Below are 68,096 nucleotides of genomic sequence, written 5' to 3'. Positions count from 1 at the left end.
GGGTTGTCTTGTTTGGGTCAAATATGTTTGGTGTTCTCTCACTTTTCTGTACCTAATACTCAGATCTTTCTCAAGTTTGGGAAATTTTTTGTTATTTCTTTGATTAAGGCTTTTTACACCTTACTTTTGCTTCACTCCTTCTTGGGCAGCAATATTTCTTAGATTTGATCTTTTGAGGTAATTTTCTCTTGTAGGCGATTTTCATTCCTTTGTATTCTGTTTTTTTTTTCTCCTCTGACTGCATAATTTCAAGTCATCTGTCTTTGAGCCCACTGATTCTTTTCTTTGCTTGATTCATTCCACTGTTGAGAGCCTGTGGTGAATTTTTCAGTTCAGCAAATGTAAATGTATTTCTATGTTTCAGGATTTCTCTTTGATTTTTTAAATCATTTCAATATCTTCATTAAAGTTATTAATAAGTTTTAAGTAGCTTTTCTGTGCTATCTTAGAGATTACCGAGTTTGCTTAAAATTGCTATTTTGCATTTTTGATCATAAAGCTCACATATCACCATCTCATTAGGGTCAGTCACTGGTTTCTTGCTTTGTTCATTTGGAGAGGTCATGATTCCCTGTTTGCTGCTGTTTCTTGTGGATGTATATCTGTGCCTTTGCATTGATGGATTGGTTGTGTATTCTAATCTCCTCTGTCTTGCTTGTTTTGGCTTATATTCAGTATGCTTGCCTAGAGAGTCTTTGTAATTTGACTGTTAAATTTCTCACTTTTTCCCCACAAGATTGTTGCCTTCTTTTTGGCACTAGATGGCACCTTAAGCCCAGGTTTGTCTTGGCTCTAGCACGCAATCAGCACTGCCTATCCTGAACATGGAAAGTCCTAAAGGGAATATTAAGGCGGCATGGAAAAACTGGCTAAGTGTTCGTATCCAGGGCCCCTGTGCAACATACATCCTACAATGTGGTGCTGCTGAACCACGACTCTGATTTAACATCTGCTTTGGTGAAGTCACAGAGCCGAGTTTCTAGGGCTGGGGATAGTAGTCCCACTTCCTCCCTTTGTCTGCAACTGTCCTCAGGGATATTTCTTTCCTCAGGCACCCTAATGCTTCCTGTGGGATGAGGCAGAGACTGGCCTCCTGCCAGGGAACCCAAGATGGTGAGGAAGCTGGTGTCCACCTCAATCTCATGTTTTTCCGTGTAGAAACCATGATTCAGGGGAAATTTTCTGTATTTTGATGCCAGGTAGATTAGGGGTTGCGGAGGGACATCACAAACATGAAAATCCAATATTCTTACCATTTGCTCAGATGTTTTTCACTTCTTCGTGGCTCTGAGAACTGATGCATTCTCATATTTGGTTTCTGAGAGTGAAGCCAGCTTGAATCTATCATGGCATTTTTAAATCAGGAGTCTATTGTACTACATTTTGTTGTATTGTATTGTGTATATATTTACTGATGCAATATAAATTACTCTGCAACTCGATATCCTAGGCAACCATTTTATTTGTTCATAACTTACATTAGAGTTTTGGTGGAGGCTCAGCTGTGCAGTTCTTCTTCTGGTCTTACCTGTGTCCTCATGCATCTTCAGTCAGCTCACAGCTCCACTGAGGCTAACTTATGTGTCTATTGGTCAGTGTTTGCTCTCATTTGGTCCTCATGTCTTTAATAAGCCATCTCAGCCTTATTTGCTTAGAAGAAGTGTATACAGCAACAAGAAAGGGTAAATGCTGTTCAAGCCTCTGTTTGCCTCACATTTGCTAATATCACGTTGATCAATGTCCAGAGTCACATGGTCAAGCTTAGAGTCGATGCAGGAGATGGCACAAGGGATGTAAAGACAAAATACAAAGCTATAAAACAAAGTGTCATTCATTGCTATTGAGAGCTATTAGTGTAATCTGCCACATATAATAATCACAATTCAAGGCAGCATCACTACTACACACATCCTTTTACTGATCAGTTTGTAACCCTCCATTCTTTAGCATTTCCTAAAGAGTATTCCCTGAGTGGAAGAAAATATCTTTAAAATAATAACAAACTTTTTTCTCAGGTATTTCTTGCCCCCATCCATCTTCCTTTATGGTAATTGGGCCCTTAGCTCAGAGAAGAGAAGTTATAGCAGAAATATGAGAAGAAAAGACCTATTGTGGCTTGTGAGTTTGAAAAATGTAGTCTCCTAAGAAAATAAAATCTATTTGTGGCATAAAGATTTAGGTAAAAGCCTCATAGGAAAAGCTGAAAACCATTAGGTTTATGAGACATGTGTCCACTTCCTCAATAGACTTCTAAAGGAAGCAAGAAGCCTTCATAGAATAAATAGCTAAATGACATGTCTAAGGAAGATGGAGCTCTGCACATTCATACGGAGTTTCTCATACCTCATCATAGAACAAATCAGGACAATTATTCCATCAGATCAAGAATAGTATGGAAGTAAAGAGAGCCAGTGGATTTGAATGAGACATGTCTCAGCAACAGCTGTACAGACCAATTGTTCGGGACCAGACAGTGGTTAGACCATCTCACAGATGCCAACTTATGTAGATGACAGAGAGGACCAGATAAGTGCCACTCTACTATTCTACAACTCTCTAATTCCTTGGCACAATTAGACTCCTGAGCACACCCTCATGGGGAAAAAGAAGAAATCTTGAGGTTCTACAATCTGAGAAGGGAGGATCAAGTAGAAATTAAATGAGCTACTTAAAAAGTGGAACAGTACATTTCTTACATATCTCAGTTTATAGACTTAGATTGGTACCACTACATATGGGATCCTTGATCCATGCATGGTTTGCCTAGAAAGGGTTCCCTGGTCACATTGGCAAAATCCTGTATTTTTGTTTAGGAGAGTCAAAATGTCTATTAACATCTTAAAGTTGCAGAGAAAACTCGCAGTATTTTCTATTTTCACATGTATTTGACCTTGCAGACACTTTTGTAGTAACCCCATTGATTACTATTCCTGAGAACATACATGAATAAATATTGCTCTAAATTTATTTCTTAAATCACAGATTTTACCATTTCATTTACCAACTCAAAACCTCTAATGGATCTCTGCTTTTTTTTGCCAGTAAAATGTCCTTTTTAAGATCCTCCACAATGCAACCTGCTCTTTTAATCTAATTTTAACTTTGCTATTTCCCAGTGTAGATCTTTTGCTTTAGTAAAGGTCAGACACTTTACTCTTCCCTAAACAAGACCTACTCTATTTTCTAACTATAATCCTCCAGTCCGCTTGGTCTCTATATATCCGCACACAGGGTAAGCTATTTGGGCTCTTCTCTTCACTATGTTTTCTCTGAGCATTCTAGCTCAAATTAATTGTTCCCATAGAACACATGAGCACCCTACCCCAGTAAGCAATGGCTTACATGCTGCTTTGTACCACTAGGAATATATTAGTATGTTTATACATTGTCCAGCACAATAAAGTTGTTGTGGTAAATGACTATATCTTGTATTAGTTTTATGTTATTTTTACTTTTTGTTCTAAGATGTTACTTAAAATATATTACTTTTAAAGGCTTGCTTAATGTCTGCTAAAAATATATTAATAAATATGTGCACATTCTAAGAATGCAGAGATTTTACATGGATTAGTAATGTCTGTATACTTTAAAATGGAAGAGGTAGAAGAGCATATATAAAATTTCAGTGAGTGGTAATACATTAATTTGACTAATTTAATGTGTTTTAAAAATGTGACTTAGCCTTTATTTATTCACAGGGACATACTGGAATATAATATATGTATTCAGCCTCCAAAAAATGGAAATACTGATGTGGTATATTTGGGGATAATTGCATTTTTGTGAAAATTCTTTTAAATATCTTTGCATTTGTGTGAAAAGAATTTTAGACTATCTTATCTAAAATACAACAGGCAAAAAATATGCTTTGCATATTTTTGAGTTTTTGAGTTGGGAAGATATACAGAATTCTCTGAAATGTGAAAAGGAAATAGAAAAAAAGGAAGTAAAGAAAAGCTGAGACTCCATCGATTTGTCAGTTGCAACTCATAGAGGAGATTCTTGCCATATGGAAATACTGTACTTAGTAAATGATAGTTTTCTCCTCAGGGTATTCAAGCACAGTATTTCCTCGAGAAAGGTAATTTAGTTGTTAATTTTAAAGAAAGATCCTAGGGACTGATAAACTGTAAAAGGACCCGACAGTGTAATCTAGAGTGAGTCAAAGGCAATTAGACTGGCTGATAGTGGCCTTTACCACAGCTGGGAGTAAGATTGTGTAATCATTAATCAGTGTGTATGTACTGTTGTAATTAAGATTAAAGGTTTCCAAAAACAGGGGAACGGTACATAAAATGGATATCTTATTTTATTCCAGAGGGAAAACACTCATAGGCTACCTGTGTCAGAAAACGAATTTTCATCGATGGTGGGGATTAATTACTATGATATATTTATTGAGTGGAATATATATGCACACACACTCAGTTACATAAAAGCAGCATGTAAGACTTTGGGGTATGGAGTATGTAATAGTGCAAAAAGCCACCTTTTGTTCAGAAAGCACTGGGCACTGACTTTCGCTGAGCACTGCCTTTCCATGCTTCTTTCCACGTTGCCAAATGAGCCAGTACTCTCAAGATCTGTAGTGAATGGTGATTCCATTTTCCATTTCTGTTTCATACTTTACTTGTCCATAATATTATTGGTACTATGAAAACACTGATTTCATTTTGGCCTTGGGCCTCAATGCCAGCCTTAATTTGCTGGCTTTTAATCCTTTCAAAGAAGAAAATAGCTTCTTGGGCAAGTAAAAGAAAATGCTGGAATATAAAATTGTCAAAAGAGAGTTATAATTTCCTAAAACAGAAAAAGAGAAACTATATTGTGAGTTATTTTCACAAACATTAAGTTACAAATCCATTTGGGAGGTAATACGTGATTATCAGTATCTTAATAAACATCACCCTATTAGTTCTGCAGCAAAGAGCAGAGCTCCATGGGAGTTCTGAAATAATTTGGATTGTCCACAGTGGGATTGGGGAATCTAGGAAGGACCAAAAAATGAGAAAAAGTATAGAAAATGAAGGTATATGGTCTAAATTACAAATTTACTCTATTTACAATCTTTTTTCAGAAGACTAATGATAGCTGAGAATGTAAGGGAAGGATCTCCAAAAATTCTTGATTAAAAAGAATGAGGTTAAATCTCGGCCCTCTTGATCTTAGTGTCCAATATCACAAAACATAAAAGCACCAGCAGTGAAACATTTGATTATTGCCCAGTATTTGATTAAGTAATACCTAATACAAATGTACAATACTCCTTATTTTATATGTCATTTCTAGATACTATGGCTTCTTTGTGAATAAGACTATTTAGTACTTACTCTTTCAACTATTAGCAAGTTTTGTCCAGTTCCCCACCTTTCTCAAAAAGCTTGTATAATTGGATGCCTAAAAATAATCAGCATGCTATATTTTCTGCTTTGTGATATCAAGATTAGGCCAAGATTAAACCGTGCTTTATGGTACTCCTAATTTGAAAAATAATTGCATATTAAATAATCTAGATAATTGCCCAATTTAAACATTTTATATTATACTGTGCCCTACAAAGGATAAATTAAAAACTTTCTAAAGAAGGTAAATCTCCACTTTTCGATGCTATTACTCAGTATTTTGTTTCAGATAACATTCAAAATAAAAGATTTTGTTTCCTCAAAATAAAGAACTAGCTGGAAAAGAAAAATAAACAACAATATTGACCTCAGTATAATGGCTACTTCCGTTGGGAGGAAAAGGCAATATGACGGAAAAGAGATGGAAAAAAAAACTTCAAGCATATATGTATTATTTTCTTACTTTAAAAAATATTTTAAAATTCTAACATTATGCCATATGGTTCAATTACTAATAAAAAGTTATAGGCAATTTTATTACATGAATATCTACAGCATACATATGTATGCATGTATATGTATGTATGCACATATATATACATATAAACATATAAAACATTGTTCAGTTAGTGACTAAACAAGGAAACTACAGAAATTTTAATCACAACTTTCTTTTCTTAATACTTGTTTTTGTGATTTCTCTGTATTGCTACATATAAACATATAAAACATTGTTCAGTTAGTAACTCAACAACTACAGAAATTTTAATTGCAACTTTATTTCTTTTCTTAATACATGTTTTTGTGATTTCTCTATATTGCTACATGTAGATATGAGTCACTCAGTCTAGTTGATGCATAATAGTATTCCATTATATGAATAATGCATTAATCTTTGCATGTATATATATATATTTTTTAATAAAACTTCTTAGAGGCTTTCCTAGGTTAGTAGTGTCAGGCCTCTGAGCCCAAGCCAAGCCATCGCATCCCCTGTGACATGCACATATATGCCCAGATGGCCTGAAGTAACTGAAGAATCACAAAAGAAGTGAATATGCCCTGCCCCACCTTAACTGATGACATTCCACCACAAAAGAAGTGTAAATGGCCGGTCCTTGCCTTAACTGATGACATTACCTTGTGAAAGTCCTTCTCCTGGCTCATCCTGGCTCAAAAGCTCCCCCACTGAGCACCTTGTGACCCCCCATTCTGCCCGCCAGAGAACAACTTCCCTTTGACTGTAATTTTCCTTTACCTACCCAAATCCTATAAAACAGCCCCACCCTTATCTCCTTTCGCTGACCCTCTTTTTGGACTCAGCCCGCCTGCACCCAGGTGAAATAAACAGCCATGTTGCTCACCCAAAGCCTGTTTGGTGGTGTCTTCACAGGGACGCGCATGAAAAGTAGCTTTCAAAGGAACTGTTTTAAAAATCATTTTCATCAATGATTTTCTCGGTTATTAAGTTGTGTTTTGTTTTTATAATTATCTTCAACTTTCTTACTGTTATTTTCATTGCATCTAGCTTCTTGCATTAAATGCTTAACTACTTTATTTGTAATAAAGATATTGAAACTTTTAATAACGTCCAGATATTGTTTTAGCTGCATCTCACAATTTTTGATTTTGCTTTTTATGTTATTAGTATTTTAGTATTTTTCAGTCATTCAATCATTGTATTTTATAGTTTTCTTTGGGATTTTTTTTTAAGCCATTTATTGTTTGGGCTTTGTTTTCTTAGGTTTTCTAAACTGTTACCCTTTTATTACTATTTGTAATAGTTAATTTCTAATGTAATTGCCTAGTGATCAGATAATACATTTTAATAATTATGATTGTGACTGAGTATACAGTTAATTTTTTAGGGTATATGTGATAATTTGATACATTCATATATTTGTAAAGATCAAATCAGTGTACTTGGGATATCTATCATGTTAAATATTTTTCTTTTCTTTATGCTAGAAATATTCAAATTATTCTCTTCTACATATTTTGAAATGTACAATAATGTCAGCAATAGTCACCCTACCGGTCTATCTAACACTAGCTCTTATATCTTCTATCAAACCATATATTTGTACCCATTAATCAACTCTTCATCATCCCACCTATTACTCTGCTTTCCAGCTACTGGTAACAATCTACTGCCTATCTCCAGAAGATTCACTTTTTGGCTCCCATGTATGAGTGAGAACATGTGATTTTTGTCTTTCTGTGCTTTGCTTATTTCAGTAAACCTAATGATCTCCATTTCTATTCATGTTGCTGCAAATGACAGGATTTCATTATTTTATGGCTGAATATTTTTTCTTCTGATATCCAACATTTTCTTTATGCATTCATTCCTTCATGGACATTTAGGTTGTTTCCATATTTTGGCTATTTTGAATAGTACTGCAGTCAACATGGGAGTATAGATATCTCATTGATATATTGATTTATTTTCCTTTAGATATATATTCCATAGTGGAATCGGTGGGTCATATTGTAGCTCTATTTCCAGTTTTCTGAGGAACCTCCATACTGTTCTCCACAGTGGCTGCAATAATTCATGTTCCCACCCACAGTGGACAAGAATTCCCCTTTCTCTACATCCTTCCCAGAATCTGTTATTTTTGATCTTTTAATAAAGACCATTCTAATTAGGGTAAGAGGATATCTCATTATGGTTTTTATTTGCATTACTCTGATGATTAGTGATGTTGGGCATTATGTCATATGCCTGTTGGCCGTTGTATGTCTTTGTAAAAATGCATATTCAGATCTTTTGCCAAATTTTAAATCAGATTATTTGTTTTTGCTATGGAGTTGTTTGAACTCTGAATTTATTCTGGTTTTTAATACCCTGTCAGATGGGTAGTTTGCATATATTTTCTGTCATTCTGTAGCCCATCTTTTATTTGTTGATTCCTTTACTGTACCAAATTAGCTTGATATAATCCCATTTGTCTATTTTTACTTTGGTTTCCTGTGCTTTTGAGGTGTTAGAAAAAAAATCTTTGCACAGAGCAATGTCCTGGAGTGTTTCCCCAAAGATTCTTTCAGTAGTTTCAGAGTTTCAGGTCTTAGATTTAAGTCTGTAATCCATTTTGATTTGATTTTTGTGTATGGTGAGAGAAAAAGGTCTAGTTTCACTCTTCTACATATAGTTACCCACTTTTCCCAGCACCATTTCTTGAAGAGACAGTCCTTTCCCTATTGTATTCTTTTTGGTGCCTTTGTCAAAGATGAGTTGGCTGAAAATGTGTGGATTTTTATCTGTGTCCTCTATTCTCTGCCATTCACCTATGTGTCTGTTTTCATGCCAGTGCCATGCTAGTTTCGTTACTGCAGCTTTGTAGTAAATTTTCAAGTCAGGTAAAGTGATGCCTCCAGCTGTGTTGTTTTTACTCAGGCTGGCTTTAACTATTCAGGCTCTTTTGTGGTTCCATATAAATCTTAGGATAATTTCTTTTTCTATTTCTGTGAAAAAAGTAATTGGTATTTTGAATAGAGATTTCATTTCTGTAAATTTTGGGAGTACTACTGTCATTTTAACACTATTCATTGTTTTAATCCATGAGCATGGAATATCTTTCCACTCTTTTGTATGTATTCTTCCATTTCTTTCATGAGTGTTTTATACTTTTCATTGTATAGATTTCTTACATATCTGGTTAAATTGAATTGTAGGTATTTTGTCTTCTTTGTAGGTATTCTAAACCTGATTGCTTTCTTCATTTCCTTTTCAGATTATTCGTTATTGGTGTATATAAATGCTACCGATTTTTAGATGTTGATTTTGTAGCCTGCAACTTTATTAAATTCATTTGTCAGTTCTAATAGTTTTTTGTGTGTAGTCTTTAGGACTTTTTAAAATTTATTTTCACTTTAAGTTCTGGAATACATGTGCAGAACATGCAGGTTTGTTACATGAGTATACATGTGCATGGTGGTTTGCTGCACCTACCAACCCATCATCTAGGTTTTAAGCCCTGCTTGCATTAGGTGTTTGTCCTAATGTTCTCCATCCCCTTTCCCCGACCCCCTTTGTCCATGTGTTTATGATTTTTTAAGTATAAAATCATGTCATCTGTATACAAGGCTAATTTGATTTTTTCCTTCCCAATTTTAATGTCCCTTATTTCTTTCCCTTGTCTAATTGCTCTAGTCAGGACTTCCATTCCTGTGTCAAATGAATATGGTGAAAGTGGGCACCTGTGTCTTCTTGTGGTCTTAAAGCAAAGTATTTCCATTTTTTTTCTATTCACTATGATGTTAGCTGTGGTTTTGCCAAAATTGTCCCTATTATTTTGAGATATGTTCCTTCTATACGCAGTTTGATAAGAATTTTTTCATAAAGGGATGTTGAATTTTATCAAATGCTTTTTCAGCATCTATTGAAATAATCATATGATATTGTTCTTGATTCTATGAATGTGTTGTATTACATTTACTGATTTGGATATGTAGAGCAATCCTGACATTCCTGGGATGAATTCCACTTGATCATAGTGAATTATAATTTTTGATGTGCTGTTGAATTACATTTGCTAACATTTTTTGAGAAAATTTACATCAATATTCATCAGTGATATTTACCTATTTTTTTGTTTTATTCATGTCTGGTTTTCGTATCATGGTAATGCTTGCCTCATGGATTCAATTTGGAATCATTCCCTTTCCTTCAGTTTTTTTTTTTAAAGACTTTAAGTAGAATTGGTATTAGTTCTTCTTTAAGTATTTAGTAGAATTCAGCAGTAATGCCATCAGGTCCTGGATTTTCCTTTAATAGAAGACTTCTTATTATGGTTATTATCTCGATACTCATCATTGGTTTGTTGAAGTTTTCTATTTCTTCACATTTCAGCCTTGGCAGGTTAATGAGTTCAGGACTGTATCTATTTCCTCTAGGTTTTCCAGTTTGTTGTGATATATTGTTCATAATAGTCTCTAATTATTCTTTCTATTTTTATGGTCTCAGTTGTCTCCTTTTTTGTTTCTAATTTTATTTATTTGGACCATCCTTCTTTTATTCTTAGTTTGGCTAAAGCTTTGTTAATTTGTTTATCTTTTTAATGAACAACTTTTCATTTTGTCAGTCTTCTATATTTTTGTATCAATTTTATTTATTTCTCCTTTGGCCTTTATTATTATTATTATTGTTAATTTTGCATTAATTTGGGGTTTGGTTTGTTCTACTTCCCTGAAGTACATCATCTGACTGTTTATTTGAAGTATTTCTACTTTTTCATATCAGTGTTTATTGACATAAATTTCTTTCTTAGTACTGCTTTTACATTATCTCATAAATTTTGGTATGTCATATTCCCACTTTCATTTGTTTCACGAAATTGTTAAACTTCCTTCTCAACTTATTTATTAACCCACTGGTCATTCAGAAGCATGTTGTCTAATTGCCTTGTATTTGTAGTTTCCAAAGTTCTCCTTTTTATTGATTTATAGTTTTATCCCATTATGGTCAAGAATAAACAATATAATTTCTACTTTTAAAAATTTATTCAGATTTGTTTCGTGGCCTCCGATATGGTCTATTCTGGAGACTGTTCCACATGCTGATGAAAAGAATGTGTATTTTGCAGCAGTTGGGTAGATTAATCTGTAAATGTCAGTTAGGCCTATTTGGTCTAGTGTGTGGTTTAATTCTTATGTTGCTTTGTTGATTTTCTGTCTATCATATGTCCATTACTGAGATTGTGGTGTTAATGTCTTCAACAGTTACTACATCACAGTCTACTCTCACTTTAGGTCTATTTGTATATTTGGGAGCTCTAATGTTGGGTGTATAGATATTTAAAATTGTTATATCTTCTTGTAAAAGTAACCCCTTCATCATATAATGGATTGAATATGATGAACTATATTGAACTACAAATATAGTGACCTTTATCTCATTTTTACAACCTTAAATTGTAATCTGCTTTACTAAGTACACCTATTCCTGTTCTGTTTTTGCTTCCAATCTCACAGAATGTCTTTTCCCACTCCTTCACTTTCAGTCTATGTGTATTTTTTTTTAAGTGAAGTAGGTTTTTCTTGCAGGCACCATCTAGTTGGGCCTTCTTTTTTTTTTAACTTTTATTTTACTTTTAAGTTTTGGGATACATGTGCAGAATGTGCAGGTTTGTTACCTAGGTATACATGTGCCATGGTGGTTTTCTGCACCTATCAACCTGTCATCTAGGTTTTAAGCCCCACATGCATTAGCTCTTTGTCCTGATTTTCTCCCTCCCATCCTCCACATGACCCCTGACAGGCCCCAGTGTGTGTTGTTCCCCTCCCTCTTTCCATGTGTCCTCATTGTTCAGCTTCTGCTTATGAGTGAGAATATGCAGTGTTTGGGTTTCCGTTTCTGTGTTAGTTGGGTCTTCTTTGTTTATCCATTTAGGCACTCTATGTCTTTTTATTGACAAATCGAGTCAATTTATATTCAAGGCTATTGATAAGTAAAGACTTAATATTGCCATTTTGTTGCTTGTTTTCTGCTTGCTTTGTAACTCCTCTTTTCCTTTTTTCTTTCTTACTGCCTCTTTTGTGGTTAAGTGATTTTCCCTCTTTTTTTTTTTTTGTTTTTTTTTGAGATGGAGTCTCACTCTGTCGCTCAGGCTTGGGTGTAGTGGCATGATCTCAGCTCACTGCAACTCTGCCTCCCTGGTTCAAGCAATTCACCTGCCTCAGCCTCCCCAAGTAGCTGGGAATACAGGAGTGCACCACCACACCTGGCTTATTTTTTGTATTTTTAATAGAGACGGGGTTTCACCATGTTGGCCAGGCTGGTCTTGAACTTCTGACCTCAGGTGATCCATCTGCCTTGGCCTCCCAAAGCGCTGTGATTACAGGCATGAGCCGCTCCGCCTGGCCTCACTTTTTTACTTATTATTTTTAGTGTATCTATTATAGGTTTTTAGCATTGTGGTTACCATAAGGCTTACAGAAACATCTTATAGATAGAGCAAGTTATCTTAAAGAGATGACAACGTATCTTAGATCACAAAAAAAATAGAACCAACAAAAGAAAAACTAAAAAAAATTTAATAACTTTAATGTTATTCCCCTCACACACACATTTTGACATTTAGTTGTCTCAGTTGACATATTTTTATATTACCAATTTTCCTTTTACTTTATATTTGGTTTTTGGTTCTCTATCTAGGAGTGTGAAGCCAGTTTGCTTCTATTCCCCCATTTTGGAACCCAAAGTCCTATGGTTAATTTTATAAATATTTGAAAATGTTGCATTCATGATCTAGAATATGTATTCTTCTTAGGTTCTCTGTTGGTTGCAGGAAAATATCTATGTTACAGATAGTTGCATAGGCATGAGGAGGGCAGGAGAGGGCTCTCCCCCACCATCCCCCACCTCCCACTATGAATATCAGGTGAAGGTTCATCAATGATCACACTGCCTCTCTAATAATGATAACAGACAGGCGCCAGGGCATCAGGGAGGGATCATCTCCTGATGATCCACAGCTACTAACATTCAAGTGTTTTATTTTATTTTTTTTGAGATGGAGTCTCGCTCTCGCCCAGGCTGGAGTGCAGTGGCGAGATCTTGGCTCACTGCAAGCTCCGCCTCCCAGGTTCACGCCATTCTCCTGCCTCAGCCTCCCAAGTAGCTGGGACTACAGGCGCCCGCTACCATGCCCGGCTAATTTTTTGTATTTTTAGTAGAGACGGGGTTTCACCGTGTTAGCCAGGATGGTCTCGATCTCGTGACCTCGTGATCCGCCCGCCTCGGCCTCCCAAAGTGCTGGGATTACAGGCGTGAGCCACGGCGCCCGGCCCTTAAAGTGTTAATTGAATACTGTTACCAGGAAAAAGAAACTTCCTGGGCATGTGCACTAAGAGACAAAATGGTGAAGTATGATGTTCTGCGTGTATTCCACTGGAAAAGGGAAGAAAGCCTCACATCCCCAGACAGTGGGGGTGTGAAGCCAGTTTGCTTCTATTTCGCCATTTTGAAACCCAAAATCCTATGGTTTAATTTTATGAATATTTGAAAATGCTGCATGCATGATTTAGAATATGCATTCTTCTTAGGTTCTCTGTTTGTTGCAGGAAAATATATACATATATATGTACTATATATATAGTACATACATATACACTATATGTACTATACATATATGTAATCTATATATACAAATGTTTATATTAAATATACATATATAGTACATATAAGCATGTATATATACATATGTATATATAGGTACTATATATGATGTATTAACTATATATGTATGTACTATATAGTATATAGGTACTATATATGTGTTCATTAATACTATATCGAGTACATATATAATACTAATGCATACATACATATATAGTACCTATGTACCTATATGTACTATATATGTACATTATACTATATATATAGCCCAAGCATGTTATATGTGTTACTCAAATCTGCTACATATTCTCCGAATATATGGTTTCTGAGAGAGGTCTTAAATTCTTTCATTATAATTGTGAGTTTGTCAATTTATTTTTTAATCTGAGTTTTACAGTTTTTTGATGTTTTAAAGTTCATGTTGTTTAAAGATATAGAAATTTATAATTTTTATAGTCTTTTCAAGGATTTTGGTTTATATGCTTTATTCATATTAATGCTTTTCCTTCATTTCCTATTTTGACTGATACTGATACATCAAGTTTTTTGGTTCATATATGCCAGCATATTTCTTAGTCTTTTTGATTTTGACATTTTCTGGTGTGTGTGTGTGCGTGTACGTACAATTGTCTGTCATAAGCAGCTCATAAGTGATGTTTTTATACCTAAGCCAATGATTTCAGATTTTTAATAAGGTCATTTAATCCATTTACATTATTGTTACTATAATGTATTTGGAGTTACATGAATCATCTTGGTTCATGCTTTTGTTTCACCAAAGACTTTTCCTGGCTTCTTTTTTCCCCTCTAATTTTTGTTAGATTGGTAAACTAAGGGTTACACTTTTCCTTCCTTATCAATTTTTATTTATATATATTATAATTTCTTTGTCATTATCTTTTTGAATATGCTGTTCCAACATTCCTCTATTATCCTTTGCTGGTATCCTATTAAACTATTAAATAAGTTTCTCAAGGACTCTCCAGATCTCAGTTCTTTCTTCCAGTTTCTTAATTCTTTCCTTACTTTTGCTGATTCTATAGTTATCCTTTCAGTTTTGAGTGTTTTTAGATGCCTATATATTTTCTAGGATTAGTAACTATTTTTCTATTCATATAATTTGCTTTTTAATAGAGAACATTCCTTCCTTTGCCCCTCTGAGGACTTTAAACACTTATTTTAAACTCATTTTAGGGTTGCTCCATTTTAAAATTTTATCTGGAATTAATTCATCTCCTGAGTAGTTATTTTTTGGCCAGCTATCTTCAAATCTCTCATTTTGTTAGTTTCATTTGTTGGCTCTTCTCAAGTGGGAAATTTTTTAAAGCTCCCCCTCTCTGTGCTCTTATCCTTTCCATCTAATGTTTTTCAGCTGCTCCCATCTGCCCGGCTGAAGCTACTATTCTCAAGAAAGGTTTTTGTATGAGTAGCTTGAGTTTCATTCAGCACAGATGTTGGGATGTCATGGAGTCAGTCCCAGTGCTTCAAGGCTTAGTCTGCTTCTTGCCTCATAATTCGTTCCCTAAGTAGTATTTTGGTCTTTTTGGCCTCCTTTCACGTTTGTTGATAACATCTTAGGATATTCTGGGCTATGTTTAGTAGACCAGACCTATGTGCCACGTAGCCACAGCGTCTGAATTGAAGTTATTGCGTCTATGTGATTGAACCATGTCTTTTTATGTTCTGTATTATGACCATTTGACATGCAGGGCTTGCTGAGCTTGGAGGGACTGCTCCTTCCAGGATTAGCCAATTCCTAGAGATGATATGCAACTCTCCCTTGAGCACAACTTTCAAATGCAAACCAACCAATCCAGAGCCCATAACTCAGCCACCTCCCTTATCAGGCCCTTGTACTTCAGGTCACTCTCCCCTTGTCCTAATAACCCCAGGGCCAGATATCAGACAACTAGAGAGAGTGCCTATGCCCCAGAGTCTGCTAAAAGTATTCAAATTAGCCAATTCTAAACCATTTACACTACTTGGCCTATACTTTTCCAAGGAAACCACAGTAAAGACTTCTACCCCCATGTTCTCCCACTCCCTCTGCCTTCTGACCAATCCCCTTGCATGGTCGCCAGCCCCGTTTCTAGGGATCTATGAGTGTAACAAACTTCTTCCTTCACAACAGTCGTTTCTGAGCATGTGTGTCTTACTATACCCAATTAAGGCAAATCCCAGGTATCATTAAAACAGTGATGTACTACTTGAATGACAGCAAAATAAAGTGATTCGTGTTACTGGAAAACATGTCTCTGTGCTTGCTTAGTTCTAGTCAATGTAACATCATAATTGTTACAAAGTTTTGAGTTTTGGGGAATATGTGATTTTATAATATTGTGAACGCAATAGTTTGAATCAGTATGGGATTGTTTAAGAATGTAATTGCATAAACGGTTTAAATATGAGGCCTGTGGGAGAAAATAACACAAGTTACTTTTCAGATTTTTTTTAAAAAAGAAATTGCCCTCCCACTACCTCCTATATCTACCAAAATTTCACTTTATATTTAATTGTAAACGTCCAGTGTATCTAGGACAGTTCTAAACGCTGGATGTACAGAGATGATCAAACTCTTCAGGTGTTCTGCCCACAATAATGCTTCTCAATCAATCTAAATTTATCTCAGCTACTCACAACCCAGGCTCTTCATTCTACACTGCTCAGTACCCAGGTTCTTCATTCTACACTGGTCAATTTCCCAAAATCAATATCAGTCATTTCTGCTCCAGCACTTCTGCTCATACTGTTGCTGCTCCCAAACAATTCCCCCTCTTGTCCTCTTTTCCTGTCGCCTTCCCCTTGAAATCCATCTCGATTTGTTCAGTCACATTGTTGCTATTCTCTTTTGCATCTCTATAGTCTTATGACCTTTTACACATATTATCTATGAAATTTGGTTTTTAAAGCATGCATTTTTTAAAAATTAAAAATTTCTGAAATTCAAGTACGTCTCCCTCTTTCCATATACATGTGTTTGTATGTGTGTGTGTATACACACATATGTATTCACACACACACAGGTTTTTTAGTGGTTCTCTGTGCTCCATTTATTTTTAAATAAATAACATACCTATGATCCATGCATTCTAGGAATTGAGGAAATAGGGAATCTTGACTTTTCGATGGTTTTTGGGCGGTGTTCCTAGAGCTCCAGGAGCAGGGCTTCAGCTGTGGAAAATTGGGATAAACTAGTGGGGGCCCGCTCTGGTCATTCCTATAACCTTGAACAATCAGCTTAACTTTTTGGGTAATTTTTGTTTTATTATTTTATTTCCAGATCTAAACAAAAGGTTTGGGAACCTGAAAATATTGACATAAATGCTTAATATTTTAGCTTTGTCTCTCTCATTAGATTACAGCTTCCGCACCCAAAGGGCCTGGCACAGTTATGACTAGATAATTGAGTCAGCTTGTTCCTGATTGGTTTGTGTGCAAACATGCAGACTACATCTACAGTGATCATTTCTCTTAATTTTTCAAACAACTATTTGCTACTCTCTAAATATTAGTTCCTTTCTGTGTTCTATTTTCTTAAAAAATGATGTATTGGGCCTCCCAGAATGAATGTGAATTACAGCTCTATTATGTCTTTCTAGATAGCAAGTTTTAGGTTTCTTTCCAAAGTACACAAATGAGTTTTAATGATATTTGTAAATGGCTATAATTTAAGATCACAAGGTATTATCTTTGAGATAACATTAGAATTTGACAGGAAAGAAAACTTTTATGGCTTCTTGAACACAGAATTCTGCTGCTATAAGATTTCAAGTTAGACATTTAGTTGAAATGGAAAAAATAAATGTTGGAAAACTGGAAGTAGATGAGTTTGAAAGGACTATTCAGTGAGTGAATTTATAATTTAAACTGTTGTCCGCTTCTCCACTTCATTTTGTTGGATTATAAAAAGAAGTGAAGAAAACGTCTTTTCTTAGAACAATCACAGCAGACCTGCATTAGGGTTCTCCAGAGAAACAGAATCAATAGAACACACATGTACACACACATATATGTATACACACTATACATACATATATATGTAGTGGGAGAATGTGTGTGTGCACATGTCTGCATGTGTGTATATGTGTTTATATATGTACATACACATAGATGGAGATACATGTGTATATATCCATTATACATATATACATTATACACACCTAAAATCCATGCATTCTAGGAACTGTGTGTGTGTATATATATATATATATATATATATATATATATATGTATGGAGAGAGAGAGAAAGAGAGAAAGGTTTATTGTAAGGAATAGGCTCACTAAATTGTAGGGGCTGAAAGTATAAAATTTGTAAGGCAAGCTAGCAGGTTAGAAATTCAAGTAAGAGTTGATCATGCAGTATGGAGTCCAAATTTCATAGACAGGTAAGAAACTCAGATAAGGTTTTATGTTCCAGTCTTCCGGCCAAATTTCTTCTTCTTTGAAAAACATGTCTTTGCTCTTCAGGCCTTCACCTGATTGGATGAGGCCCATCCACATTATGGAGGTTAATATGCTTTACTTAATATCTGCTAATTTAAATGTTAATTTCACCTAAAAGTTATCTTCATGGCAACATCTAGATTAGTGTTTGCTAAAATAACTGGGCACTGTGGCCTAGCTAAGTTGACACATTAAATTTACCATCGCAGTGTTTTATTGTTTGTTAGGCTCCTTTTTCTGACATCATCTTCTCAATCAGCTCTGCTCAGTTTCAGCTTACTCCATGAAATAAAATGCAACATGATCTCAGACATTTGTTTAAGGGGTCTCCAATTTTCTGCAGAACTGAAATCTCTGATTTGTATTTTGGAGAACTCTCCAGATGAGAGCCATTTGGACCAAATCATAGAGTAAATTCTAGAGTAGCTTTGTTTGTCAAAGGTTTGGTGAATGAGGTAATGAGCGACAGAAGAGGATAATATTAACACAGATTTGTCATTAAATTGATGTTATTATGGATGGAGTATCTCTTGTGTCATTATTGCTATAAGTAAATTTTCATGAAGTTCTTGAGGAGTCCATTGGTCAGATACATACATCAAGCCTGATAGAGTATGAGTAAGGGTAGATCTGGACCTGTCCAAATTCCTACCTCTGGAATCTCAGTGGTCCTCTCCACGGGTTTGTTTAGAGCAGAACTGAGGCTTTCAGCACTAAATTCAAGCTCTCAAAATGCCAGCTGCCATACAAATGTAAGTGGCTGCACAAAGTGAGCAATAAAAAAACGAAGTTAACCATTGCAACTCTTTATGAACCCTTGCATGCTGCTTGAGTCCTTTTAAAGCCATGATAGTAAAAAGTTTTATTGTAATAAAACTTACATTGTAGAGTTTATTGCAATGTTTAAAAAGCAGCACATGTGCATTTACATTTGATTCTCCTTTCAAATAATATTATGGACAAAATATTGTTGTTTTACAGATATGAAACTGGGAGTTCAGAACTCAAATTTCACTTGCTAAAGAACAAATAGTAAATATTGGGGTCAGGACAAGAACTATATCATCTGGTCTGTTAAGCATTCATAATTGCTGTTCTGGAGAACAGAAAACACTATGTTTCTAAAGTAAATTATTGGCCTGTGGCACTGAACTACTTGTTTTAGAGGTAAAAGTTCTGACAGGAAAAAAAAAAAAAAAAACCAACATGTGAAATCACTTTGAAAGGCTTTTATTGTAAGTTGCCAGAGAAAAAGTAAAATTTACATGAAACTATTGATTTAAAATGTAACATTAAAAAAAACTGGAAGAAGAAAGAAATGTGTTTTTTAGTTATGATAATAAAGGAAGTAATTTTCTTTTGTGCCTCGTAATTATACTGAAAACATAACTGCAACTCAAATTTAACTGCATCTTTGAAGAAGATTTGGGGGGTGAAAGACATGCATTTGTGGATTCTGAGGATCAGCTTGATCTTTCCTTCTGTACAGAGATCAAAAGATTCATTGTTATCTGAGGAAAGCAGGATTCAATTATGGCTGAGATGAAAGACAGTGAGAGCTGAGTAGCTGCCTTGGCAATAGTTGTTAACTGAGTATCCAACTAGAGACTCTTCTAATTGATTCTTCAAAATCTTAATTCCAATAATTATGCCATTTAGACATCAGAAGAATGCTAACAAAGCAACAAAACTCAAAATCATTGCAAATGACTAGAGTGGCTAAGTAATGAAGAAATTAAAAGAGAATAACCATTTTCCTGGCCCTCCAAAATTAGTGTGTAATGCCCCAAATTGATTAATTTATCTTCCACAGGTCAAATCATAGGTCTTTGGCATCCCAGAACTTGTTTCTCTTTATCTAAATAAATCTATCCTTTGTCTCAGGTACAAAAGCAAATTATTCCATCTCAGTTACTCGTTCTGTCATCACCTACACCTGACCTCTGAGCCCTGACCATTAAGGGACTCTTTTTCTGATAGTTGAATTCGGCAATAAGTTCCTACTTCTATACAGCCTATAGAAGGTTCAGTTTAGTTCAGTTTAAAATGAGTGGCTTACTATTTCTTACATTGCAGGTTTTTAGAAGTTTTGTCAAAAAATATTTGTTCTGAGAAATTACCTGGTGAAATTAATCTGTGTAGAAATAAAAATATGGGTAATTTTTTAATTATCAGTTTTTTTCCAAAGAATGTTAGCGGCTCAAATTACGTGAAAAAAATTTCCCAACTCTCCTAAGTCAAACCCATCAAACATAATAAAATAGCTTCTAGAGATTAAACCCACACACACACAGCCATGACAAAAGTAGGCGATAAACCTCTAACTGTATTTAATTTGCATGACATGAACAATTAAATGTTTTCTAAGAGAAGATCAGACATTCTATAGAAAATAACTTCAGAAGGAAGATCTTAAATTTCTTAATCCAGAAGCTTAATATTAGGGCCATGTATTTATATAAGTTTTTAGCTGCCATTGTTACTCGCACTCACTGTTTGCGCCTGCCTGACATAAATAAGCAAGCATATTCTTAATTCAGTCTTCATTTTTTTCCAGTGTACTAAATACCAGTCATATAAGGGTGAGAGTCAGGATGGAAATGAGTATTTCTTGAATAGCAGTCACTTTCTTTCATATAGACTGGTTTTATTTACTTCAGAGGCGTTTATCACATCTGAAATGACTGCTTGTTTATTGAGATGTTCATAGTTGATTTTCCCTCAAAAGAAGCTAAAAGCAGAACTCTTCTCGGTCAAGTGCTCCTCTGTACCGTGAGTACCAAGGAGAGTGACTGGCATATAGTAGGTCTTCATGTTTTTTAATAAATTCCAGGCACAGGACTAGACACGGTGTGATTATTACCTCATAAATTCTCAAAGTGATCTTGAAATGTAAATATTATTATCTGTCTTTTATGAAGAATCAAGGCTTAAAGGAATTAAGTATATTGCCAAAGATCAAACAGTTAAGAAGAGGCAATATAAACTCAGGTTTGATATGTGTTCTGTTTGGGGGTCATGGGATAAGGCATGCTTCCCAAAGTGGGCCATGGCTGTAAGCAATATTATAGATAGTAAGCAAAATGATATTAAGTAGTGCACATTAGATCATTTTAAAAGTTACGCCCTTTAAAACTTTCTTTCAATTAATCTAATTATGTGAAGGATAAAGTCTCATATTAGTACCAGTGTGTATTTCATGTTTCTCTAATAATTTCTACTCTCTCTCTCTCTCCCCTCAGCTCAGTTAAGGGCGGGTAAGAATATAAAGCTAGAATTTTGTTTTCAGTGTATTAATTTTTACCAATACTTATTTAAGGCAAGATATCCACTTGCAAGTGTTCCACAGTTCCATCGTAGACAGCATTCTAGGTAAGGCCGTGAGTTTATTTGAAGAAAATATTACTCAGTTAGGTAATAGTACAAGTGACATATTTGGCAAAAATTATGGAAGAGGTGTACAATGTCTAGTTTTGAAAATCCTTCTCTGAAGCAATTTACAAGGCCCTGGAAGAAAAACAAACAATAGAAGGTATTGCTATGATAGAGAAACTCAGATATGTATCTCAAAACTATTTTAAACGTACTGTACTTCAGGTATAAAATTTAAAGACTACCAACTTCTCAGCGTAACTAGGATAAATACCACTGTGGCACAAAAACTAGGACTACAATTAGGTTACAGTCCTTACCTAATAGTTCCTATAATACAGTTGAGGAGATACATAAATAATCAGTATACAAATTAGGAAGCAAAAAATGTGTAAAAGAAAAAAACACATATGATATGGGAATTTATGGTTCTATAAAATACTAATTACTTCCTGTTATCATTAAAAGTATTAATTATAATTAATAATTAATTACATTATTTCTATAATTATGAACTACAACATACAAATTATATACCTATATAAATGTTAAAAGTTAATTATACATAATTATAATGAAAAATTTTGTCACGCATGCTCATAACAGTAGTAAATATCCTTGCTAATTCTAATATATAAACATAGAAATGAGAACACAGAGCTGCAACCCTGTTTTGGATGGGTGTACAATAGAGAAACAGTCACACTTGCAGAAGTGAGGAGTACCTTTTCTTATAGTTGCAAGAAAAGCCTTAAGGGGTTGGCAAATATGACCTGCTAAATTGCCAACCATTTAAAAATAATCAAATTCATAACCCCAGTAAAGCTAACATATCTTTAATATGGCACAAAGTTAGTGCTTTACTAAGGGATGGTGCTGCCTGAGAAACTGTCATCACTTGGTATACTTTAGGGTAAACTTTTAACAATGGAGGGACTGGTTTTCCTCTTAAATTCTTTACGCTGACATCTGTTTATTGGGAGTATTACAGTAAATTCATATGGTTCAAAGGCTTGGGTCTCATGTGGGGCCACTTGTCAGTCCCTCACTACTTTCCAGAGCCAATGTTTAAAGGCATAAATTTCCAAGGACGTCTGGTGATTTCTTAAGAAGGGGAGTATGTCTGTGTGGTCACGAGAACGTGGCTCCTAAAAGCACGAGCCCAAGGTTCAGATTCCGACTCTCTCATTTATTGGAGCAAGCTGCTTGATTTCTCTAAGCCTCAATTTTTTTCAGCTGTATACTGTAGGAAAGAATAATGCTTACCTCAGGTTATTTTGAAGATTAATTAAAATAAAGCAAGAGAATTGTCAGTGGATGTAATAAGCCCTCAGTTAGCGTGACTTGCTGTTGGCCTGTATTATGAACCGCAATGTTCTCTTTTCGGGGCTTTTCCAGAGACCTCAGGTAACATGATCCCTTTAACCTTACAGCACTCTTTAGGGTTGGGACCCACTCCAGTGCTTCAGGCCAGTTCCACATGTGTGAAATTTGGGCTCTTTCCTGAGCTTCTTCAAGCCTTTCCTTTTTTTTTTTTTTCCTTAGCCGAGGGAAGTGCAAAGCCCATGACCCGTGACTCAAATCCATCTCTTTTTCTTAGCACAACCAAAGAGAAAGTCTGCATTCAAACTTAAACAGGGACTGTTTGATTTCTGCAAACCGAATGCCTCTTCACCATATCCCTTGTAGATAAGTGTGGAACATCCATCTCATTTGCCATTCTTTAGCTGGATTTTCTTGCTAAGGGTAACATTTAATACAAGATCTGTCTTAATCTTTTTATAGCCACTGACTAGTTCCCTGGCAACTGTTACATTTTGCCGCTGACAAACATTATGTCAGGTATTTTCCCAAACAAAACATAAAGAAAATGTTTGAACTTGGCCTGTGCTATTTTTACATACCTTTTCTTTATAGCCAAGTGTTAGGATAAAGAGGATATGTAAGTTCAGTGAGATAAAAAGAATACAAGACCTTTAGACTCACTCATTCACCTGTGTATAAAACAAAATGTTTTAATTCTTTGGAACCCCTATTTAGAGGAAGAAACGTGTGAAATTCATATTTTCTCATGGATCTATTGATCCAGTGCAAAGTAGCCCCCTACTGCTCTAACTTGTTGCTCTTCTCTATGGCCCTGCCAGGCTAGCCAAGGCTGATGGATCCAACAGTGAATTAGATTCCTGAGAATGGAACTGAGAAGACAAAGGACTCCTATTTCTGAGGTCCCTGGAGCTATCGTCGCTATTATTACTCTTCCTGGGTTTTGATTGTTCAAGTAACCCTGGGAATTCCACCATACCTGAATATCCTTATTAAAAATTCCCTCTTTTGGTTTAAGGAACCCAAGTGGATATCTGTTGTATGTAACCCAAACAACCCTAATATATGATTTAAATAAAAAAATTAAAAATGCTAAGCTTATTAGCTCTATTAAATTGGGCTTTTCTATGTGTTTAAGCATATTAAACACAGGACTAAGAGGATAGTACAATTCTTTTCATTATAAAATGCACACTTGTTTCAACAGCCAGCAGGTAGTTGTGTTTAAATATGTGATAACACATATTTAAAAAAGAAAAACATACACACACATAGTATTTCAGACTTTTCCATTTTATCCTCACCAAAATTATCTTTTTAAAAATGATCTAAATCTTTTGAATTAAAATAGTAGGAATTTCTTGGGATGTTTAAGCAGTTAGTAATATATGTTACCTATAGAATTTCAAGTAGTCACATGACATTCTTTTGCAAATGAGTTATCATTTCTTTCAGCAGTGGATTTAAAACAATTTGATGTACTGGTAATTTCATAGTAGCTATTTTACTCTTTCTAATATCATACATATCATTCAATTTAGCCATGTATATATAGATATGGGACAGGGTTCTTGCTCTGTTGCCCAGGCTGGTCTCAAACTCTCAGCTCAAGTGATAAGGCTACCTCAGCCTCCACAACAGCTGAGGTTATAAACACACACCACTGTGCCTGGGTAATTTCTCAGCTTCTTCTTTCATCACTACACAAAGCCCATAAACATACCATGCACTTTCTTATCTTCGAAACTTTCTTCAAGTTGTTGATGCTATTTAAAATTCTATCTTCACCCCTCCTCAGAAGCTATTGGCAAGGAAAACTCATATTCAACCTACAAGGTCATACTTAAATATCACCACATCTGGGGAGTATTTTCTGTGCACCTTCTGTTCACACCTCTTTGAGCAGAATTAGCAGAATTAATCTTTATATCCAATTTACTTTTCATCATATTCCTTTGTAAATACCTATGGTACTTCCATATTCTTATCTATTAGTAGTTTCAGGTCTGTTCTTGAAGTTGTCCATGAATCCCCTTATGGCACGAACTCTGTCTTGTACATAATCGTGTCTTTCCAGCATGTTGGACAATTCCTCACTAATTATTGACACTCAGTAAATGTTTGTTCTTGTAAATAAAAAATTTCAGTTCAGAAAACTGAGAGGAAGAATTGAGGTGTTTGTGAATTATTAGAACATTCTTAAATGTAATACTGAGATATTCTTTCATTTGGATATATTTCCCAATTTATGAATTTATTAAAATTTGCTAAGAGATTTTCAAAGTGTTTTTTAACAATTTCTCATCCTAGCAGTGCAGCAGTGTATAAAAGTTTCAGTTGTTCCATATCCCCGCTGACACTTAGTATCTCACATTTTAAAATGTATATATTCCTTGATTTGTTTTGACATTTCATACAGCATTTTTGTTTCTAATGTTCGTAAGTAAAATTGACCTATATTAATTTTTGTTCTTAATTTGATCATTTCCTTCATTCTACTTTCCTTGTGTACACAGTTGCTTTTTTCTATTTTCTTATATTGCATACTTAGGTCACACATTTTCATTCTTTCTTTGTTTCTAATAGATGCGTACTATATGCAAACCATGTTGTAAATCTTTCTCTAGTACTACTTTAGCACCATTGCACAAGTGTTGAGATATGGAATTTTCATCATTTTTTTCTATATATATTTTGACTTTTATTATGTATTCTTTCACTTGAGACTGATTTAGAAGTGCAGTTTTCAGTTTCCCAAATATATATGCTATGGGTAGATAATTTTGTTGCATTTTGCCAATATGTCACATTTCAATTGTTGAGAACTGCTGTAAGAACTGATACAGGTATCCCGGAAATGAATGTGCTCCCTATCTGTCGGGTACTCTACATGCTTGTTAGACCAGGCTTACTGAGTTTTGACTGCTTGATCTAACCTTCCTAATTTCTTTGTCTGTTTTATCTATAAATATTCAAGAAAGGTATATTAAAATCCCTCTCTATAATTGTGGGTTTATCAGTTATTCTTATTGTATACCAGTTTTCTTATTTTATATCAGTTTTCTTTGTAAGCTTCATAGCTATGTTTTAGTTTTACACAGATTCAATACTATTTTACATATATTAAAATATTATTAGACATTAAGCTGCTTTTTTATTTTTAATTGACAAGTTAAAATGTTATGTATTTATGTTGTACAACACAATGTTCTGTTATATGTATATATTGTGAAATGGGTAAATTGAGCTATTTTACATTATACATTACCTCACACGCATTTTTGTGTTTGTGGCGAGAACACTTAAAATCTACTCTTAGCAATTTTTAAGTATAAAATTTATTGTTATTAACTATAGCCTTCATGCTGTACAATAGATCTCTTGAACTTTTTCCTCCTGTCCAGCTGAAAGTTAACACACTTTGACCAATATTTTCCCAATCCTCCCACCTGTCAGCTGCTGGTAACCACCATTTTACTCTTTGTTTAGACTTTTTTAGATTCTACATGCAAGTGAAATAATGTGGTATTTGTCTTGCTGTTCCTGGTTTATTTCACTTAACATAAAGTGTCACAGGTTCATCTATGTTATTGCAAATGGCATGGCAGAATTTCATTCTTTTTTATAGCTGAATAGTATTTCATTATGTATATATACCACATTTTCTTTATTCATTATGGACACTTGAGTTGATTCATCTCTCACCTATTGTGAATAATGCTGTAATGAACATGGGAGTACAGATCTCTTCAGCATACTGATTTCATTTCCTTTAGATATATAACCAGCAGTGACATTGTGGATCACATGGATACACTTTTAATTTTGGGGGGAACATTCATACTGTTTTCTGTACTGGCTCTACCGATTTATATTCCCATCAATAGTGTGCACAAGGGTTCCCTATTCTTCACATCCTTATCAACACTTATCTTTTGTCTCTTTGATAATAGTAATTCTGACATGTGTGAGATGATATACCATTGTGGTTTCAATTTCCATTTCTTTGATGACTAGTGATGTTGATCATTTTTTTCATATATCTGTTGCCCATTTGTATGTCTTCTTTTGGAAATTATCTATTCGTATTCTTTGCCCATTTTTTTGAGACAGAGTTATGCTCTTGTCGCTCAGTCTGGAGTGCAATGGCACGATCTCAGCTCACTGCAAACTTAGCCTCTGGGTTCAATCGATTCTCCTGCCTCAGCCTCCTGAGTAGCTGGGATTACAGGCACCCACCACCACACCCAGCTAATTTTTCTATTTTTAGCAGAGACGGGATTTCACCATGTTGGCCGGGGTGGTCAACTCCTGATCGCAAATGATCCACTGCCTCGGCCTCCCAAAATGCTAGGATTAAAGGTGTGAACCACCACACCTGGCTCTTTGCCCATTTTTAATCTGGCTATGTTTCTTACTATTGAGTTATTTGATTTATTATATGTTTTGTGTATTAACACCTTATTATATGCATAGTTTGCAAATATTTTCTCCCATTTTGTAGGTTGTCTCTTCTCTATTGATTATCTACTTTGCTATACAATTGTTTCAGCAATTGTTGATTGTTTCCTTTCCTTTCATTTCCAATACACAGGTACCTCAGGACATGAACCTCATGAATCTATAAACATTTTTAAAAATTAAAAAAATAGTATTTAACTAAATTTAAATATAATTCTGAAAAACTTTTTATTCAACAGTAATTATGTTAAGTGGTAAGGCTGCTTAATTTCCACATTTTTTAGTTAACTTTAGGAACCTAGTCTAACAGTAAATTAATGGATAATCTTTGAATGTTTGGATAATTTCTATGCAAGATAGAATACTGAAATATTAGACCATAATTTTTGCTCATTATTTGCATATGTTATAAAATTTTATTCCTTTTGATTATAATTTTGAACATGTTCATTTTTTCCACTTTAAGAAGGTGTAAAAATGGCGAATGCAGCTATAAGTAGTTGTTTTGTGTGCTCAATTACTTCCAAACTTTTTGTAAAAGAGAAATTAGATATTTTGGCTAAAGATGAACATAGAAGTTATCCTGGGAGCAATGGTTTCAGAAAAGACCAAGTATGTATGCAAAGTATTTGAACGTGTTTTTATTCATCAGTGGGAAAAGAGAGTAGTTTTATCTTAAAACAAAGAGTCTGGTTGTTGAGAAAGTTAAGGACGGTAGTGAAAGAAAAATCTTTATGGACAGAGAAAGTTTAAAAGGTTTATATAAAGCATGCTCATCCAACCCACGGCCCGCGGGCCACATGCAGCCCAGGATGGCTTTGAATGCGGCCCAACACAAATTCGTAAACTTTCTTAAAACATTACGAGATTTTGTTTGTGATTTTGTTTTTTAGTTCATCAGCTATCATTAGTGTTAGTGTATTTTATGTGTGGCCCGAGAAAATTCTTCTTCTTCCAATGTGGCCCAAGAAAGCCAAAAGATTGGACACCACTTGTATAAACTTTGTCTTAATTTATAACACTTGCAAGTGAGTCTGAAGAAAAGCAATGAAAGCCATTAGAATTTTGGCAATGTTAACTCAGCTTTTATGAGTTTAATTATAAGATAAAAAGAAAAAAGCCCCATGAATTCTGTACTGCTAAAATATTATGTTAACATGGTTTCCTCTGTTAAAATGACAAATTGATGTGGGAGTATTCAGTCTGCTTTTAAGTGATGTAAAATTATAAAACCTGAGATTCTCTTTCTTAGCAGATTAACATTGTATGTTTATGTTACTTTATGTCCTTGATTACTTAAAAAACAAAATCTTCTTCCTTCTAAAAGAGCTAAGTTTTCTTACAGATGTCCTACTTTCCATTTATGTTTGTTTAAAAATAGTATGTTGTCATTTTGATTAGCAGGAGATCCAGCTGCCACCATTCATTGTTCTCAAGCACTTATGCTCCCATCTTAATCAACTGAACAGTCTCTTCTGTTAATGCTTTGGATATGGTCTCCTTAAGGTCATACACAGAATTTGAAAAAATAAAATATAAATAAATGAATAAATTCAAGATGTCTTTTTAAACTATATAACATGTTCTGTTTTAACTATACATAACGTTTTGTTTTCCTTTTTTAACTTTATAAAAGGAACACTAATAGAAATGTTCTTTGTTTTGTTTTGTATGCTCTATAGTCTGTACTTTGTACTATATTATTGTAAAAGCTGGAGGAGAATAGTTGTGAAACAGAGAAGTTTCACCTTTACTGGTTGAATTGCATTCAGGTAAGTATATTATCAATCTAAATATATTTCAGAGATTATATACTTTATAGGAAAGCTTTCACATACTCATAATGTGTTACTACCCTAAAGGGAAATATTGATTAAATGAATTCAGTAAAGTCGCAGGCTACAAAATCAACATGCAAAAATCAGTAGCATTTATATACACCAATAGTGAGCAATCTGAAAAATAAAGCAAGAAAGCAATTCCATTTACAATATCTACAAAGAATATAAAATACCTAGGATTCAATTTAACCAAAGATGTGAAAGATCTCTCAAGGAAAACTATACAACACTGATGGAAGAAACTGAAGAAGACATACAGAAAAATGTAAAGATATTTCATGCTCATGGATTGGAAGAATTAATATTGTTAAAATGACAACAGTACCCCAAACCATTTACATGAAATATAAATTGATATAAATATTTCTATGAAAATTTATGACTATTTATATAAAATACATATGAATATTTATATAAATATTTATATGAAAATACCAATGATATTCTTCACAACAATAAAAATGATCCTAAAAAATATGGAATCACAAAAGATCCTGAAGAGTCAAGTCAACCCTGAACAAAAGGAACAAAGCTGAAAGCATCACATTACCTGATTGCAAAATTTACTATAAAATTCTAGATACCAAATCAGCATGGCTGTGGTATGAAAACAGACACATGGATCAACAGAAGAGAACAGGGAACACAGGCTGTACATTTACAGCCTACTCATCTTTGACAAAGGCACCAAGAACATACAATAGGGAAAGGACATAAGTGGTGCTGAGAAAACAATAACCATATGCAGAAGACTAAAACTAGACCCCTTTCTCTTACCATACATAAAAATCAAATAAAAATGAATTAAAGACTTAAATCTAAGACTGAAACTATGAAACTACTGGAAGAAAAGTTAGGGAAAACACTCCAAGACATTGATCTGGGCAAATATTTTTTTCAAACACCTCAAAAGCATAAAAAACTAAAGAAAAATAAACAATTGGGATTATATCAAGCTAAAAAGCTTTGGTACAGCAAAGGAAACATTAAAAATGAAGAGATAACCCACAGAATGGGAGAAAATATTTGCAAATAGCTCATATGACAAACGATTAATAACCAGAATACATAAGGTACTCAAACAACTCAATAGCAAAAAAAAAAAAAAAGTCTGATTTAAAAATGAGCAAAAGATCTGAATAGACAATTTCCCAAAGAAGACATACCATAATACTCATCACTAATCATCACAGTAATTCAAATAAAAAACATAGTGAGATGGCTTCTCACCCTTGTTAAAATGGCCTTTATCAAAAAGACTATAAATAACAGATGCTGGCAAGGATGTGGAGAAAAGGGACCCTCGTACACTATTTTTACAACCACTACAGAGAACAGTATGGAGGTCCCTTAGAAAACTAAAAATAGAGCTAGCATATGATCCATCAGTTCTACTACTGAATATATGTCTCCTCAAAGAGGAAATCAATATATCAAAGAGATATCTACATTCCCATGTTGATTGCAGTCCTATTCAAAATAGCCAAAATATGGAAACAGTCTAAATGCCCATTGAGGAATGAATGGACAAAGAAAATGTGGTATATATACACAATAAAATCTTATTTAGCCATAAAAAGAATGAAATCCTGTCATTTGCAGCGACATTAATAGAACAGGAGATCATTATATTTAAAGAAATAAGCCAAGCACAGAAAGATAAAAATTGCATGTTCTCACTCATACATGAGAGGTAGAAAGTGGATCTCATGATTATAGAGAGTAGATTGGTGGTTACCAGAAGCTGGGAAGGGTAGTAGGAGGTGGGATGACAAAGACTTGATAAATTGGTACAAATGCACTGTTTGATAGAAGAAATAAGAACTAGTGTTAGAAGAGTGGGATGGCTATAGTTTATGATAATTTATTGTACATTTCAAAGTAGGTCAAAGAGAATAATTTGAATATTTCCAGCATAAGGAAAAGGAAAATATTTAAGGTGATGCATATGCCAGATACATGATTTGATCTTTACATATTATATGAAGGTATCAAAAAAAAGTATATGCTCTCAGTCACAATCATAATCATTTAAACTGTATTATCTGATCGTGAGGAAACTAAATTAGAAATTAACTTACAAATAGTAATTAAAAGGTCACAGTTTGGAAGACATAAAAAAACAAAGCCCAAAAAATTAATGGCTTAAAAAAAAAGTCACAAAGAAAACTATAAAATGTAATAGGTGAATGATAGTAAAACTACTAAAATATGAAAAATATTAAAAACAAAATCAAAATTTGTGAGGTGCAGCTAAAACAATATCTAGAAGTTATTAATAGCCCCAATATCTTCATTACAAAAAATAAATTAAGCATTTAATCTAAGAAGCTAGCTAGAGAATTGAAAAGAACAGTAAGAAAGTTGAAGATAATTGCAAAAACAAAACACAATTTAATTTATCTAGAAAAAAGTTAATGGAGATGATTTTTTAAAACTTCCTTTGAAAGCTAACAATCTAGGCAAACCTCCAGGAAGTTTGATCAGTATATATATCTATATTGATCTATCTATCTATCTATCCAGAGATTAATGCATTATTCACATAATGGAATACTATTGTATAGCAACTAGGCTGAGTAAATCAGATACACATGCATCAATATAGAGAAATCACAAAAACATAAGACAAGAAAGTGTGATAAAAAATTCTGTAGTTTATTTCTTTAGTTATTACTTGAGCAATGTTTTATATGTTTATACATATACATGTATGTACTTACGCACACACGCAGTCATGCATATGTTATAGATATTTATGTGATATCTGTTTTTATAGGTAACTGAAGCATATGACATAATGTTAGAATTTTTAAGTCTTTTTTAAACTAATGAAATAATATACATATGCTTGATGTTTCTTTTTCGGCTTTTCTCTATCCCATTACCTTTTTACTCCACAGAGGTAACCATTATTCTGTCAGTGTTTTTATTGTTATTTCTTTTAAAATTTCCCAGCTAGTTCATTTTTTATTCTGAAGAAACAAAACTTTGTATTTCCCAGTTTTATCTGAAACATAATCATGAGTAATAGCATAGAAAAGTAGAAATTTGCCTTCTTTAGAGAGTTTTTAATTTGTTCTTTGTAGCACACAGTATAATATAAAATGTTTAAATCGGGCAATGATCTAGATTATTTAATTTAATATGTACTTATTTTTCAAATCAGAAGTACTAGAACACATATTTAAATATTGGCCTAATCTTGATGCCACAAAGCAGAAAATACAGCATGTTAATTATTTTTAGGCATTCACCTTTACAAGCTCTTTTTGGGAGAGGTAGGGAACTGGACAAAAACTTGCCAATTGAAAGAGCAAGTACTAGTCTTACTCACAAAGAGAAGATACCATAATATCAAGAAATGACCCATAGAATAGGTAAAATAGTATGCACATTTATATTAAATATTGTTTAATTGAACATTGGACAATAATCAAAAGTTCCAGTGTTAGTGCTTTGATGTTGTATGATATTGGACACTATGAATAAGAGGTCCAAGATTTAACTGCTTTTTTTTCTTTTCTTTTTTTTTTTCTTTTTAATTTCGAGACAGAGTCTCACTTTGTCACCCAGGCCAGAGTACAGTGGCATGATCTTGGCTCATTGCAGCCTCTGCCTCCCAGGTTCAAGCAATTCTCCTGCCTCAGCCTGCCCAGTAGCTGGGATTACAGTGGTGTACCACCATGCCCAGCTAATTTTTATATTTTTAGTAGAGATGGGGTTTTGCCATGTTGCCCAGGCTGGTCTTGAACTCCTGGCCTCAAGTGATCCACCCGCCTTGACCTCCCAAAGTGCTGGGATTACAGCCATGAGCCATCGCACCCAGCCTAACAGCATTTTTTTAATCAAAAATCTTTGGAGAGGCGGGGGGCCTCTCCAAAGACACTTTCTTGTCTTATATTTTTGTGATTTCTCTATATTGATGCATGTGTATCTGATTTACTCAGCCTAGTTGCTATACAATAGTATTTCATTATGTGAATAATGCATTAATCTCTGGATAGATAGATAGACAGATCAATATAGATATATATACTGATCAAACTTCCTGGAGGTTTGCCTAGATTGTTAGCTTTCAAAGGAAGTTTTAAAAAATCATCTCCATTAACTTTTTTCTAGATAAATTAAATTGTGTTTTGTTTTTGCAATTATCTTCAACTTTCTTACTGTTCTTTTCAATTCTCTAGCTAGCTTCTTAGTTTAAATGCTTAATTTATTTTTTGTAATGAAGATATTGGGGCTATTAATAACTTCTAGATATTGTTTTAGCTGCACCTCACAAATTTTGATTTTGTTTTTAATATTTTTCATATTTTAGTATTTTTACTATCATTCACCTATTACATTTTATAGTTTTCTTTGTGACTTTTTTTTTAAGCCATTAATTTTTTGGGCTTTGTTTTTTTATGTCTTCCAAACTGTGACCTTTTAATTACTATTTGTAAGTTAATTTCTAATTTAGTTTCCTCATGATCAGATAATACAGTTTAAATGATTATGATTGTGACTGAGAGCATATACTTTTTTTTGATCTTCTTTCTAGATCTCCCAACCCTACTGTAGATAATCCAAATTATTTCCTCCCATGGAGCTCTGTTCTTTGCTGCAGAACTAATAGGGTGATATTTGTTAAGATTCTAATAATTATGCATTTCCTCCCAACAAAATTTATAACATCTATGGAAAAAAAGCTCACAATGTAGTTTCTCTTTTTCTATTTTAGAAAATTATAATTCTTCTTTGACAATTTTATTTTCTAGAATTTTCTTTTACTTGTCCAAGGAACAATTTCATTCTGGAGGGACTAAGCCAGAAAAATTAAGATTGACATTGAGGACTACGGAAAAAAATGAGTGTTTTCCTAGATGCTATGGACAAATAAAACATAGAATAAAAATGGAAAATAGAATCGGCATTAACTACAGATCTTTAGAGCACGGGCTCATTTGGCTAATGTGGAAAGAAGTGTGGAAAAACGTGAAAGGCAGTGCCCAGTGCTTTCTGATCAAAAGGTGGCTTTTTGCATTAATATACACTCCATCTCCCAAAGTCTTACATGCTGCTTTTGTGAAATACAAATTGTGTGTGTATGTATATTCCACACAACATATCATAGTAACTAATCCCCACCATCAACAAAAATTAGTTTTCTGACACAGGTAGCCTATGAGTTTTTTCCCTCTGGACTATATGTTATCCATCTTATGTACCTTTCCTCTGTTTTTGGAAACCTTTAATATTAAGTATACCAGTACATGCAGACTGATTAATGATTACACAGTCTTACTCTCAGCTGTGGTAAAGGCCAATATCAGAAAGTTGAACTGCCTTTTACTCACTCTAGATTACACTGTTGGGTCCTTTCACAGTTCATCAGTCCCTAGGATCTTTCTTCAAAATGAAGAAATAAATTGCCTTTCTCAAAGAGATATTGTGCTTGAATATCCTGAGGGGAAAACTATCATTTACTAAGTACAGTATTTCCATATGGCAAGAATCTCCTCTATGAGTCTCAATTGACAAATTAGTCAAATCTCAGCTTTTCTTTATTTCTTATTTTTTTCATCTCATCTCCTTTTCAAATTTGAGAGATTTTGCATGTCTTACTTTCTAGCTCAAAAACTCATAGATGCATTTAAAGGTATTTTTTGTGCCCCTTTTATTCTGCAGGTGTGGATACAATATTTAAAAGAATTTTCACACAAATGCAATTATCCCCAAGTATATCACATCAATATTTCACTTTGGCATGCCGAACAAAAATAGTATATTCCAGTATATACGTGTGAATAAGTACAAGCTGTGAAGTCATATCTTAAAACTGTATCAAGTATTACCCTGGGCAAAATAGCGAGACCCAGTATCTGAAAAAAATTAAAAAATTAGCTGGGCACAGTGGCACATACCTGTGGTTCCACCTGCTTGGGCGACTAAGTCTCCCTTAAGCCTGGGAACCAGAGGTTGCAGTGAGCTATGATTGCACCACTGCACTCCAGCTTGGGTGAAAGAGCAAAAACCTGTCTCAAAAAAATAAATGTACTAATTTATCAAATTAACGTCTTTTTACTATTCACAGAAATTTCATGTGCTCTTCTACCTCTTCAGTTTTGAAGTGTACCAATATTAGCAATTCATGTAAAATCCCTACATTCTTAGAAAACTGCATATATTCATTAATACATGCATTTTTAGTAGACATTAAGCCAGGCTTTAAAAGTAATATTTTAAAACATTCTTAGACCAAAAAAAGTTACATAAAACCAAAGATATACTTGTTTACCACAACAATTTTATTTTTCTGGACAATACATAAATATACCAACATATTCCTAGTGGTACAGTGTCTACTGAGGTCAGGTCCTCATGTGTTATATGGGAACAATTAATTTGAGTTGGAATGCTCAGGGGAAACATGGTGAAGAGGAGCGTTTAAATGGCTTACCTAGTATGTGGATATGTAGAGACCAAAGGGAGTAGAGGATTATAGTTAGAAATTTGAGTAAGTCTTGCTTAGAAAAGAGTAAAGTGTTTGACCTTTATGAAAGCCAAGGATCTACACTGGGAAACAGCAAAGATAAAACTAGACTAAAAGAGCAGGTTGCATTGTGGAGGATCTTCAAAAGGACATTTTCCTGGAAAAAAAAAAAAAAAACAGGCAGAGATTCATTGAAGGTTTTTGAGTAGGTAAGCGCAATGGTAAAATCTGTGATTTAAGAAAATAAATGTAGAGCAATGTTTATTCATGTGTGTTCTCAGGATTGTTAATTAATGGGGTTACTCCAAAAGTGTGTCGATGGTCAAATACATGTGGAAAATTGTCGGTTTCTTTACTGCAAATTTTCTCTAAGATGCTAATATGTTAATAGATATTTTGACCATCCTAAAGAAAAATACAGGATTTGGCAAGTGTGACCATGAAACTCTTTCTAGAAAAACCTGCATGGATCAAGGATTAATGGCAAAAACTGTAATTACTTTCACACCAACATAATATAAAGAGATAAATATTTAATATGATAAATATTCCAACCAATTACCTTGATTAGATTTATGAATATATCAAGTTATCACTTGGTGATATAGTTTGGATATTTGTCCACTCCAAATCTCTTGTTGATACAAGGTTCCAAATGTTGTAAGTGTGGCCAAGTGGGAGGGTTTTAGTTCATGGGGGTGGATTCCTCATGAGTGGTTTGGTGTCCTTCCCAAGGTGATGAGCAAGGGCTTGCTCTATTAGTTCACAGGAGAGCTGGTGGATTAAAGAGGCTGGCATCTCCTCCCATCTCTCTTGCTTGCTCACTTGCCATGAGACCAGCCTGCTCCCCCTTTACCTTCCCCCATATCTAAGAGCTTCCTAAGTCCCTCATCAGAAGCAGATACTGATCTGTACAACCTTAAGCCAAATAAACCTCTTTCCTTTATAAGTTACCCCACCTCAGGTATTGTTTTATAACAACACGAAACAGACTAATATGCATGTACACACCAAAAACATTATTTATTTTAATAATAAATATGCATTTATTATTAATAATAAAAAAGTAATACAACATGGAAGAAATGGGAAAATAGAAGATCTATCACGTGGGAAGATTTTCTCAAAAACAGATGCATGAGATTAGGAAAAGGAAAGCTCAAATGGGATGAGCTGGGATCTTGGAATGTCCTCATTCAGTGAGCACAGTGAAGACGGAGAAGATGACCTTCTCAGCAGATGACCTGTGAGCCAACCTTATGAAGAATGAACAGATGGAGTCCTGGGTCCTGCACCACTGTGTTTGGGCCATTCCCTGGAATCCAGGACAGCCACTGCCTAAGTATCTGCCAGGACCCCTGGCAGCCCCACTGACTGTTTCTCATCAAAATGAGCTGAATTTTTCAAGGTACCTGAAGCGTCACTGTTTCTTCAAGTCGTTGAGTTCTTTTTTCCCCAAGGAGGAAGTGATGTCTTCTTAAAAAATGCTGAGGCAGTTTTCAATGAGAAATTGTACAGTAAAAACCTGTAACACAAAAGGGGAAAATAGGGTGCTCTTTTCATTTGGCATAGCTATAAATCACATTTCATCTGTGAATCTTGGAGTGAAAAAAAACATGAAATTCAGAATTCTAAGAAAAATTCAGAGTTGATACATAAAGACATGAACCAGTTTTCTCTAAGAAACAACTATGATACTTTCAAGAGCATTTAGGGCATGTATGTTAAAATACTTATAATCAGTGGGCTACAGTTATAATTTATAGCCTAGCTTAATAGTTAACATTTTATATCAGTGGTCATATCTTTAAAAATAGGGTAATTTTCAAGTAACCCCTGTAGGATATTTAGAGTGAAGATATATATTCTTCACTTGTTGTAAAATATGCACAACTTTAAAGCACCCAATAGCATTACAAAGCACCCAATAGATAAAAACTTGTGAAGTTCACTTGTTAAGTATCTTAAACTTGGGAAGCAGACATTCTCTGAGGGTCTTTTGTGAAGGAAGGAGGCAGCTGGAGAAAAAATCTCTGCTCGTCTAAGTGCAGTCCCTCTCCATGCATTGACTGGCCTCAGGATTGCTCTCTGGGTGATCTTGGGAGAGAGCTGGGGTCTTATTATTAGGTACATTGTAGCTCCATTAGGATATTCTAGAATGTTTTACTAGTTTTCTCATTCCAGCAGCAGAGACAAAATAGTAGCCAAGCAGTTGCTTGAATGTCAATTGTGAGCCCCGATTGACAGAGAAAGGCAATATGTGTGGAGCCAAGAGTGTTCATATTATCCAAACCGCCAATGAAGTGTCAGTAATGACCAGAGGAGCTGGGCCTTATCACTACTGCCATTGTTGAGATGAGGAAACCTTGGCTTGGAATCTTTGCCTAAGGTTACACATCCCTCAGTGATGAGACTGAGAGTTGAATCTTGGCTTGTCAAACCCCAAAGACCAGGTTGGTTTCTATTATGTTACACAACTTTCTTATCTCTCTGTGGTATAGTTAATCTAGAGTTTCGTCTCCTAGATGGGAAAAAAGAAGTGACTCACTGTTCTCAATTTCCTATTTAACAACCTACCTTCTCATATACCTTCTACCACTCCTACAATAGGATAAATGACTCTGCTACTCCAGAGAAGTGTAATTAAAGTGTGCACCTTAAAAAAGAGTTCATCATAGTTAATATCCTGAATTTCAGGTTTAAAGTGGGAGCTTTGCTCCCCAGGGCATAAAAGTGAGAGACCTCATTACCTTTTTCGTGAACTCATTTTCTACTTCTGAGCGGCAGGAAGTAGACAGCTAAAGAATGCTTGGGGCTATACACACGGACAAATTATAAGCTGTCATCTGATTGGCTGAAGAATGCTACTCAATGTTATGTAACACTCCAAAAAGGTATCTTAAGAGAACAACATTGGCCTTGCATTACTTTGCCCCGGATGTGAGACATGGCGTCAAAGGAGATTATTTTGGAGCTTTAACATTTAGTGACTGCTCTGCTGGGATCTGGACATGTAAGAAGCTTGTTGCCCCCTTTTTTGGGCCAATTTGTCCCTTTTGGAATGAGAGCATTTACTCAATGCCTGTACCCCAGTGTATCTTGGAAGTAACTAACTTGTTTTTGATTTCACAGGCTCATAGGCAGAAGGGACTTGCCTTTTCTCATATGACACTTTGGACTTGGAATTTTGAGATAATGCTAGAATGAGTTCAGACTTTGGGGCATGGTTAGAAAGGCATGAAACGTGAAATGACATGAGATTTGGGAAGGGCCCAGGGAAGAATTATATGGTTTGGCTCTGTGAACCCACCCCAGTCTCATTTTGAATTATAATCCCCGGTGTTGGGGGAGGCACCTGGTAGGAAGTAATTGGATCATGAAGATGGTTTCTAATGGTTTAGCATCATCCCCCTAGTGCAGTCCTGTGACAGAGTTCTCAAAAGATCTGCTTGTTTTAAAGTCTGTAGCACTTCCCCCTTCACTCTCTCTCTCTCCCCTGCTCTACCATGGTAAGACATTCTTGCTTCCCCTTCACCCTTCTGCCATGATTGTAAGTTTCCTCAGGCCTCCCCAGCTGTGCTTTCTGTGAAGCCTGTGGAACTGTGAGTCAATTAAACCTTTTCTCTTCATAAATTACCCAGTCTCAGGTAGTTCTTTACAGTAGCATGAAGACAAACTAACACAATCACTAATTTTTCACAGATGTTGTCAGTTTAATGGAGATTTCTTTTCCCTTTGTCAAATTTTTAGGCAGGGCTCCTCAAGAGCAGGAGGGCATGGTGTTTGCCTTTGGGCTTTCCTCCCACTGGCTCTACCTGGGAGGAGGGTGTCCTCATCAGTACCAGCCAGGGGGAAGGCTGCAGGGTATTGGAAGCCCAGAAACAACCTGCAAAACAATGTTTACAGAATGGAAAAACACAATGCAATCATCAGGAGTTGTCTGCTAAGGGATGTGTTTTCCTCTTTCGTGTTTTATGGCTTTCTACCATAGAACACTTGCTGTGAGGTAGATTGTTGTTTAAAGTTCCCTTTCTTTCATTTCTGATCTATCTCTAAGCGCATATTGGTGAGCTCTTGCTTTTCCTTTTTATCTGGCATAGATAGTATGTCAATATTCCATTTAGAACATAAATTAAAATTTGCATTTTGTAGGGCAAAGGAAGCTTTCATAATAGCTATACAATAAAACCAATATAACCTATACAGTAAAACCAAATCCTCAGGGTAACCAGCAGTTAATCCACAATCAAGAATTGGGAACTTGTTAAAATATGCATTCAGCATGGCTGCTCAGGGGCCATGATGAGTGGTGTTGCTGTAAGCCTGAGTGTTATCTGTCATCAATACACTGTTTTAACTAAATTAATGCATTTTATTTAAGCAAACATATTTCCAGTATTCGTTTACTTTTTTTTAACTTACTGTTTTTTTTAACTTACTATTGCCCAGCAATACTGGCAATCTTGCCACAAACGTATATAAATTATGTAGACTCTGCTGAATTATTGTAAATAGTCCTTCAAGAAAGGCTAAAGCAAAAACATGTTTCAAATGAAGTTATTCTTGATAAGCGCTATGATTGCCCTTCATTCCTTAATAAAAATCATGGCCTTGTCTTTATGGAATGTCCTAGGTGTGGAGACTCTCTGTCTCCTTCTCTGTCTCTTTCTCTCTGTCTCTTTCTCTCTCTCTGTCTCTCTCTCTCTCTCTCTCACACACACAAATGCACACACATACAGAGAGAGAGCAAGAGAGAGAGAGAAAGAGAGAGAGATAATCTGCTCAAAATTGTATTGCAAATAGAGAGTACAATCTAAAAATCTTTTATTTTAATGTAAGGCTTGGAAGCATCACGTTGGAATCTCTTAAGTCAGGTATACATAAATATCTAGCCAGATAGCCTCAATTCTTTTTTTTAATTTATTTTATTTTATTATTATTATTATTATTATTATTATTATACTTTAGGTTTTATGGTACATGTGCGCAATGTGCAGGTAAGTTACATATGTATACATGTGCCATGCAGATAGCCTCAATTCTTGATTGCAACAGGAATTCTTTCTTGTCTGGTGACACAAATCACTTTAACAAAGGAAAATCACAAACCTGAATGAGCCCCATCCCTCTTCCCACTCACCCTCTTCCAGATTAAATTTTTATTTAGGACAAACATATTATATAGGTTAGGAAGCGATGCAGAAGTGTCTGCTTTAATCAGCAAATATAAATTCATTTATTTTAAATGTATTACAGAAATCCACTAGTACAGAAATAATTGATTTCTTATGCCAAATTCTGGTTGCCCTGAGTTTTTCAGAGGTGTTATTACATCATACAGTCAAACTAAATTTAAATAAAAATATTGGACTTTATGTCACAATAGCAAGAAATTTTCACATTTTTAGGGAATTTTATATAAGGAACAATGCTATACACATATTTTCTTGTCTATCTGAATGTCACTTTCTTTAATAAAAGTTCTCAGTTACGTAGACGTCCATCTTTCTTTTTCTGCAGCCCTCATCCTCATCCTCGCATATGCCCCCCTCTCCACCAGAAAACCTCAATAAATGACACCAGCTCTATCAATGTAAAGGAACAGGCACTTAAAAGCAAAACAGGATTGAAGTGGTGTGCACATAAATGCCCCCAAATCCATGGTGTCATGAAAGCCTTGTCTCCTTTTTCACCAATTCAGGAGAGGCGTCAGTTACCTAATTATCAGGACCAGCATACAGGCGATGTGGTTTCTAGTCAAGTGTTGCTTAAGTCAAAATTTACAACAAAACATGTCCTTCAGGACTCCTCATACTAAGATTGAGTCCTTGGATGATAATCAGGATAAGTAGGGATGGGAGGAACCAGGAAAGAAGATATTGAAAGAATACTGTGGTAGAGAAGATTGGAACTTTCTTATTAAGATTTTTACAAAAACTTTACTGTATATGTGTAAATATATATGTTATTAGTGCTCTAAAATTGTAGCCTGATTTTATTATGCTATCACTTTCAGTTCACACAAAATTTAAAATAGGAATACAAGAAGAGTACCCATATATAAACTATTGCTATATCTTTGTTGTTTTCAATTCCTTAATGTGGAGGGACAAAATATGACTTTGATATATATATCAAACATATATATATTTGAATATATATGAATTCAAAAATCAAAGATGATTTTTAATTAAAAATAGCTTGTTGGTAACTTAAAGTTATTCCTAGCTTTAGTAGTGACATGTTGATGATGTCATTTGTTGTGTCTGAATTTGTTACTGTTGTGGCTATAGAATGTAAAAAGGAAATAAAAAATGGCTATAAATTAAGAATTTAATGCATAAGATTACATAATTATTTTCACATTATTATCTGTATTCTAAAGGCAAAGTTTGTTCCAGGTAATGACAAAGTCAAGCACATGTAGAGCATGAATCCTTAATTAAAATTTATTTTCATTCCTTTATATTACATGAAACCAGAAGAAATAATTTCAGTAAAACATATATTTCTCTTAAAATAAACGACTTGTGGCACTCGTAATATAACAGCTCATGAAAGAAAGAGAAAGACCGAGAATTCAGAGAGGGCACAGGGGCTGCCCCTCGGCATCAAGAGGCTACTTCCACAATGGAGGGAACAGTTTAAAAAGGAGGAGCTGGGCCCTTTCTCTCTTCCTGAGTTGTGTTTTTACCATATGGCTTATTTCTTTGCACATCACACATTCAGTTCTAGTAAAATCAGAATAACAACTAGCTATAAAAGACATTTTTCAAATCCCTAGGTAGCGAGCATTTTCTCTGTCAAGCATCACAGTTACTAAGATATTCGTTATTGAAATCTATTGAGACAATTAAATAAAATTTTAGAAATTTAAGTTCCATTTCCAAGTCTGCCAGATAGTAGAGTATCTATAATAGCTCTCTATTGCACTTCACACTGAGAAACTGCTCCATAAAAATAGGAAGACAATTTGCAGAAAATAACCCAAAAGGATTAAGAGGATTCTGAGATGACATCTATTGCACTCTGAATTTCAAAAGATATTATTTTAAAATAAGGCAATATGTAACCAAGGATATTTACTATGCATATACGTTCATAATGAGGGCCCCATTCTCCGATAAACAGTGCTTAAAGAAGACAAATAAAAAACCTAAGTGGACTCCCATGGACTTTAAAGATGATGTTAAAAAATGAAGTTAGAGGAAACCCTTTTTATAATTCATTGCTTTCCCTTTCATTTTATTTTTCTTTCTTATGGACTAACTGCTTGACATAACAGATGGCCCTGAAAGTTGTTAATTAGATTTTTATAAACAAAGTCATCTTAAACTCATTGACTTCAAACTATGCTGCTTGCAGCCCTAAAGATTGTGAAAAAGTGTCTCAGAACCCAACAGCAGGGTTCGGAGCACCCAAACTCAGGGATGTCAGGGGCTGCTTATGCTAAAGTGTCTAGGGGGATGTAAGCACTGGACTCTAGTGTGGGATTTAATTGAAAGGAAAAGTTCTGTTTTTTTTTTAAATGTCTGAAAGTCCTTCCGCATAATTTCAAAACTCTACCATGAAATATTTTATATGTAAAAATCTCTTTTGAAATGATAATATGCATCCTTTATATTGCTTGTAGGATAACAGGTTTTCATGGCATAAGGAACATATTAAATTCAAAATAATATTCACAAGGATATATGTACTTCTTCTTGATGCTGTTCTCCTTGTAGATAGAGCTCTTTGTAAGCAAACAACTTTTTAAAATAAATTTTTATCAAATCATTTTTTAAAAAATGAAACATGACTATTTTTTCCCATATGAGCTAAAGTGTTTCTTGATGTATTAAGAACCAGGAAAATGTGACACATTCTCAAGAGATGAGGCCAACTTTAAGATGATCTAGACATTCAGATTATGAGACCAAAAGCAGCTATCACAATTATGCTCCATTACATAAAAGAAAATTAGCTCATGAGGATAAAAATATATGAAAGTCTTACCATAGAAATATAAATATTTTAAAATGAAAGCTTTAGATCTGGAAAGATCTGTAAGAAAAAATTTCCTGGATGAGCTAAATAGCATAATTGAAATGACAAATGAAAGAGACAGTGAATTTGAAGACAAATCAATAGAAAGTGGCCCATGCCTGTAATCTCAGCTCTTTGGGAGGCCGAAGCAGGAGGATCACGAGGTCAGGAGATCAAGACCATCCTGGCTAACATGGTGAAACCCCATCTCTACTAAAAATACAAAAAATTAGCTGGGCGTGGTGGTGGGCACCTGTAGTCCCAGCTACTCAGGAGGCTGAGGCAGGAGAATGGCCTGAACCTGAGAGGCGGAGCTTATAGTGAGCCAAAATCACACCACTGCACTCCAGCCTGGGTAACAGAGTGAGACTCTGTTACAAGAAAAAAAAAAAAAAGTATCCAGTCCAAAGTCCAAAGAAGGGGGAATAAAAGGATTGAAAAAAATTAACAGATCCTTGGGGACCTGTGGACAACAGCAATAGGTTTAATAACTGCATGTACTCACTCACAGGTAGAAGCTAAATAAAAGTTGATTTCACAGACATAAAAAGTAGAACAGAGCTTACTAGAGGCTGAGAAGAAACAGTAGGTGGAATGAAGGGATAGAGAGATATTGGTAATGGACACAAAATTACAGATAGGTAATGGACACAAAATTACAGACAGATATATCATACCACTGTATGATGACTATAGTTAACAATGTTATATATTTTCCAATAGCTAGAGGAGAGGATACTGAATGTTCTCCACACAAAGAGATGATAAATATTTGAGATGATGAATATGCTAATTATTTTGATTTGGTCATTATATATTTATGTATCAAAAGATCACTATGTACCCTATAAGTGTGTACAATTATGTGTCAATTAAAAAATAAAAATTAGGCCAGGCGTGGTGGCTCACACCTGTAATCCCAGGACTTTGGAAGGCCGAGGTGGGAGGATCATTTGAGATCAGGAGTTCAAGACCAGCCTGACCAACATGGTGAAACCCCGTCCCTACTAAAAATAGTAAAAATTAGCTGGGCGTGGTGGTGAGTGCCTATAATTTCAGCTACTTGGGAAGCTGAGGCAGGAGAATCACTTGAACCTGGGAGGTGGATGTTGCAGTGGAGCCAAGATCATGCCACGTCACTCTAGCCTGGGCAGCAGAGCAAGACTCTGTCAAAAAAAAATAAATTAAATTAAATTTTAAAAGTTTTAATATACTCGTAACTGTAATCCCAGAATGACAGAAGGGACAAAATGGTCCAGAAAAAAAAAATGCTTTAAGTAATAATGGCTAAAAGTTTCCCAAATTTGGCAAAAGATAAAAATTTGCAAATTCAATAACTTCAGAAAACGTCAAACACAATAAGATTCAAAGAAAACCATGCTTTGACATATCATAGTCAAACTACTCAAAGCCAAATACAAAAACGAAAATCTTGAAAGTAGTAAAAGTGAAATGAAAAATCACAGACAGATGATCAGTGCTGAATGATCATATGCTACTCATCACAAAGCACAGAGACCAAAAAACAGTGAAATAGCTTTAAAGTGTTGGAAGGAAAAAAATGGCAAGCAAAATTCTGTATTTGAAGAAAGTATCTTTCAAGAGTGAAGGTGAAAGACATTTTTAGATAAAAGAAGCTAAGAAAATTTGTTGGCACCAGACCTACACTGTAAGAAATGGTAAGAAAAGTTTCTATAGGATGAAATGAAACAGTATTAAAGGGAAACTTGGAGCTTCAGAAATGAATTATGAGAATTAGAAATGTTTATTTCATATAAATTATAACTAAATAAAGTTTACTTTTTTAAATTTCAGGGCAATTTTTCGTGAAAAATGCTGAATGTTACCATTTGCCACAAAGAAATCAAAGCAGGCAGACAAGAGTGTCCTTCCCCACAGGAGGCCTCTTTAGTCTCAGCTCCCTTAAGCAATGCATCTGGTATTTGGAAATAGGTCAGAACATTCTCATGGCCTTTGCTATCGGCCAGGAAATGGCTTTTTTGAACTATCCTTTTTTCCAACCTACAAATACTATTTTGTGTGATCTAGACTTGCTGTAAAGGGCAAGGTGCAAAAAAAAAAAAAAAAAAAAGGAGAATATCTTTATGAACAACCTGGCTACTGCACTACAACTTCAGAAATCAAAACTTACACAATAATTGAAGCTAAAGGTTTGATTATTTTCCCTAGTAGCATTAAAAAGAATGAGATAGACATATGCTGATGACTTAAAAGTGATGTCCCTCTCAGCTCGGTTCAATCCTGACACTCTTCAGAATGAAAGACTCAAAACTCCTGTGTATTTGACATAACAGCTAACTGCATTACCTGACCCTGGAGTGGATCCTGTGCTGGAAAAGAAACATTATTGGGGTCAACCAACAAAATTGGAACATGAATGGGAGATTAAAACATGCTACCAATGTTAAATTTACTGAAGTTGATAACTGAATGGTGGTTATAAAGAGAATAACCTTATTCTTAGGAAATGCATAAATATTTAATAATAAGGGGCTATGGTGTATATAACTGTCCTTCAAAAATAGGTGTACACATACATATATATGGAGAAAAAAAAAGAGACAGAGAAAAAAATAAATGAAAAAGCAGTGTGGTAAACTGTTAACAAATAAGTCAATCTGGGTAAATGGCATATGGGTATTCTTAGTGTTATTTTGTACTTTTCTGTATGCTTACAATTATTTCCAAATAATTAAAAGCCTTTAAAAATAAAATAAGCAAACATTTTTAAAGGGTGGAAATAACCAAAATCACTCTGTATGTAACTAGTGATGATTGGGAAAAAAGTTTAATTTCAGTAAGAAATGTCTGCTTGTGAAATCACTTTATTACAACAAACCATTAGAGTTTATGGACTTTTTTTTTTTTTTTTTTTGTGAGACAGAGTTGCATGCTGTCACCTAGGCTGTATTGCAGTGGTATGATCACAGTTCACTGCAACCTCTGCCTTTCAGGCTCAAGCAATCCTCCTGTCTCAGCCTCCTGAATAGCTGGGACTATAGGCCAGCATCACAGTGCCAGGCTAATTTTTTGTATTTTTTGTAGAAATGCAGTTTTGCCATGTTGGTCAGGCTGGTCTCGAACTCCTGAGCTGAAGTGATCTGCCTGCTTTGGCCTCCCAAAATGCTGAGACTACAACCCTACACCTGCGTGCCTGGCCCAAGTTCAAGAACATTTAACATGCAATATTCTTTTCAAGCTTAAGTATTGTAGTTAACGTGGATTCCTCTTGCTTCATATTGCTTAGTCCTTAATTTTTAAACATGTGAAAACATACATGAATATATAAAAGTACACTTTTCCACACAGTATTTTCTAAATGCTTTCTTTCTCTCCTCTCTGTCTCTCCTTTCCTTCCTCCCATCTCTATAACATCCCTGTCTCTATCTTCTTTTCATTCTGCCTAAGGCAGAAACTTGGAATTTAATATTTGGTCTCAAAAACAGTTACAGAGACACATTTCTTGATGTCCTCAGTGAAGATTTGAAGGCGAATGCTTTCAGGTGGTCCTTCTCTTTGGCTAGATTGATGTACCTAATCAAATTTAATAATATCCCAAAATAGAGTAGGATAAATTAGCCAATTGCTTATTTTCAAATCAATCTATGTTGCTAATATTTTAAATATATTATTTTAAAAAACATGTGGCTAGATTCGGCAGCATCAAATCATGGGTTGAAAAAATATGCAAAATATTTCAGGAAAATAAAGCATGGCCTCCAAAATAACAGGTTGCCCGGTGACATCAGATTTGGGCAGGAGATTCAGTCCTCAAACACTCCTGCCTGGATTGGAAGGCCCAGCATCTTCTTGCGTTCAAGGGTAGAAAGTTGAGTAGAGTAACCTGCATGTATAGGAACTTTTTCCTTTTTTTTTTTTTTAGAGACAGGGTTTGGGTCTGTCAGCCAGGCTGGAGTGCAGTGGTTCAATTATAGCTCACTGCAGCCACTGCAGCCTCTGCAATCTTGATGCTCTGGCCACAAAAGATCCCCCTGCCTTAGCCTCCCGAGTAGCTGGGATAACAGGTCAAGCTACCATGCCTGGCTTGGAAATTTATTTTATTTATTTATGTGTTTGTTTTTAAAGGCTAGTCAAGTGAAGCAGTGGAAGTGGAGAAGGAATAAATAAATCTGTATTTCGTTGTGATCAATTAGTTGTAAACACCGCTGCATTTGGATTAGCCTGGCTTGGAAAATTTATGTTTTAAGAACAACGCTAGCTCCAATCCATAGGTTGGAGAGAAGGAAAAGATGAGAGTGGTAATCAGAATTTCCTCAAAAATAAACAAAACATACAGGTAAATGAGAAAACAGTATTTACACAGAGGCAGCCAAATTAAATCTAAATAAAAAGTTGTTCGAGGATGGTCTAACAATTTCTATTAAGGAAAAGGGGAATAATTTGGGAATACTGCTTTGCAGAGATTTGCATTCTTTTATTGCAAATTAAAGATTTAAAATATATATACTGACAAAATACCTTGGAAGGAAACAGCACCAGTGTTCCTTTAGTTCTGAAGAACTACAGTTTTTAAAAATGGGAGAAAAAGTTAAACTACTTAAAATATTTACAACAACATATTAAGACTGTCATTCTAGATAAAAATATCAGCAGCCCATTGTTACTGATGTGGGTACACGTGTAAATTGTACTGTCCTCATAACTAGGCCTCTGATGGGCCCTGCTCTTTCATAGGCAGTATTACCATGATTGGAAGTAGATCTCAGAGTGGAAGACAAGTTGGTTTGGAAGTTAAACACTTAATTGTAACTATGTGATGCAAGCTATGTCATCACAGGCAAGTCACTTAACTGCTCTGAGCTCCAGTTTCCACAACTGAAAGCAGGTTAGTTAAACCTCTGAGTGTTCTTGTAGCTTGAAGTGCTATTCAAATATACAGAATATTAGTTTTCAGGTTAAATCATACTTATGAAATTTGGCATTTGGATGGAACACTCTTGGCCAAGAAACAATACATTTTTTTAGAGAAAAAAAACACAATATTTTTTCTTTATAGGATAAATAAATTGCAATATATGCAATTTGCTAAAATTGGTTCCTATTGGTTCCCAGAAAACTTACTCTTCATTACTACAATTCTCTGATAGAGGTCAATTCACCTATTGTTAACTAAAGATTAACATTTTCTCCACTATTTCACTGCAGCATTCAATAACCAAATTGAAAATGTTTTAAGGTTCATTCATACATGGACTTATCACCTTCTTGCTATTTAAAAAATTGTAGTAAAGTTACATATAGCATACAATTGACCATTAGTGACATTTAGTCCATTCACAATATTATGTACCCATCAACACTATCTCTTTTCAGAACATTTTCATTACCCCTAAAGCAAACTCTATACCCATTAAGCAGTCACTCCCCATTCCCCCCTGTTCCTAGCACCAATACCACATTTTGTTTATTCATTCATCAGTTGACAAACATATAATTTGTTTCCACTTTTAGGCTATTATGAACAATGCTGCTATAAACATTTTGTATGAATGTATGTTTTTATTTTTCTTGGGTCTACATGTAGGAAAGAAATTGCTGAGTCAAAAGGTAATTCTAGGTAAAACTTATTATGGAGCCATCAAACTTTTCTGCAGAGGCTGCCACATTTTATTTATCTACCAGCAAGGGCTTCCCCACTCCCCATCTCCACACCACCTCAAGATCGAGATAGTGTGCCACCTACTTGGCTCAAAATATGCATAATTACATATATTCCATGTCTAATTACTCATGCCAGTTTGTAGAAGAGTAATAACAGCAAAAGAAATAGGTGCCAGTCATTGTTGTAAATGCCTTATACATATTCATATAGCTTTATAACAAATATAACAGTGCAAACCTGGTTTCCACTCCCCCCCATTAAAAAAAAGGCTTTTTGAAAACTCTCTCATCAAAGATTTTCTATGTTTCCAGTTTGAACTTCCCTCTTTTACCTGCAGCATAGAGAAGACATTAAGCAATAAAAACTGAAAAGCTTTACAGAAATATTTTACGAAAAAGAAGATATGCAGGGAAGGATACAAACATATATTTCTTCCCAATGAGCTTTGGAAATGTTTCCTCAAGTAAATAGCTGCATTGAAGATTCTGTTAAATTAATAACTTGGAAACATTTTATTTGTCTCAACCTTTTATGGTGATGCATGAGGTTTGGTAGAGTGGAGGGAGGAGGAAAGAAGAGTGTTGAGTGCATGTGATGAACCCTCACTATATAAAACAAGTATAAGACTTGGTGTGTGGTGGTTCAGAGCGGGAGCTACGAATTGCACGATCCCTGTGAACCCAAGAGTGTCAACCCTGGATGTCCATGGTAGGAAGCCACATTACCCATCCTTATGCCAGCTAAGAATGTGTATTAGAAAACTGACCTGCATTCCATGAATCAAACCTTTGTTTTAGACTGTCACCTCTCTATAGATACCAATAGATAATTTGCTATACAAAAATTCAGGCAATCCAGTATATGATTATTTGATTAATTTCATTTGCATTTTTTTTGTGTGTGTAGAAGGCATCTTGCTATGTTGTCCAGGCTGATCTTGAACTCCTGGCCTCAAGTGATCCTCCCAGCTGGGCCTCCCAAAGTGCTAGGATTACAAGTGTGAGACCACCCTGCCCAGCCTATTTTTATTATTAGATTACATTTATTCACAGAGTTAATTTGGGAGTATAAAAACAATTTTTCAAACTTAAATGGGCTATTGAATAATACTCGGTGAAGAAGGATCTATTTTAGGGGTTTAAAAACACAGATGAGATTGGGCATGAGGGGAAGGATGTTGGAGAGGGAGTTCTAGAGACTTCCTCCCTCAACTCTCCTTCCACAGCCCCTGAACACCCACTCCCCAAGTACTCAAAGAGCCGTGTTGAAAAACCACTGATCAAAGCTAAAGGAAATTGTTCCGATAGTTACCACAATTTAACTACCATTTGCACGTATTTGCACAGAAAAACCTCTTTGGGGAGAGTACAAAGTATGCAAGTACCATAGAGGAGGTCAAAAAGTGAGTTGCTGGCTTAACAAACATCATATTAAAATGTTTTGCATTTTAAGAAAGTTTGGTGAAAAATTTAATTACTTTTCTCTACCTGTCCAAGACAATATGAAGTTGACTGTGCCCTTTCATAGCTAACCCACATAAACGCAGGACCAAGCTGGGGTCTTACCAGAAGATGGCCATTAAATTCACCAGGGGCCAGACCAAGAGAAGGGATCTCCCAGCACAGGTGCGGCCTTTCCCAACTTTGTCCACACCATTGGCTGACCACAGGTTGTTCAGTGGTATTTTACTTTTTAATCCAAAAGCATTTTCTATACTTAGAAAGATAAGCAAGATCTCTGTCAGTTTGTTTCTTAGATGCTGTGGGAGCAGCCGTGCTCATGGAAAGACACCAGTTCTCCCTGTTCCAGGGGCAAAGCAGGCCTAATTCATCTCTATTACCCTGTATGCATGACACAGGGGATAGTTAGACGAGCGTTTACAAAATGTGTGCTGAGAGAAGCCTGGCTCGAGAAGGTGCTGCACACACTTTATGAATGGCAGCAAATAGCTATGGACTGACTGGTCTATTGAGTATGAACCATACTTTACCTTTTAAAGATACCGCTTTTACAGAGAACCATTAACACATTTGTTATCTATCTCTTACTTCAAAAACATTTTGAGGAACTGAACAAAGACTAAAAAATGCATGACTTATAAAAATATTACCATTTATAGAAGTTTTACTTAGGAGAGACAGACTAAAAAATATATAACCTTGAATTAGAGGGATATAAAATACATTTCAACCTTAGTTTTTGTAAGTTTTTTTAGCCTTTAAAGCAGAGGTTATTTTAAATTTCTTTTCTTAAGATTTTGTTCATACCACTTTTTTTTTAATAGATTCTGGTTAAAACTGAAAAACTATAGCCTACAAACTAAATCCAACTTAGAAAACAAAACCAAACATACCCCAACTAGAGGCCAGCATGTCTTCTATGTAAGTGATGGACACACTTCCCATTTATCTCTGGAGAGTAAGAAGGTGATCGATTTTGTCAGCAGTGAAATTGCTTTTTTGACAATTTCTGCCTAATCCGCCTTAGACTTCTAATATAGAAACCACCATATCTCCTGGGTTATTTTACAAATTTAATGCTCAGGTGGACCTGCGTTTTAAATAGTTATAAGCCTGATGAAGGATTCCCAGGCACTGTGGGCACAGCACTCGGGAACTTCCCACTAGTCAGAACTACTTGGGGAGACACCAAAGCTACAATGAGATCAACGATGCCTCATATGGAAATCTCCCTGTGACTTCACTCATTCATGAGACAATGCTAAAACTCCTCAGGGGAACTTATGAAATGAAAATAATTTTGCAGGAAGCATACATGAGGAATAATCTAGATGCAGAGCTTAGGTCACATTGAATATAAGAATACACGTTGAAAAAGTGTCTTGTGATATAAGATGACTTTTTTCCTGAAATTTTTTTAAATGTTTTTTACCCTATGTCTGTGTATCTGAAGATTTTTATGAAACAATCAGTTATCAGATAAAATCATTTTTCTAGATATCACCTCCAAAGGCATTATCAAACTAACAATATATGGCCCATTGGAAATGCGACAAACATCTGCTTGTTTTTATAGATTTTTAGATTTTCTAATATAAGTATCTATATGTACAAATCTGAAGATTCTGTGTGGAAACTTCCACATATGAAGACTTGGAAAAATTTATTTGGAAAAATTTATTTGAGTAATTCTTCTTTTAGTTCAGTAATGTGCTCATACTATCCACTTTTCTGAAACCAAATCAAGGAGTTATCTAAAAGCCCAGAACAGGAGGCTAGGTGCAGTGGCTCATTCCTATAATCCCAGCACCTGCGGAGGCTGAAGTGGAAAGATCACTTAAGCTTGGGAGTTCGAAACTAGCCTAGGTAACATTGTGAGATTCCCATCTCTATAAAAAAAAATAAAAATAAATTAGCTGGGTGTGGTCGCATATGCCTATAGTCTCAGCTACTCCAGAGGCTGACGTGGGAGGATCCCTTGAGCCCAGGAGGTTAAGGCTGTAGTGAGCTGTGATCATACCACTGCACTTCAGCCTGGGTGACAGAGTGAGACCCCAGAACAAAGTTTATATTCTCCTACAATATTTACTAAGCATCTACCATGTGCCGATCACTCTTCTAAATATTTTATGCACATTGTTTCATTTAATCCTAAAATTGCAAAAACAGCAATTACTTTTGCACCAACGTAATACATCAAGTAGTCTCTATTAGCCCCATTTTATAGATGAGGAAACTCGTGGAGAGGTAAAGTAAATTGCCCACGTTATAACACAGACAACCTAACTTGCAAGCCTATCCTTGTAACCACTTGGCATCTGTGGGTGTTGACCCACCTTCTGAAGCTCTTGCGTGGAAGAATAGTACATGAAGTACTCCCTTCATCTTTCCTACCCTCACCCTTCCTCCTTTACCCAGGACCATCAGGCTTGCTGATGGGATTGCTCTTTGAGAATGAGGGGATAAATCTCATGACATTATGTCAACAAACTAGATACTACCTTGGAATGTTTAAAATGTATTACAACATAGCTTTGTACTCAAATGGATTTTCTTAGGGTCCCTCTATGTTTCTTCACTCTCAGTCACTGACACTACTATACTATTTCAGTAGAAATAAGAAAGTCTGAATTTAATATAAACTGGCTCACAGGAGGAGGAAGATGAGGAAGAGTAGGAGTAGCAGCAGAAGAAGGGAAAGAGGAAGAAGGAAGAAAAGAGGGAGGAGGAGGAGGAGAAAGAGGAGGAGGGAGGAGAAATCTACTTTAGTCTTTATACTGGAGGAAAAGCACCCATGAACCCTGGAAATTTACAGGATTCTAAGGATATTTCCGCAGTTCTAAGATAGAGATGCTCCCTTAGGTGCTTGGGGGTAAGGGTCATGGATCATGGTAAATGTCATAAGTATTTGTTTGCAATTCCATACCTATAACAAGTTAATAGTCATCTTCATCTTTTGACATAAACAAAATTCATTTTTCATTGTTTCTGTATTCTTTTACAAGTAAATATAATGGTAGTGATGACTAAGGAGGATGTAGACTAAATACAGCCTCTTTAAAGTTTTCAAGGATCTCTGCTAGTAATAATACATTAATATTTATAAAGCAGATTCTGTCTTTAAAAAAAAACCATAATTTTATTTGAAAAAATAACTTCTCATTTAACATTCAAATGAATACCAAGAGTGCTCACAAAGGCTTCATCTGACTTTAATTAATGAGAACAGAAGTTTTTAATGTCATATAAAATAAATGACAATAATCACAGAATAATTTTTACTATTAACATCCAGCAAAACTGGAGCAAACATAATGCCTTTGTGAAGAAACAGACATTTAAATCCCTTTTGTTATAATACACAAACTAAAATTTACTTATTTTGACAAAATACAAATATGGCAATTGGTCAACTATTTTTTCCACTTGAGTCGATTACTGTAGCATCAACATAAAAAGTGAGAAAGCTTCCAACCAGAGCCTGGAGGTGAGCTGAGGCCCAGTGCAACCTACATCATTCCACTCCCTTTTTATGGATAAGTGGAAAAACTAGGCACCAAATTCAGATTATTAGTTTGAACAGATTAATTGATTCAAGGTACAATACAATGCTTCTTTTTAGAGTGAGATGTGACAGGGAAGAAATATTTGTTATTGCAGGGAGCTATTTCTTTTTAGTAGTTGTTTTTCCCTGAAAAAAAAAATTGTCACATTAATGGTAAACATAAATGTCCCCAGATGTTTACTGTGGGAAGGCTTGTACCTAATTTCCTAAAAATTGTGATAAAAACTAGTACAAGGCATCAGCATTCATTACTGACAGAAAACTTTTAAAAAAAATCTGTTTTCTATCTCAAGGGCCTTGGACTTACAACCAAATTAAAATAACTTCTATCACTTTCACTTTCTAATATTCCCAATGAATGTAAAAAGTATATAAAAATAATCTTCTAGGAACTGAGTCTCTTAAACAAAAATGTTATGAAGTATATAGATACAAATTTTTTCACATCATAAAAAGCCTTGCTTGGATGCAAAGAGCCATCTCAAAAGCAGTATTCAAAAAATTAAAAATGTTGCACATCTTTTGTGATAATGAGCCAAGCAAAATAAAAATTCAGTTCCTCCATAGATGCAATTTTTTTAGCAGACAGAAAGGGGACATTGTCTTTACAGGAAGTGTTTTTAGCAGAATACTATAGATTCTATAAAACCCATTAAAGGGTTATCGGTGTCCACGACAATAAATGGCTTCTGGTAAGAAAATAAAGGCCTACTCTTTCTAAATACTATCATAACTACAAAGATTAAGACAAAATAAGTAAAGGAAAATATGTTCCCCTTAAAAATTGAATGTGAGTGGTCTGCAAGGTCCGAAGAAGGACAAAATGAGCACTATTGTTGTTTATCTTTCAGGCTGACCCCAGTTGGGTACAATGAGGGGTGGCAGAAAGATCACAGTCTTGCCTTGAAAGCTGGCCTGGACTCCAGTCAGTCCCTCCCTGCAGTTTCCCAGGACCACTTACTGATGCTTTCGAAGCCTCCGTTTTCATATCTAAAACCTAGAAATGATGAAAACCTACCTTGGAAGGCAGTAGAGAAAACTAGATGAGACCTCGGTAATGTTTCTAGTATGGTTCTGAGAATCTCTCCAGTAAATTTTAGTTTCCTATATGCAGTTAGCTGGGTTAAATACAGAGAATGGTAACTAGTCTTAATGCTTTTAAAAATAGAGACTTATCTTTGTCAGTGGCTTTTTCAGGGCACTTCACTTGGATCTCAGGCCAAGGCCTTTGTGAAGGCATTATGTCTGTTCTCTTTATGACATCACCACCTCAAAAGTTATACTTGTAGGCAATTGCTCTCATCCAAAACATATTATCTTCATCTTTGTTTCTGACTTTTTTTGATAGCTGGACTTCTCATTTATTTCTTCTTTCCTTATGCAATCTGCTCCATGTTTTACTAGATTCCAAGCAGATGAGAGTTGTTTTTTTATGCACCTCAAAGGAAAGGTTGATTTCAGTGGTGACAGAAATCCAAATGGTTGTGGAATCTTCTATAAAATCCAAAGAAAATACATAAAGAATAGAGGCAAGAGCACCACGCGTTGGGTAAAAGCCTGTGCTTTGAGATACACAGATCAAATTTTAAATGTGAACTCCCCTAACTACTAATGTGGTGACCTGGGCGAAGCCATTAGACCTCTGTACACCAAGGACCCCTGTAAAATACAGAAAATAGCCCCATCTCAATCTTAAAAGAGCAGCTGTAAGGGTTAGACAAGATTGGATACATAAAGTCCTTAGCATAAGACCTGACACATCATCTGCCTGTGGGAAATCATACCTATCATTATTATCACTCAGATTAAATAGAAGATTTTTAAAAATTAGTACTTAATCTCGCATGTCTTATCTATGACATGGCAAAACTGCAAGCCAGGATGATGTCAGCAAAGAAGCACTTTATTTTTCTCCAGTGACTAAAAAGCTTCTTTATGAGATTTTGTGCATTGAAATATTCTTCGTCTTTCATGATATTTCATAAATATTGAAAACAGAGATGGAGCAGGTAAACAGATGGCCATACACCTCAATTCTTCCAATCTCCCTGCCTTCGGACATTTAGTAAGTCATCAGCATTTTTCTAGGCTGGGTATTGTTTGTGTTCAGTGTGAAGAGGAAAGAACACCCGTTGGTTCTACCTCCAACATAGATGCCAAATCTCTCTTCTGCGTTTTTCATTCTTATTGCCACTCCCAGGATGAAGCCTTATCATAATTATCAGGACTATTGCCTCCCTAACCAGTCTCCCTTCTTCCACTTTTGCCTGCCCTTCAACCTATTATCTCCCAGCAGCCAGAACAATGTACTAAAAATGTTTACCTGATTTGGATACTCCTATAGAGGCCCTTCAGGATAATATTCCAACCCCTCGCTTTGCCCTATGGACAGCTGTGTGACCACCCTCATATCTCACATAATTTCCTCAGGCATTTTTCTCCAGTCACATCAGCCTTCCCTGAGCCCCTCCCTCCAAAGGATCAAGCTGCGCCCACCTTAAGCCTGTTGTCTTCTCAGCCTAGAAGTTTCAGCCCCCTGGTCTAGAAATGCTGCTGCTTCTCATCCCAGAGCTGAGGTTTAAATGTTATCATTAAATGTTACCTCAGAGAGGCTCTGTTGGATGACACCTCTCTAACCCTGTAACATCTTTTTCTCCACATGGCAGCCTATTTCTCTTCTTTTCAGAACCGCTAATTATAATCTGCAATATCCCCTCTTATTTTATCATCTGTCATTAAGCCCCAGGCAAGAGGGACCCTGCCTGTCACATTCTCAATTATGTTCTCTACAAGGGTACTGCACACAACAAGACCTCCAGGAATACCTGTTGAGTAAATGAAAAATCAAAACATTTGCAAAAGCAGAAGAAAAATTACTTTATATTTTCTTATAGTAAGGATTAGTGAAATGCAATTTGTTAGTAAAAATGCATTTTATGATAACTAGGAGAGCATGTCGTGTATACATACTTGGTATTGGACACAAGCAACAAATCACTGAACAGAAAGAGGTGCCACTTCTTCCTCCAGCCTCTTCTGAGTTGTCCTGAGCTACAGATTAGCAGGGTTCATTAAGCACCTTCCAATGATGTGGTTTTCTCGTTGTAGGTGTCTATCACAAAAAAAAGTGCTTTCCTGCACACATCAAATACTAAAAAACAAAAAGTCAGTGGTCAAAAAACAAATGATAGCATTTTATGCCAAATTTCAAGGGTGATACAATGCTAAAAATTCTGGTCGATCTATCACTGCTGGCAGAAGCCACATGGAAAGCATGAAAAGGAATATAGCCAGCCCCTAGGAGCAAACTCCAGCCCCACATGTCCAAGGGGACTTCAGTATACAACCTCAAGTAACTGAATTTACCCCATACTTTGAATGAGCTCATTAGCAAATTCTTTTCCCAACCCTCCAGTAAGGAATGCAGCCCTTACAACACCTTGATCAGCCTTATGGGACCCTAAGCAGAGGACCCAGTCAAGCCTACGTAATCTCCTTATCATATAACATAATAAATTCTCATTGGTTTCAGCCACTAAGTTTATGGTAACTTGTTATAAATGCATAAAAACTTTATACTGTGGTACGTGAAAATGGTGTGCTTCTGTGATAAGCAACTAAAAATTCAGAAGTGGCACTGGAATCAGGAGTAAGTGGATGCTAGAAGAATTTTGAGGAGCGTTAGAGAAAACACCACCTAGATTGTCTTGAATAGACTGTTAGTAAAAATACAGACATTAAAGACTTTGCCAGAGAAGGATTGGAAGTTATGGAGGAGCATTATAGAGAAAACCTAGCTTGCCTTAGAGAAAAGTTAAATCAGAACAAACAAACTTAGGATAGAAATATGGATTTTGAAGGCATTGCTGACGAGAGCTCAGAAGAAATGCATTGAAAATGGAAGGAAGGGAGATCCTTGCTGTAAGCAGGCCAACAAAATAAAACTGCACCCTCTAGTCATGTAGAGCATGGACTTTTTAAATGGTGAACTTGGATATTTAGGTGAAGAGGTTCTCAAGCAAATAGATGAAAGAAGTGCTTTTTTTTTTCTGCTTATAGGAAAATGTGAGAAGAGAAAGATAAGTTGAGAGAAGTATTGTTAAACAAAAGAGAACCTGAACTTGTTAAATAAAAGAGAACCAGATTTGATGATTTGTGAGATTCTTTCCCTATCCAGATGCCAATGATGGCAAAATTAAGAGGATGTTTCAGAAAATGTGGCAGAGAAAGACAAAAGTTGAATATGTGATTATACAATGTTACTAAACCTTCATAAAGATCAAACAATGAGAGCACTCAGGTACAGTAAAGGCTCTTTGAAGAGATTAAGGTTGTGGGATACAGATCCCCTCAATATAACTAGAGGCACTCAAAAAGCTTAAGGGCATTTTCTCGCAGACATCTACGCAGCAGACAAAAATACTATAGTGATGATGTCAGAAGACTTGATAAACCCAAATTCTACCTAATGAGTGAACACAAGTGACGACCATGAGAAACCCATAAAGTTCTTGAGAATTTTATATCTGCAGAAACACTGCCAGTTTGGGTTGAAAAAGACAGAAAGAGTGTACAATAACAGAAGACTGTCAGATTCTCAAATCCTACTGGCAGAAAACAGGCTGATAAAACTACTCAGCTGCAAACATGTGCTACTTTTCACGAAAAGGTAGGGGATGACACAGAAAGCACTGCCCAAAGTCCAGAGGGAGAACCAATGGCCCAGAGTTGGGGACCAAGAGCCACAGGGGATTGTGTTTGAAGTATTATTGGAGATATTATTTTAAAGTTACTAGTAGAATACATAGTATGTCTTGCATACACAATATATGTCAAAAGGCCACTAAGAAATTCACAGTACCCGTGTCTCTAACCTGGCAAAGTGTCCACAATAGTAATAAAATAGAACATGTAATCTGGAAGAATAATATCTAATTACAGAGTTATAATGAATTTAAAATGAAGTAACCTATCAAAAGCATTCTTAAACTGTAATGTTCTCCATAAATATTTACTGCTAGTTAATTCTGATTCAAAGTGACAGATAGATCATCTTCTATCCAAAGAAAAGTTTCCACTGATTTTTAAAGGAAAAATAAAATCACATTTCCCTAATGTTTTAAACCAATTTATATTTTTGGAAAGTTCATTTCTATTGAATCACCTAAGCCACTACAGACCATTATTCCTGAGAGAAGTGTCCAACCACTATGGACCATTATTTTTGAATAACAACCAGCATATAAAATCCGGATAAAAATAAAAAGGGAAACAATCTGTGGCCCAACATGCGTAAAACAAAACAACATGGAGACTTACAAAGAAGTAATTACAATTTGGTTACACATTAGCATAAAAATTTAGATAATTAAGGATTCTGAAAAACTGACTCCTATCTTGTCTAAATTAATATTCAAATTTTGGGGAAAATTGCTAAAGAACACCAAACAACACTGGAAACATCAAAAACTTTCTAAACTTAACAAAGTGCTTAAATGTTATTTGGTTGAGCTATAACCAAGCTCTAACAGGACTATGTGGTCATAATAGGTAAGGCCAGCTAGATTGAATAGAGCATAAAAGCTCAAAAGAAGGGCAGGCATTTTCATAGACATACAGAAAATCATCTCCTATGGAGCCAAGAAAGCATCTTCCCTGAGAATACAAAGCGTTCTCTCAAGCTCAGCAGCACTAAATCTTATGAACATGATTAACCCTACAAAACCGATTCTAAAGTTAAGAATTAGTTCATATGTTTTAGAGGAAACAAGACAGAACACTTACTGAGACCACCAGGCTTTTTTGATGATCAAAAAATGTATATTAGAAGAATACGTTGTGCAGTGAAGCCTTAAATGACCACCTTTTTCACTGATGTGAACATCCTTCATTCTTCCATTCTTGGCACTGAAAATCAGTCATGTCTGCAGCACCTCGCAGAGCAGCACAGGCAAATCTTTGAAGCCTGAGGATTCCTCAGTAGTCAGGATCACTCACCATTATGATGTCAATGTTCTAAGGCTCATCCAATAACTGACAAACTGACATACTCCTTTCTCAGATTTTCTCCCATCTTTTAACTTCTAAAATCTCACCTTTATATTTTTAGATCATTGTAGATTCACAGTTGGTTGTAAGAAATAATACAGAAAGAGTCCATCAACCTTTATCCAGTTTCCCTTAGTGGTAATATTTCCCTAACCTATAGTATAATAATATAACCAGGATATTGACATGGATGCAGTCAAGATACTGGACATTTCATTTACCCCAAGGATTTTCTATATTTCCCTTTTACAGCCACACCAACTTCCTTTCCATCTCCACCACCTTTTTAATCCCTGGCAACCACTAATCTGTTCTCCATTTCTATAATTTTGTCTTTTCAAGAATGTTACATAAACAATTGTGTAGTACATAACATTTATGGATTTTTCATTCAGCATAATTGGAGATTCATGCAGATTGTTGCAGATATTTACAGCTCATCTATTTGTCACACTTAGTAGTATTCTATGGTGTGGTTATACTTCTGTTTGTTTAACCACTCACCTGTTGAAGGACTTCTGGCTTGTTTCCAGGTTGGGGCTATAACAAATAAATCCTCTATAAACATTTGTGTACAGGTTTTTGAATCAACATACGTCTTTATTTCTCTGGAATAAATACCCAGGGATGTGATTTCTGGGTTGTAGTTTCATGTTTCATTTTTAAAGAAATTGTCAAAGCATTTTTCAGGTGTCTGTATCATTTCATATTCCCACCAGCACTGTATGAGTGATCTACTTTCCCTGTGTCCACACCAGTGTCTGGTGTCATTGTTCATGCTAGCTGTGCTGACAGGTGTGTAGCGATACCTCATTGTGGACTTAACTTGAATTTCCCTGATGGTTAATGATGCTGAACTTCTTTTCATATGTTGACTCATCATCTGTTTATCTTCTTCAGTATTATAGAACTTACAGTATTCTGCTAAAAACATTTTATATAAAAACAGGGTTCCCTTTCCAGTAGAAGAGTGACCTTTTCACAGAGGAGGAGGTGGCTGCACAAATAGGTGGAATGCCTCGAAGCCACGCAGCCATAAGGTAACACGGGGACTCAAATCCAGCTGATGTATGAGGTCACACAAGCCCAGGGCAGTGAGGCCCCCTCTGTCTTCTCATGTGGAGAGTCTCCTTGTTTTGGCAACCTTGTAGGCCTGAAATTTGATCTTACTAATAAAATTTATTGTTGCCTTTACAGTATCCTGAATCATTATTTGAATATGTATATTTTATTTCCCAGGAGACTCTAAAGACTTCAAGAAGTCTGTATTTGATTTATCATTTAATTCTCATCGACTGTGGCACATTGAGGACATTTTTGAATGAATACATAAAACCATTTTCTGCCATGGATGGGGACAACAAACTCTCTTTGGTTTATTCTACTCATTTAACAAATAGTGTTTGAACCTGTAGTAGGGGAAAGGCACTTGGTTAGTTAGGTCGGGGCAGCAGCAAACAAAAGGGAGCCAGGCCCAACTCTTACAAAACCTATTTTTGAATGCGAGAGACAGAAGTTTTTGAAATATTCACACCAATAACTGTGTAACACAAGACTCTGATAAATGCTGCAAAGAAAAATTACAGAGTGAGACGCGAGATGTAAAGAGGGAGAGATACCTGACTGTTGTGGAGAGGCAGGGAAGGAAGTCCTCTTAGAAGAGCCTCTTTGAAATACACTTTAAAAAAAATAATTTAGAGTTAACTAGAAGGAGAGGTGGAGAAACAGGGAGAGAGAGAGTGTGAGAGAAAGAGGAATGTGTATTGAGAAGAGATGTTTCATCGCTTAATGCAGAAGGGATGTAATTTGAGCATATCAAGTTTCAGAGACATGAAAGAGTTTGCTGGATTGGAGACACAGGAAAGTGAAATAATCCTGAAGACATAGGAAGGGGCCAAAAATGCAAATCTCATTTGTCCTTTTCAATCTTTAAGGTTTTTTTTAACCCTAAACCAAACTGATAAAAGTGGTATATAGATAGGGGCTTACAGATACTTCTAACGGCTTGTAAAGGGACAATACTAACCTGGGACAAGCTTGATTGTATTTGGTACCATGGAGGTTCATTGGGTAACACTTTCTGGCCCCTCATCAAACATCCACGAGAATGTATTTAATGTAACAAGTATAGCTCGACTTATCTCTGTACCTTTCCCAATGACCAGATTATCACAAGGTGACTTCCTCTTTCTGCCTCTCTCTTTCACAGAGTAAGAGATCTCTCTCCTTTTAGAATCTAGTGACTCATAATCAATTCTTATATGCATTAGAATTACCTGAGATAATTTTTAAGCCCTCCCACTACCATTCCCTAAAAGTTCTGTTTTATCAGATACAAAAACCCTGTATTTTTAGAAAGAACTTGCAGGTGATTCTTATATCTAACCAGCATGGTGAATGACTGTTTTTTAGGCATGCATTGAGAAATATGTTACACTCTGATGTCATCTTCTCCTTGTAGTGAAGCCAAGGAGAGAAAATACTTGCTTAGGAAAATCCAGGGAGATTTCCTTAGTCATATGATAGTTATCTTTACATGTAATAGCTGAAGCTTAATTTCTTCCAAAACACCATTGTTGAGAGGGTTCTGGGAAGAGCTGGAAGCATCAGAAATATGTCTCCCACCTAGACAAAAATTGCACTGGCAGAATCTGTCTTATGTAACTATTTCGGAACTCTGGAGTCTATTGAAGGCTTGCAATTCCCAGAAAGAAGTCTTAGACAGTAAATTGCAGCTAATTTCAGTCCATTTCAGCTCTTACCTCAGTAGCAATGTGGCAGGCAATGTGCCCAGCAATGTGGCAGGCAGCTGTGCACTTGGTCCTGAAGCAGCTTTCACACAGTTGGAAGGAGCCAGGGTGGACAAAAAGAACCCTGTCTTCAAATGTCAGCAATCTGTGTCTAATCCCTAATTGCTGCTCTGATCACAAAGGTGCAGACAAAGAGGTGGGCAGCCATTATTGTTGTACCTCTCCCCATTGTTGCAGGCCCCTGCCCCTCAGGCTGAAGTGGCTTGTAAGGGATGTAAAGGGCCACTGGTCTCTCCTCACAACCGTTTATTTTTGTTTTTCTCCTTTTGATAACCAGATAGTATAGACTAGGACATTCAAAAGCAACTGCACATATGGGGAAAATTACAAAGTGACTATGTATGCCCAGAAAAAGGTACAGGCTGAGAGAAGATGTCAGAAGACTTTAAATTTGCACCTCAGGCTGATCCTTCTTGTAGAGACAGCCTACAACAATAAAAAACATACACAAAACAACAGAAAACAGCAAACCCAGGTAAAGGGAGACTCTGATTTCCAGAGTTAGTGTATTATTATATTCAAATATCATTTTCAACAATAAAATCATACCACCAACAAAAAAAGAAAAATAGGAAGTCATGGCCCATTCAAAGAAAAAAAATTATTCAACAGGCACGGTCCCTGAATTAGACCTAATGGCAAATCCACTAGACAAAGACTTTAAAACAACTGTCTGAAAGATGTTCACAGAACTAAAGGAAGATGTGGAGAAAGTAAAAAACACATGTATGAACAATATGGAAATATTAATAAAGAGATAACCTAAGAAGAAACCAAAAAGAAATTTTGGAGCTGAAAATTATACTAACTAGAAAGAAATAATCATTACATGAATTCAAGGCAGATTTAAGCAAGAAGAAGAAAGGATCAGCAAACATAAAGATAGGACAATGGAAATCATCAAGTCTGAGGAACAGAAAGGAAAGAGAGTACAGAAAACTAAACAGAGCCTAAAGGACATGTGGAATATCATCAAATAAGCCAACATATGCATTGTGGAAAACAAAAGTAGTAGAGGAGAGAAAGAGTAAAATAGAATATTTGAAAAAATAATGGATGAAAATTTCCCAATTTGATGAAAGACATGACTATAAATATTCAACAAGCTCAACAAACTCCAGATAAGATGAACTCAAAGAGATCAATACTGAGACACATTATAATCAAACTCTGAAAAGTTAAAAAAAAAAATGAGAGAGAAAATCTGGAATGCAGTGAGAAAGGTGACTCATTACATGCAAGGGATCCTCAGGAAGGTTATCAGCCAATTTCTCAGCAGAAACTTTGGAATCTAGAAGGCAAGGGGCCAATATATTCCAAATTCTAAAAGAGAAAAAGCTGTCAAGCAAGAATCCTATATTTGGCAAAACTGTACTTTAAAAGTGAGGGGGAAGTTAAATTCCCAGATAAACAAAACCTCAGGGGGCTTGTTACCAATAAATTTGCTTTGCAATACATTCTAGAGAAAGTCTTGGAGGGTGGAATGAAAGAACACTGACTGTAACTCAAAGCTGTATGAAGAAATAAGGATCTCAATAAAGGCAAATACATGGACAATTGTAAAAGCTGGTATTATTGTATCAATAGCATGCAACTGCACTTTTTGTTTTCCATATAATTTAAGAGACTAATAGATTTTTTAAAAAAATTATTCGTATAAAAAGCTAGTATTATTGCAACTTTGGCTAGTAACTCCACATTTTGTTTTCTCCATAATTTAAGAGACTGATGGATTCAAAATAATTACAGGGAAATCTTGGAGATATTGCAGGTTTGATTTTAGACCACAGCAATAAAGCAAACATTGCAATAAAATGATTCACATGAAATATTTGGTTTCCAAGTGCATATAAAAGTTATATTTATGTCACTCTACTGTAGTCTATTAAGTGTGATATAGCGTTACATCTAAAAATACTACATACCTTATTTATAATCCTCTATTGCTAAAAAATGCTAACAATCATCTGAGCCTTTAATGAGTTGTAAACATTTTGCTGATGGAAAGTCTTGCCTCAATGTTGATGGCTGCTGACTGATCAGTCTAATGGTTGGTGAAGATTAGAGTAGCAGGGCAATTTCTTAAAAGAAGACAACAATGAGGCTTGCCACATTGATTGACTATTCCTTTCACAATAGGAAAAGTATGCAATGCTGTTTGATAGTATTTTACCCACATGACCACTTCTCTCAAAAATTGCAGTAAATCTTCTGAAACCCTGCCACTGCTTTATCCGCTAAGTTTATGAAATATTCTAAATCCTTTGTTGTCATTTCAACAATGTTTACAGGATCTTTACCAAAAGTAGATTTTATCTCAAGAAACTACTTTCTTTGCTCATCCACAAAAAGCAACTTCTCATCCATTCAAATGTTATCACAATATTGCAACAATTCAGTCCCACCTTTTGGCTCCACTCCTAATTCTAGTTCTCTTGCTATTTCTATCACACCTGCTCTTACTTCTTCCACTGAAGTCTTGAACCCTTCATACTCATCCGTGAGAGTTAGAATCAACTTCTTCCAAACTCCTGTTAATGTTGATATTTGGAGCTCCTTCTATTAGAGGAATCACTGTCTATGGCAGCTTTCTTTAAGAAAACATTTTTCTTAAATAGTAAGACTTGAAAGTCAAAATTACTCCTTGATCCATGGGCTATGGTATGGACATTGTGTTTGCAGGCATAAAAACAATGTTAATCTCTATCAAAGCTGTTGGTTGACCAGGTATATTGTCAATATGTAGCAATATTTGGAAGGAATTCTTTTATTCTTAGCTTTAGATCTCAGAAATGGGCTTGAAATATTCAGTAAACCAGGCTGTGAACAGATGTGCTGTCATTCAGGCTTTGTTATTCTATTTCTAGAACACAGGGTAGATTTAACATCATTCTAAAAGGCCCTATAATTTTCTGAATGGTAAATGAGCATTGGCTTCAACTTAAGGCTACCAGCTGCACCAACCCCTAACAAGAGAGTCAGCCTGTCCTGTGAAGCCAGGCATTGACTACTACTCTCTAGCTATGAAAGTCATAAATGGCATGTTCTTCAAATATAAGACTGTTTCATCTACATTGAAAATCTGTTGTTTAGTGTAGCCACCATCTTCAGTGATCTTACTTAGATCTGGATCACTTGCTGCAGCATTTACATCAGCATTTGCTGCTTCACCTTGCCCTTTCATGTTATGGAGGTGGCTTCTTCCCTTTAACCTCATCAACCAACCTCTGCTAGCTTCCAACGTTTCTTCTGCAGCTTCTTCACCTCTCTCAGTCTTCACAGAATTGGAGAGAGTTAGGCCTTGCTCTGGATTAGGCTTTGATTTAAAGGGAATGCAGTGAGTGGTTTGACCTTCTATGCAAATCACTAAAACTTCTCCATATCATCAATAAGGCTGTTTGGCTTTCTTATCATTTGTGTCTTCACTGGGTTAGCAATTTTACTTCAAGAACTTTTCCTTTGCATTCACAACTTGGCTCACTGTTTGGCTCAAGACTCCTAACTTTCATTCTGTCTTGGCTTTCGTCATGCCTTCCTCACTAGGCTTAATTGTTTGTATTAATAGCGTTCGATTTAATCCGAGAGACATTCTTCCTTTCGCGAAACCCTTAGAGGCCATTGTAGGGTTGTTAATTGGCCTGATTTTAACATTGCTGTGTCTCCAGGAACAGGGAAGCCTGATGAGAGAGACAAGGAATGGCCAGTTGGTGGAGCACTCAGGAAGCACAGATTTATCTATTAAGTTCACAATCTTATATGGGCATGGTTCATGGCACCCCCAAATGATTACAATAGTAACATAAAAGGCCACTGACATAGATCACCATAACAGATATAAAAATGATGAAAGAGTTTGAAATTTTTGAGAACTTCCAAAATGTGACACAGAGTTATGAAATGAACATGTGCTGCTGGATAAATGATGTCAATACACTTGCTTGATGCAGGGTTACCACAAACCTTCAGTTAAAAATAAAACCAAAAAACCAATACCACAATATCTGTGAAAAGGCAAAGTCCAATAAAAATAATGTATGCCTATATAAAATACTGATCGGTCATCTTCAAAAGTCTCAAGTTCTGAGAGCCAAAGACTGAAGAACTGTCCCAGATTGGAGCAGGTAAGGAGACATGACAATAAATGCAATATGCGCTCCTGGATTGAAGCCTAATGCAAAAGAGGACATTAGTGGGTCAACTGACAAATTTGAATAAAATATGCAGATTAGTTAATATTTTTGTATTAATGTTAATTGCCTCATTTTGATCTTTGTGCTGTGGTCCAAATGTTAATATTCATGGAAGCTAGATAAAAGGTACATGAGGATTCTTTGTACTATTTTGCAGCTTTTTAAAGCCTGAAAAGTAAATTGTGTAATTAAAAAACCAAATTTAATTTTTTAAAACTCGATAAGACCTAGGAACAATAATGGAGGGAAAATACAAAATGTTATTAATGAAAAAAGATTCAGAATATAATTATTGGCATAATTTTCCCAACTTCAAGAAACAATTGTGCTTTTTATTTTGTGCTTTTTCATCCAAACATTACAAAAGTGGGAAGCTATGAATTTTCGGCAAGATATATTTTATTCTAATTTTCAGATGTGGTAAAATACTACATCTATGCTATGTTCAGATGCTAGAAGTCACATTGTCACAAGAGATCTAGTGTTGGTTCTAACATGAGATAAATGACCAAGTCCTGTTTACCTCTTAAATAGCCTCTGAACCTTCCCCAGTCACTCAAACCTCACAGCACTAGATCTTGCTATCAAATTGAACTGGTTAGAGTCACATGCTTGTTTCTAAGTTAGGGGAGTGGACAAGTTATAGTCCTTCTAGACTAGACCCAATGGAAAAATAATAATCCCACAAGAGGAAATCAGAGTGCAGATAGTTACAAAGCAAAGTATAAGTGAACTATGAAATAATAAAGAGCACATGGGCTTTGAATCTCACATACCTGAAATTGAGTCTCAGTCAACAGCTCACTTGGCTTTGTGACTGTGAGTAAGTTGCATGACTATTCTGCAATTCCAGTTCTTCTGCTAGAAAACAGAATAATTTCATCTGTTGGTTTGTTTTGAGGATTAAATGAAGTAATTCAGGCAAAGCATTCAGCAGTGTGTTCACAAGAGGCTCTCAATAAATCTTTT

The 68,096-nt window shown here is 35.4% G+C and overlaps 2 long non-coding RNA genes across 5 annotated transcripts; both read right to left on the bottom strand.

Annotated features, from left to right (window-relative positions):
- Nucleotides 1-36,380: 36,380 nt before the first annotated feature.
- On the bottom strand, nucleotides 36,381-60,158 carry LOC103890492 (uncharacterized). 4 transcript variants are annotated; one of them, XR_008524729.1, is made up of 8 exons: nucleotides 59,864-60,158; nucleotides 57,050-57,230; nucleotides 55,098-55,573; nucleotides 51,408-51,465; nucleotides 50,620-50,764; nucleotides 49,292-49,385; nucleotides 37,960-38,038; nucleotides 36,396-36,907 (listed from the first exon to the last, which is right to left on the bottom strand). It is a non-coding gene; the product is annotated as an uncharacterized LOC103890492 (long non-coding RNA). The 4 variants fall into 4 exon arrangements; XR_008524728.1 differs by lacking the exons at nucleotides 37,960-38,038; nucleotides 51,408-51,465 and having other exon boundaries at nucleotides 55,252-55,479; XR_008524730.1 differs by lacking the exons at nucleotides 37,960-38,038; nucleotides 49,292-49,385; nucleotides 51,408-51,465 and having other exon boundaries at nucleotides 55,252-55,479.
- LOC129059065 (uncharacterized) lies at nucleotides 38,045-45,830 on the bottom strand. Its single transcript, XR_008524731.1, has 3 exons — nucleotides 45,563-45,830; nucleotides 44,322-44,576; nucleotides 38,045-39,268 (listed from the first exon to the last, which is right to left on the bottom strand). It is a non-coding gene; the product is annotated as an uncharacterized LOC129059065 (long non-coding RNA).
- Nucleotides 60,159-68,096: the final 7,938 nt, after the last annotated feature.

This window comes from Pongo abelii, chromosome 3, assembly GCF_028885655.2.
Source record: "Pongo abelii isolate AG06213 chromosome 3, NHGRI_mPonAbe1-v2.0_pri, whole genome shotgun sequence".
NCBI classification, from domain to species: domain Eukaryota; kingdom Metazoa; phylum Chordata; class Mammalia; order Primates; family Hominidae; genus Pongo; species Pongo abelii.
Note: the sequence above shows the minus strand (reverse complement) of the source record. Positions and strands in the feature narration are given on the sequence as shown.